At 54.6% G+C, this 69,470-nt stretch overlaps 1 protein-coding gene across 2 annotated transcripts; it reads left to right on the top strand.

The window, feature by feature from the left end:
* The first annotated feature begins 11,165 nt into the window (after positions 1-11,165).
* EPHB3 (EPH receptor B3) lies at positions 11,166-66,150 on the top strand. 2 transcript variants are annotated; one of them, XM_073359232.1, is made up of 16 exons: positions 11,166-11,236; positions 38,401-38,465; positions 38,943-39,615; positions 54,087-54,242; positions 54,535-54,870; positions 55,607-55,731; positions 55,889-56,057; positions 56,147-56,252; positions 57,133-57,185; positions 57,450-57,572; positions 57,662-57,909; positions 58,393-58,608; positions 58,717-58,866; positions 58,976-59,169; positions 59,445-59,600; positions 60,195-66,150. In XM_073359232.1, exons 2-16 carry the CDS (start codon positions 38,409-38,411, stop codon positions 60,301-60,303), a joined length of 2,871 nt encoding a protein of 956 aa, XP_073215333.1. In that variant the 5' UTR covers positions 11,166-11,236; positions 38,401-38,408; the 3' UTR covers positions 60,304-66,150. The 2 variants fall into 2 exon arrangements, with proteins under 2 accessions (XP_073215333.1, XP_073215332.1); XM_073359231.1 differs by having other exon boundaries at positions 58,702-58,866.
* Positions 66,151-69,470: the final 3,320 nt, after the last annotated feature.

The following is a 69,470-nucleotide window of genomic DNA, read 5'->3' as shown; positions in this document are numbered from 1 at the left end:
GTCCCCCTTCCCAGCTCTGACACCACAGAGCCTTACCTGTGTCCCTGTTCCCATTCCCCCCCTTAGCAAAACATTATTCCAATTTCCCCACCCGCATTCCCTGTTCCCTCCCCCCCCCGCATTACTTCCTGATTGACTGCAGACTATATAGTAAAACTTGAGTTCTGCTTAGCTATACCTTAACCAATCATTTTACTGAAATTTAACTAACCAATCCTAACATATTGTAACATGATTATTTAACCAATTATATCCCACCACCTTAATTGGTTTACACCCAGCAAAATTAATTATACAGCAGACAGAAACAATCACAGAGCCAGACAGAGATTATACAGACAAACAATAGGGAAATGGGGACTACAATGATAGAACAACACAGAAATGAGGATTTCACATCCCAGCTATTGATAAGCGAGTTCTTGCCAGACAGGATGCTATCAAACTAAGTTTCCTTTTACATCTTCTAGGCACTTCCCTTTCTCTGGAGGTGATAGGCACTATCAGGACAGGATTGTATTCCTAACAGCCCAACAGCACCTTATTTCACTGTGACTAGTTTGGAATGTGAGGATGTGACCGTTCGCTTCCCAGCTTATGGCTGCCTCTGCTGCTTAGCCAAAGGCCTTAGCCTAAGAACAGGGCCTCAGACTGTCACAGTAAGAGAAGGCCTTTACACCGGCAGACAGTGATTTTGATTCTTTCTTTTATACCTCTATAATTAGCTAAGTGATAAGCAGACACCTAAATTAGAGTAAAGGCCTTTACAGACAGGCCTGAATATCTATATCCTAACATGCTTCCTTGTGCTCCCTCAGTCTGTGAGCTGCACCCACCTGCTGTGTCTCTTGTCTTATACTTGAATTGTGTGGGGGGCAGGGCCCATCTTTTCTTTAGACGTGTGTACAGCACCTTGCACAATGGGGCACTGACCTCAACTGCACAAATACCAAATCAGCATCATCCGTGTTCCCCGGGAGAGGGCGGGGCAGATAACCTGGCAGTAGAGCTGGAGCAAGGGGAGAGGGATACTTAGGGATAGGTAAAGCCCAGACCTTTTCTTCCTGCTCAAACTGTGTTGCCTGAACTGAAACCTCTCTGCGTGGGGTAGAAGTAGGTGCCGTGGTGCGCCCATGGCTCATCGCATTGCAGGGCTGGGCCTTGGGTGTGTGTTGAACAGGAAATAGGCAGCGTGTGCAGCATAGCTGAGTTAATGTTCCTGGAGAATCCTGAATTCGGGACTTCCTGACTCGTTAACAAGGGGGCCAGCAGCACAGCATCTGCATGGGCATATGGGTGGGCGAGTGGCAGTTGTGGGAGAACCACAGCTTAAGATTTTAAACAGAGAGGACAGGAAATTCACTGAGACGGCGTGTTTGCCAAGTGGCGCTGGTCGCACTGGCTGGGCGGTGCCAGGAGGCAGGGGGAATGTTTGCCAGATGGCGCTGGCTGTGTTTGCTGGGCGGTGCTGACGGCGTGGTCTGCGATTTGTCGGTGGTTTTGGCTGGATAACGTTAGCATCATTCGCCAGGCCACGTTTGCTTCATTTGCTGGATGTGATTTGGTTGGTCTTGATCCGCTAGGTGAAGGCGGAAGCTGCCTCCCAGCCCCAGGCTCCCTCCTCTCTGCCGGCCCTGGGGGACATTTGGATTTGCTTCACTGAGCTGCTAAGCCCACAGAAGTCAGGTCTAATGGCCAGGGTATCGCCTCAGGCACAGCACAGCATATTGGGAATGACCAGCAGCAACACAACCAGCCTGGAAAGGGGACAATCTGACCGGGCAAAGGGGAACTGACATCCCAGCCTGGAAGCACTGATGCTGCTCTGATGGAGGGACTAAGCAGGGGCTTTTGCTGCCGAGAGGGGGATGTATTTCCCACACCTTCTGGCTGGTGGAGCTAGTCTGCAGCTTCTGAGAGTTACCCTTCCGCCCCCCCTCAACTTGACAGGCCTGCAAAGTGTGAGGTGTTCCTCTTGCCCTGAATTCTCATGGCTCCTCCCTTTCCAAGGTTTCAGAGTAGCAGCTGTGTTAGTCTGTATTCGCAAAAAGAAAAGGAGTACTAGTGGCACCTTAGAGACTAACCAGTTTATTTGCGCATAAGCTTTTGTGAGCTACAGCTCACTTCATCGGATGCATTCAGTGGAAAATACAGTGAGGAGATTTATATACACACAGAACATGAAACCATGGGTGTTATCATACACACTGTAAGGAGAGTGATCACTTAAGATGAGCTATTACCAACAGGAGAGGGGGGGGGGGAGGGAGGGAGAAAACCTTTTGTAGTGATAATCAAGGTGGGCCATTTCCAGCAGTTAACAGGAATGTCCGAGGAGCAGTGCGCAGGGAGGGGGAGTGGGGAATAAACATGGGGAAATAGTTTTACTTTGTGTAATGACCCATCCACTCCCAGTCTCTATTCAAGCCTAAGTTAATTGTATCCAGTTTGCAAATTAATTCCAATTCAGCCGTCTCCCGTTGGACTCTGTTTTTGAAGTCTTTTTGTTTTAATATTGCGACCTTTAGGTCTGAGATCGAGTGACCAGAGAGATTGAAGTGTTCTCCGACTGGTTTATGAATGTTATAATTCTTGACGTCTGATTTGTGTCCATTTATTCTTTTGCGTAGAGACTGTCCAGTTTGGCCAATGTACATGGCAGAGGGGCATTGCTGGCACATGATGGCATATATCACATTGGTAGATGTGCGGGTGAACGAGCCTCTGATAGCCTGGCTGCTCTTTGCTCTTCGAAACTGACATGGGAAAACAGGAGGTAATATCTATTGTTTGACATGGAAACTGACATAACATTTGTCAACTTCTGATCGAAAGCATTTGAGGTAGGAATAGAGGCGGGTGTCACCTGAAAATAGCAAATAAAGTTACATGGGGAAGGTGTGTGTGTGTGTATATGATACAATAGACAGGAGGGTCTGGATTTTCAAAGGTTTGGCATCCACACTAGGTTTTTGTTTCCCCCCTAAAGAGCTGAGATCACATTTAGGTCCCACAGTAAAAGCCTGGTTTTCAGCCATGCTCAGCACCCCACAGCTCCCGCTGTGGATCTCACAGCTGTGCTGGGTTTTCACAAGAGCACTGCACCCAACATGCTGAGCTCTTCTGGGGGTCAAGCCACTTATTTCAGTGCCTAGATGGGAGCTGAGCGCTCTTACAAATTTGGACCGTAAAGCTAGGAGCAAAGACGGTATCAGGGAGTCACTGGAGTGATTGCACAGTGAAGGTTGCGGCCAGACTTCCATTATCAGCCTCCTTCAGATTTTGAATTAGGCGAAGCAATTTGTCTGCAAATGTATGTGGTTAAAATAAGTGATTAAGAGAATTTTAATCCTGTGAACTTGGAAAGCAGGAGATTTAAAGAAACAAAACCCTTTCATATGCTACTTATGCAAAATTGTCTGGGTTTAAAATTTAACAGCAGTGACTGATCATTTTCTGTCCACCTCTTGCTCAGCACAGGAAATCCTGAAGATCTCCCTATATCATACATATGCATAGAGAACTCTCCGCACGACTGGATGGAGTGGGGTTCTTGCAAATGGGGCATCTGAGGAAAAAAGGGATGGATACATCCTTGTTGACATGGTTGCTTAAAGTTTTAATTGCCCAGTGATTAAAGTTTTAATTACTAAGCAATTAGCACTTGAAGTTGTAAGTGTTAAAGTGCTTACCTGCATCCTGGAGCTGGTAGGGCAGAGCAGGATGAGTCATGAGAGAGTATTCAGGTGGAGGGGGGATGAGAAGATGGAGAGGGAATTAATAATTTTATTAAGATGATGTTGAAGTAAAAAGAAAACGGTCCAGAGTTTAAGCATAGAAGTTTCTGGTTATCAAGGAATAAGGTACAGATTATCAAGGCAAAATTCGGTTTAGGAACGGGTGGCGTAAGGAATACATAATCTGCAATCTCCCTGATTGGGGGTAAAAGTTTAATGGGTCAAAGTACAGACATTGAGATATGGGGATATGTTGTTCATATAATGGCTATGTTCAGGTGTGGAGTATAATGAGTGGATACGATGATGAGGATGGATTTACGCTCATTTGGTGTGATTTAATGTTCAGTGAGTTTATGGTTCCAGTTCATATGGTCCCATGGAAAAAGTCTCTCAGTCCCTTTCCCATAGTTGATGCATGATGTCGTACCGGCTCACATAACATCCTAGATCCAATATGCAAGTATCTAGCAGACCTACTAAAATCCAATGGAGCAGGACTCCCTCCTGCAGAGGGAGGTGTCGACTCGGGGTACAGCACAGTGGGCTCCTCGGAAAAGAAACTGGCAGGAGCCAAGTAGCTGCTAAAACAATTATACCTGCTCTGGGAAAAACTTTGCATATCAGGCTGGAACTCAAGCTCTCAGGAGATAATGCACCAAGCTACTCATGTGATGCAGCAGAAGCCTGGCTTCAGAGTAATTCAGCTAATTTAAAAACCAAAGAAATTCCCAAACAAAAAACTTTAAGCTGCAGTAAAAGTTGCTACGTGCAATTGAAGTGTAGTCGAGCCATTCAGTGCATTGGTGTAAATGTGTATTATGCAGAGCTGGGCGAATCACTGATTTTTCGATTTGGTGGCTGGTCTAAAAAGTGTGTGTGTGGAGGGGGCGGGGGGAAATTCAGTTTGGGTTGAACCAAATCTGAAAGTTTTCAGATTTTTCAGGCAATTGCAATGTCTGTTTGGGGCCCTGTTCCAGAGTGAGGATTCACACCCAGGTCTCCTACAACCTCGCCTCAGGCCCCAGGCACGGGGTTAAGGGTTGCCTCCATGCTGGCTGTTTCGTGAGTGGCAGAAACTATTCCTGTCAAATCTGCAAAGCATTTCAAGTTGACTGAAGCTGCATTTTTCGGCGAATAAATATTTTGTCGGAAAAAATTCACCCCGCTTGGGTGTTACGGAAGCGTCTCGTGGTGACTTCAGAACTACGTTCTAAACTGGGCTTAAAAAGGGGCGTACATGCTGGCTTTGCTCTAAAGGTAGGTGCTGATTGATGTGAAATTTCACAAGCGGTGAGGGGTTTTTTTTTGTCCTTTGAATTTTCTGTGTCACTTTCGTTTGGTTTCTCTTCATACATGGCTCAAAGGAAGTCTCTTAAATTGGGCTCTGGTTGAAATTTGTTATGGGCAGTCCTACTTCTCTGTGTTGACAGGTATCTCATAAAAGACAGAAATTGGTAGAGAGGGGGATCCTGGCTAGCTCTGGTTCAACAGGTAGTTTTTATTTATAAAAATGTGGGATTTTACATCACTTTTTGCCATTATTCACAGTATAAGGGAATGTTTGGGCTCTGTGCATACAAACCAGATTGAGTGGGACCAGGGCACACGCAAGCCGGAGTAGCTGATTGGGACTGACCGCACATTAACCCTTCTCCCTCAGGAACGACTCATTTCTATCAGAATGTAGCCTATAACAGAGAAGGGTTAATGCACGGCTGCTGACGCTAGGAGCCATGTGCAGCTGCTCATGGATCAAATATTCTGTCAACACCTTCCCCCCGATCTCACCGGCGTTTTCTCCCCTCCACTCCCCCCGTTCCCTAGTCTACGTGGAGGGAACCTACCAGCAGGGTTGTTACTGATGGTCTGTTTCCCAAGAACAGGGACCGGCGGATGCAGTTACTGAAGAGGCAGGCAGGCTAGTTAGCGGTGGCTGGGGTTTGCCCGTTCCCTGGCAGTTATACTCTCCTGTCCTCGTTGCCATTTTCCCACTAATGACAACACTTAGCTCTCCTACACCGCCTCTCGTCCCTAGCTCTCAAAGCTGGGTCCGTATCCCTCGCCCCATTTACAGACGAGGAAGATGGAGCACAGAGCGGGGAAGAGGTTATTCCCTGACGTCACCCTCCAAGACGTGTGAGCACCTAGACCAAAACCTCAGGTCTCTGGATGCCCAGCACTGTGCTGTAGCTGTCAGACCATGCTACCTCAAGAGCCCTCTTCTGGATTTCCAGCAATAGAAAGGAGCAGAGGGTAGTTGTACTCCACATTGAATGATTGGCTCCATGAAGGACCATGCATGACGCAGGAATTTGGTCAGGACACTGGAGTTAACCTCCTTGAACTTGATCTTTAATTACTACAAGTGGTCAGCATGTTTCATCTGAAAAACAGAAGCCCCTGGCCATCTAGTGTAACCTAGGAGTTTATGCCCAGCGAGCGAAGGCCCCTTGATCGGTGTTTCCTGAATCAGGTGTACAGTCCTTGTTCAAGGTTCTGATGATTCATTATAGCAAGTGTGGCAAACATGTGCGATCCTGTAGTTAACGTTGAATTTCTACTTCCATTCTAGCCCCCCATCCTTCTAGTTGCTCATAACTTTCTTGAACAAATTCCTTTTGGGTTGAAATTTTCCAGCCTTGGTCTCAGCTCCGCAGGGAATTCTTTTGGAAAGTTTGATTAAAATCAGTTCAACCATTTTTGAGTTATTTAAGTGTGAATAAACAGTTTTCCCATGTGTTCCAGTCAGAAATTTTGTGCTTGGGTAACTCAAACATCTGAAATTACAAAGTAATCTGGGTTTCTGCATCATTTTGAGATGTGCATTTCCAGCTGCCTGGGAAGCCACATGGCTCAGTATTGTAAAAGTGGAGTATTTACAGTTAGCAAGTTCGCCCACATGCAGTAGAATTTTTCTCTCCTTTTTTCTCTCATGGTCAATTTTTTGTCCTCATCACCCAGGCCCTCCATAACACTGATCTTCCCCCTCTGGATCGGACCGTCTCTCATAGTGCATTACTTAACGATGCCAGCCTCAGGACCCTGTTTGCTTCTCTGTCAGCCAGCTTTGCACTTCCTTCCACACCGCCCCCTCTGCCCGTAAAGCTCCGCCAGCCTGCTACCCTCACCTCTTTCAGTCCCCTCCATCCGACCTGCTTCTTCCAGGTCAAGTTGTTCAGGATAGATGGCCAACGTGGCAGCCACTTCCTCCCTGAGCCACCATGAGGGAGTGAGGTCTCACAGCCCGGGCTGGTAGAAACTGTTTCCATTGAAATTGTTTTGCCATGGATAATTGGGGTTTTGACCAAATTCATTTTTTGGTGAAAAATGTACGTCTCTGTGTAAAAAAAAATCAATTTTTCATTGAAAAACTGACTGCCTGAAAACCGAAAAATGTTGATTCTGAAATGCCAGTGCAGTGCCTCATGGGGGTTGTAGTTTGGGTGCCTCATTCCCCCATTCTCTTCTATGCGCCAGACTCCCCGGCTGGCCTTCATCTCCCATGATGCACTGCGGCCACCTAACAAACAAGAACACCATAGCAAGTGTGACAAACGTGTGCTGTCCTGTAGCTAAGGGGTATTCCAGCCTGTTGGTTGTGTTTGTTCTCCTTGTCATTCCATGAGGAGGGAAGAGAAAGCCACGACACACGGGATCTGCCATGTCAAAGGGACAGTCACACCATTGTTTCAGCTCCCTGGAGCACTCTGGGTAATAAACAGGGAATGCTGAATACCAGACTTCCCTGTATGAATCAGGGGTGTTAAAATGCCAGAACCTGTGGGGCTGTGTGAGCATTTCACGCAGATACTCAGCTCACGTCCAAATCCCCATGGGTGACCAATGGAGCGACCCCAGGAATAACAGCCAGGCCAATCGGCGCATTGATTCATGAATATCTTTTCTCAAAGCTCTTCCTGTTTCCCTTTGCTCGACCCACTATACTTCTTAACCTTCGCTTTCGGCCTCATTGCTGGCGCCACGGTAATAAGACTGTAAAATGCAACCGAGCCATTGCAACCTAGGGGACAACATGCCCTGTAGAGAACAGAGAGGGATTTGGGCATCGATCAGCACCCTCTGCTCTACTTGATGTTGTCCACACACGCAGCAGGACGCAGTCCTCGCCTGAAGAGCTTAGACAGTGGCCCAGTCCAAGGCCCTCACTCCAGGGATGTGAAAGGCAATAAGACCCAAGCCCCTGCAGGGAAAGTGGCAGCTGGGGAATGCTGCGCTGTATACCTGTTTTCTGTCTGGGTCCTAGACTCTTTGCAGCCCAGCTGTCAGTCACCTGCCCAGTGGGGTGGCAGAGGCAGATCCTGGCTGTGTAGAATGGGAGCTTTCTAGTTCTTCCAAGGATGTTTCCAACCCAAATGGTTGCGAAGAGCCTTCCATCCGTGCCTTCTTGTAGCCCTGTGTGAGACACATGGAGACATGGGAATTGCGTCCCCCTATACCAAAAAGTGGATGTTGACTCTTAAGCCTAAGGATGCCCGGGGCCAGATTTTCCAGTAACAGGGGGGCTTAATTTGCATATGCAATTGCCACTGCAACCAAGTGCCCTTGACTGCAGCAGCCTGGCACTGGCTGGAGGTGCAGTTACTGCCCGGGGGCTACATTCTGCTTTGGGCTAACCTCCCACTGATGCTGGTGATGATCTGTGGTGTGTCCAGCATGACATAGGCCCGAAGCTTTGTAGCCCCTGCCTTCTAAAGCAGCCTAGGGCAGCCCTGGTGGGTGAGGAGCTGCAGAGGAGAGGCTCGCCCAGCCGTTCACTGCTGCCCCACTGGGGTTGGGGCTCTATTTCTGGGAAGCACTGAGTAAATTCACCCCCCTGCCCTTCCTGGCCAGCGAGCTGGGCAATCCTCTGGCCTCCTAACAGAGTGGAGAGGCTGAGTTGAACCAGTCGGGCACAAACAGAAGCGAGATGAGCCCCAACTTCCCTCGGCAGATGAGGGGAGGAAGAGGAGGGGTACGCGGGATGCAGTTCCCATCCAGGGGGCAGGTGGATCACTGCCACAGCAGCCTGTAAAGGACCGGAAGTCCAACCAGCTGTTTATTACCACACCCAGAGCACCTGGATCGGGCCCCACTGTGCACCATGCAAAGTCATGGCACAGGCGATCCCTGCCTTGGAGAACTCACAGTCTGGGCTGCAGCTGGGGTAGGGGTGGCGGAGGAGAGCAGAAGGATATTGTTCTCCTGATAGGGGGATAACGTGCTGGAGGCAGCCTGACTAGAGGCATTGCTGAGTTCTGTTCTTGGCTCTGACGCTGAATCCCTGTCTGGCCTTGGGCAAGTCACGTCCCCCCCCTCAGTCTCAGCTTTCCCTTCTCCTGGAGAGGGACGCTGATCAAACCCACTTGCGTTGGGACTGGAGGGTTCACAATTAATTACTTTGACCATGGACGATTACAGCCAGTGAACAAGGGGGACAGGAGGTACCAAGGGGCTGGTTACAGCTCTCTGATTCTTTGCCCCTCCCCTGGTCCCAGTGCACTTTAGAGAAACCTGGAGGCTGCTCTATCTTATGCCAGCTGGTGATGGCCCCTAAGGACCACTAGCTAGGGATAACCAGAGTGACTTGTGCTCCCTCCACTCACCCTGCAAGAGGGGCTGCAGGGAGGGTGACACAGGATCCAGTTATGCCAGCTGCATGCCATCTGGGAACTCTCCTATGCCAGAAGAATCCCTAGCTAGACGGGCACAGCCCGTCTCTTCCCACTTTGTGCCAAGGGAGCAGAGCAGATCAAAGGAGCTGCCCTGTAAAATGCTACAAAGTCTGGACATTTCTCCCTGGGGTCACACCAGGCCTAATGCCGCTGAGCGCTCCATGAAAGTGGGGAGCTGACTCATTCGGGGGGTTGGGAGGCTCAGGGTCACTCCCTTTACATATTAGCTACGTGTCCTTCAGCAGGCGTCCTTCAGCAGCCGAGGAACAGAGGAGACATCCTCTCAGCCCTAGCCCTGACTGTGAGCTCTCTTGCCCTACACTGCTGCAGCTCTCCAGGACTGGGCCAGCCGCAAGGCCCAGCCTGGCAAGAAGGGGGGTGAGGTGAGGGCAACAGCAGAGTAGTAGGGAGGTGGGCAGAGGCGCTCCGGTTGCATGCCAGCCTCAGGGGTGGGGTGAGCAGGGAGGAGTTGGTGAGTGTGGGCCCTGTAGACGCCGCAGCCCTTTGATCTTAAAGGAACCTGGAGTCTTGGGACTAAGGGATTCATGGTGTGGGGCAGCCGCTGGACACGCATCAGCCTTTGTTTCTAGTGGGACTGAAGCCAGGCTGCCTTCAGGAAAGATGGGACCACCTGGGAACTAGGCGAGGAGACTGTGAAGGGGCAGAAGAATGTGGGGGCTGGGAGGGAGACTAAGGGGAGGAGGGTGCAGGGGAATGTGGAGAGCAGATGGTAGACTGAGAGGGAATGGGGATGTGGGGGGCAGGAGGGAGTCTGCCGGGATGCAGAGGGATGTGGGGGGTAGGAGGAGACAAGGGGCGGGGGAACACCAGATGGCAAAGCAAGAGAATGTGAGGGGCCAGCTGCCGTGAAGTAAGAGAACTGGGGGAGCAAGCGGGGGCAGAGGAGGAGGTGGTTGTGGGTTACAGCCTGGGAGGTAGTGGGGGATCAGGGGCTGTAGGAGGCGCCTGGCAAGGGGCTGGGGGGCAAGGAGGAGCCTGTGGCAGGAGCCTGGGATGGGGGGGGGGCTGTCGTGCTCCAGCACGTGGGGGATGGCGGGTTCCCACGGGGCTAAGCCCACGACGAATCCTTGATTTTAAGCCATTCTCGTGGCCCCCCACGGGTGGGGAGGGGGTGCAGGCCCTTTAAGAGGCCAGTTCCATTTGTGGCCGCTAGGTGGGGCGCTCTCCTCGCTCTGCCTCGAGCGGCTCAATGGGCGGGTTCAGGGGCGGGGCCTGCTGCGAGTCGGCACCGAGTCCCCTCCCCATTTAATTCATCTTTCCCTGACGCTCCGCCCCTCGGTTAAGCTCCGCCTCGTGGCTAGGGGCGGGGTTTAGAACCCCCCCCCCTCCGACGCCCAATGGGCTGCGCGCTTGGCGTTGTCAGGGGCGTGTCCCCCGCGCGGCGCTCCCGCTGAGCGCGGCGTTTGGTTGCCAGGGGCGTGTCGAGAGGGTGACTGGCGGCGGGGCCCCGCCCCCCGTGGCTGAGCCGCCGCGGCGGAGCCGGAGACCCCAGAGCTGGAGCGTGAGCGGCGGCGAGCGGAGCCGCGAGACCCCCCCCAGGGCAGCCGCAGCCGCGCCGGAGCCGATTCGCCTCGCGGAGCCCGGGACCCCCCCCCCGCCCCCCGCGCACCGGAGCCGCCCCCCCCTCCCCCGCAGCCGGCACCGGAGCTCCGCGACCCGCCCGTCCGGGCCGCCCCGAGTCCGGGCACTGCCGCGCCGCCCGCCGGGGCCCCGCGCCCCCCGCCATGGCCGCGGCGCCGCCGCCGCCGCTGCTGCCGGTGCTGCTGCTGCTGCTCCTGCCCGGCGGCCGCCGCGCCCTGGAAGGTGAGACCCGCCGGGGCGCCAGCCGGACCGGCCCGGGGCGGCGCTGATCCCCGGCCCGGCCCGGGCTGGGCTGGGCTGGGCTGGGCTGGGGGGAGCCCCCGGGGCGGCGCTGATCCCCGGCCCGGCCCGGGCTGGGCTGGGCTGGGCTGGGGGGAGCCCCCGGGGCGGGCGGGCTGCCCCGGTCTCTCTGGGGCGCGGGACGCCCCGACCGCCGAGTCCCCGTTCCCCCGCTGGGGCCGGGACCCTCCCGGGGTGTCCGGGCACTGGCCGGGGTCCCCGGGACCTTGGCCCCCTGGCCGGGGCGGGGGGTGACCCGCTCTGGGCGGGCGGGCAGCCCCCCGCGCGGTGCCCGGCGTTGGCGGTGCTGGCACGGGTGCGGAGACTGGGAGGGACCGGGGAAAGCAGAGTTGCTGCTCCGGACGGCTCCGGGCCCACGGAAACCGGCCCCCCTGGGCTGTGGGGGTCAGGGCACGGCTAGGGGGCGTGGGTTTGGGTCCCGTCCCCCCTCCCCGCCGTGGGCTGCCCAGACCCTTGCAGAGGGAGACGATCCAGCCCACCCGTGCCCGTCGGCCAGTTTCTGCGCCGTGGGGCCGGTCGCCTGCAGGGCGACGCAGCCGGTCTGCGTGGGGCGGGCTGGGGCGGCGGAGGCGTCCCCGTGGATATAAGGAGCATCTGCCCTTGAAGTGGTGGGGCGTCACTGGGCCCAGGGGAGATGCGGATTGTGGGAAGGGGGTTCCAGAGGGCTTGGTGTCCGTGGTATGAACCGAAGAGCATCCATGGGGTGCTGAGATGGAGATTTGCAAGGGCACACGTGGAAGCTGGTTGTCAGAAACTCTTGGGGGGCGGGGAGGGATTCCCCTCAATTTTTTTTTTTTTTAATGATCTATTCTGTCTGAAAGTCAGGATTTCCTGCTGAAATTCCAGGGGGCGGAGTGGGGTGTGGGAGAGGGAGTGTACTCACAACCTTGGACTCTACCTGGATTCTTCAAGTAGCCAGATCGGTGGTGGAATGTTTCAGAATGTTGGCATTGGATTCCCTAGCAGTAGGCTTCAGAGTTAACATCTTGCTGAGTTGAGTGGGGACAGCTGCTCTTTCTGTGGACTGTTCAGGCTGTCTGTTTGCAAACACAAGGAAAAGTGCTTCAGTGGTTACTCCGTTCATAGTCAGGGGTTTTTCTCCACAATCAAAAAGGCTAGAAATTGAATCTTTTTAAGTGAAAGGTTGGATGCTGCAGAAACTGATGAAGGCCATCAGAGAAGTACCTGGGTGTTGGACTGCTGCATCCTGGCTCCCAGGCTGAGACCAAATGGTGGTCACAAAGCACTGAACGATTTAACCCCAAACATGAAGGAAAGCCCTCCATATGGAGCCTTTTCCTAACCGTGCTTGCCCCAAAGGGAAGTAGCTGGTAAGTGTATTAGTGTGTACCCTTCCAAGAGTAGACGTGCTGTGGGCAGACTTCTTCCTCCCCCTCTTGATCTGGAAAAGAAACTCTCTTCTAGTTCAGTTGAAGATAAAAAGGCAATTAATTTTCTTCCACTAACAGGGTGAAATCACAATCTTCTGGGCAGCCGGGTGATCCTTCATATTTGCAAGAGGAAAGCAGCTTTATAGTCCAACTAGATAAAGATCACGGCGGGGAGACACTGGGATTTGTGTGTCTTCTGGGTGGACAGTTTGGAATGGAGGCTAGTTGCAGATGACAGACATTTCATTTTTGCCCTAAACGTCTTGCAAAAGCTAATTTTGGTCTCGTGACAAAAATCTCTGATCCCTTCTGGGATCGTTATAGATTGCTCATTCTCCCCCTGGGTTCTGTAACTAAACACTCTTGTTTGCCAGAGGATAAAAAGGGGTGGGTGGGTGGGAAGGAAGGGGTTGCTGACCACTTCAAAAATAAACAAACAAAACCCCATAACAGATTAAGGGAATTTTCTGCCTTGTTGTTAAACAAGTCAGCTGTTCACTGAAAACGTTTTTATTCTGTTTTGCATGGCTGTGCTGGGACAACAAAAATCAAAGAGAGCCTTAGTGCTTGTTTGGAGTCATTTTGCTTTCTATTTCCCATGCATAGCCCCATGCTGCAAAGTTTGGGTCACCGCTTGTTTTTGGAGGGGCTGAGAGGACTGGGGACTGCCTCTGCTGGAGTGTAGAAAAATCGACATTTCTCTTGGTCTTTAGGCATTGGAAAAGGTGCGGGGGGGTGGTTACAAATATCTTCTTTTTTTTTTTCCCCCTTCCTCTCAAAAAAACTTCAAATGCGGGGCAACAGTCACCCTGAGTCGTTCCCTGTGAGGGCCAAACTAGGATCTCTGGGCCTGCTCAGTCTTTGAGCTTCTAGAGACTGTGATCCCCTCCTCAGGCTGTAGCAGTCTGGGAAGCAGTGACTACTCTGCATGCACACTGCTCTCTTGGGATGAGCCTTGAGCCAGCTGTGGACCCCTAAAGATCAGCCTGGAAATGGTGGCTGTGGACCTTACGTATTAAATAGATACTGCAGAATTAAGTTCTTCTGGGCAGGGACTGGTTTCCGATGCACAGCCGAGCTCTGATGTTGATTGGGGTGTCTGGGTGCTGCCCTTATACTGCTTCTAATAACAATTAGTTTCCTATAAATCCTTTGGGAATTAAGAACCAAGCCAATTCTGGGGCCCAGCACAAACGCAGAGGATTACAACTCTGTGTGTGTGATAGGGTATTGATTGTGTGTTACAGGCCAGCATCTCGGCTTCAGGTTCTTGTCACGTTGCCTGCTCCTGGTTCAGTTCTCTGCTCCAAGGCTGTTCCATTGTCTTTCTGTAGCGTTTCTGGATGGGCTGTTCTGTGTGCCTGAATTTCCGGCCCTAATGTTGTGACAGTGGGTCTTGCAGCATTCAGTAGGTTGTGGAGGCAATGGTCAGAATCTACACAGCTTCTGGAGATGCAGCGGGTTGGGAGAGGTTAGGTCACCTTTCCTCAGGAGGAGCTTAGTGGGCTCGGCTGTTTAACCCCCGTGAACTGGGATGAAGAGCAGGACAAGGAAAATAAACAGCTTTCACTTAAGGTTTTCTCAGCTTCCTGAGTGTGGAAGGTCAGAGGGCCGAATGCTCCTCCTCAAGAGGTCACCTTCCAGCTGTTTGCCAGGCCTCCCTGAACAGCCATGCTTCAGTGCTGGGTTAGCAGGCTATCTGTGTGTGGAGCAAGGCTGGGTGATGCCAGGCGCTGAGCTGTGTCTGGGATTAGAGGGCGCTTCCAGCCCGCAGCCTGTTTCAGCTTCTCTTCTAGCTGGACTTCATATAAATTGAGCTGGCTGGCTGGGCCAGGAGAGGGTTTCGGTGACTCCAGTCTTTCCCGGCTCTAGGAGCTGAGATCACTGACCCCGTGGCCGGGGATTGTGCTCCTGCACTTTTGCTGTGTTTGGCTTTTTTAGCCGCTCGCAAAGCTGTTTCCTGACCTGGGCTGGAGCATTCGAGTCGTTACTGTAAATCTGGTGTGTATGGCTTTTCAGATATTTCAGTGCTAATCATAAATCCGCCGTGGCGATAAATCTGTAGGCACATACTCTATAACCACGGCTGCTAGTGGCCCGGGATTCTGCTGCCACACTTGTCAGGTTCTGTGCTGGGAATGTGGAGCTCCCAGCTGGCTTGCTGGGTTGTATTCCACAGTAACTGCTGTAGTTCGTGGTCACTTGGGTGGGGGGGTGTCACCCCTCTTGTCTGGCATTGTGTTGGGCTCCCTCTTGCCCTTTCCTGTGGCAGAATCGCTTGGAGTTCTGTTTCTTAGCAAGGCACCATGAGGGGGGAGGAAGCTGTTCTCCGCAGCAGCTCAGTGAGGGCTTTGTGCTGCTGAGAAGAAAATGGTTTCTCTCCAGATCCTGTAAGTGCGCTGCGTTTGTTTGAAGTCACAATGTGTTTTTCTTCTCCAGTTCAGCAGAGCCTCAGCCTGCTGGAGAAGGAATGCTCTGTCCAGAAGCAACAGCAGTGGCTTTCTCTGGCGAAGCATTTCAATGCAAGAAGGAGACGGGTTTGCGCTGGTTTGGTTGGGAGCTGAGGCTCCTGTGGTCCGGAAAGAGCTCTCCACGCAGGGCTGACATGAGTGCAGTGGCCTCCTTTGGGCCTCTGTAGCCTGCTCTCTACCCAGCTGTTGTCACTTAGAATCTGGGCTGTGGAAAAAGCTCAGAGCACCAAGAACATCCATTATGTCCAAGACTCCTAGTTGCAGCCTGCCAAGGCCCAAATGCGGGACCCGAGCAAAATGCTATGGGATTAATTTATTTCCCATAAATCACATTTTCTCTAACCGTGTTTAATGCCTCAGCATGTCTGATGTGATTGCCAGCTGTCCAAGCGAGGTCCCCAGCGCTGTGCGGCTGGGGGTTAGTATTGGTGGTGGAAAAAGGGATAGTGGGTAGCTGCTTACGGAGCTCTGCCAGTCTCCCTTACCAGTGTGTGGGATGGGCGGGCAGACAAGACGGCTGCGTTCTCTCACGTTTCGCTCGGGCGAAATTCGGCCTCTCCGGTGGTTTTTTTTTTTGTTGTTTGTTTTTTTTTTCACATAGTCTCCTGTGCCACTACCCATGAGCCGCGTGCTGGGGAGCTTCCTGAACTCATCTGCAGCCGGGAGCGGGAGGCGACTTTTGTGCGCCATTTCTGAAGTAATCCCAAAGCACGGTTTCTGGGCTCTCCTAATGTAAATAACTGAGCGTATGCCCTTTCCCTGAATGTTTGGGAATGAGAAATATTTGGGAGTCAGTCCTTGGCTTGGGTTTTCCCCGATTGCTGGTCTACAGCCACAGTTTAGCTTTATGAAGGCCGACCCCCAAATACTACGCCAAGTTCATTCCTGTACCAAAACCACCCCCCAAGTTCTGGGACTGTCAGGTATTTTCTTGGCAGAGACCTTTGCTTTTTGTTTAATTACATTTCACCGAAATGCCTCATTTCTCTACGGGGGTGACTAATGGACTCATTTCTCGACGGGGGTGACTAATGTTAGCCGGGCTGTTTTATTGATGTTTAGGGGTAGGTGGGGAGAGAATGCCGGTCACGGGGCTTCGTAGTGTAGTGTTGGCTACACTCGTTAAATCTCCTGTTCCTCGCAAAATGCCCTGCTGCCTGCAAGCTGCTTCGGCCCTGTTTCCTGAGCCGAGGAGCAGAGGGGCTTTCCTTTGTGTCAAGTGGAGCAAGCAGCTAGTTAGGGAGAAGGAAGAACTTGCAGCAGAGTTGCATGTGGTGAGAGTTCAGTGGCAGTCTGTATGTTTGTGGCTTTGCACTCCATTGTTCTCTTTTTGTGTGTGTGTGCGTGCGTAATAACGCTTTGCTCCTAGTTAGAGGCATAAAACATCCAGCTGCCTGAGGGGTAGAAACTCTGGGTCTGCCTGTGTGTGTGTGTGTCGTCATAGGAATATTGGCCTCTGGTTTTAAGAAAGGTCCCCAAACTCCCCACTGTGTGATGACTTATTGCACCAAATATTCGGGGAAACCAGTTTGTTGCATTTTCTTTTCATGATAAGTTGCTGCTGCTGAGACTGGAAAATCGGAGCTCGGCGTTTAATTAACTGGCCAGAAGACTCTGAATCACAGACTTGCATGTTTTGAAAATTGTAGTTGTTCCTGTTGTTTGTTGTGCTGAGTCAAACTGGTTTGTCGGGATTAAGCGTCTCCTCTTTGGTGCCGAGCGCAGGGGGAGGGGTGGTGGGCGGGGGTGTGTGTGTGTACACAGCCCAGTGCCCTCCAATGCACGGCAAAAAATGTTCTCGGCCCAGTTCAGGTTGGATTTGGGTGCCCTGCTTCACTAGTTTGGGATTCTCGCCCCTTGGCTGGAGAAGCCGGTGGGATGGAGGCCCGGTTTCTCTGCAGGGCTCTTGGCCTGGCTCTGCCCTAAGGGCCAAGGTAGCAACTGAAAGAGTCACTAAGCCGTCCCCAGGAGGGTCAGGCAGAGCCCTGAGTTGACAGGGAGTGCGCGGAGTACTCCGCGGGGCAGCTCAGGGCCGCTAGCCTCTCAATCTTGACATGGGTGGGGGTCTGTCCTGCCCTTTGCTTCCTCGGCCGTTTGGTTCAGCGATATGTGGTAACAGTGGAAGGAGAAGCCCTCTCTCACAGAGAGGGTCTGCTGCTCCCCTCTGAGGCTGGCCGCGTGTCTGGGATGGAGACAGTTGGTGGCTGAGGGACGGGGAGCTGGACGCGCCCGTGCTCCTGCTCGCAGCTGGGTGAAGTGTGCTCGCAGCTCCCTGAATGTCACTAGGAAATAAACAGGCACAGAACAGAAAACCCGTTCTCAGCCTTGAATTTGTCCTCTCCTAGTCCCCTCTGCCCCCAGCCACGGGGCACCGGTGGGGGTGGGACAGCCCAGTCTCGTAGCGGGATTTCTGAGCTGAAGCCGCCATATTGGAGGGAGGGGAAAAATCTTTCACCCGAGTCGTCTTCCCTCCCTCAGTCTGATGTTGAGCTCTGGGCCCAGACGGGTGACGGAGCTGTCGTGTTTCGGCCACATCGCCTTATTTGGCTTGTCAGTAAAAGTCGAATTTCGGTGGCCAAAAAAACAGATCGGGATCCCCGGTCTCAGCTTCCCTCCCCGCTGTGTCGGCACAGGCAGGCAAGCTGAAGAGCCGCTCTGACCCCTTTGTCGCTCAGTAAGGTCGCGCTGAATGAGGCTCAAAAGGAACTTCTTTAAAAATGGGGGTGTTCTCCAGTCAGGTGAATGGGGAAATACAGCGATGGCCAAGCCCTGCCTGGCGCTGGGATAGCTCGGATAGATAGGGCAGACCAGGAGTGTTGCTGACAGGCAGGGAAGGGTGGTGGCTTAGCCACGAAGGACACCAGGAACCATTTTATAAGCAAAACAGGCCACCTACACAGGGCTGCCTTGTGACTCTCCTTTCTGATTAAGGGTGCCTTTAAAAACAAACGTACCTAGGAATGTGCATTGGTGACGTTCCACTTCACGCTTAGCTGACGGTTCCCTGCCCTTGCTAATGCCTGGGTTGCCGTGGCACGTCCCGATCGGGAAGATGGCATTGGAAGGGGTGGAGATCTGGCAGCCATGATGCCGAGCATCTGCCAAGCACCGCAAGCGCCCTATTTCCCCCCCCCAGTGCTCTCTGCTCTGCAGATAGCCCAGGGACCAGCCGCGCTGGCAACTCCTTTGGGCGGGGGCCTTTTCAACACCCTGCCTCCCCGCAGCCTTGGGTTCATCATGGTGGAAGCCTTGCTGCTGGGCAGCCCCGCTCTCTGCTTCGCGCTGCTTGTGCGCTGATGGGGTTGCCATAGCAAAGCGCGATTGACTGGTCACCCCTCCAACAACTCCTCCATCCCTCCTCCTGCCGTTAAGCACATCAGACTCTTCTATCTCCACTTCCCATCAAGGTCAGGCACCCTAATGCACAATTGCTGAAGTGTTCGCACTTGCAGATGCTGTACTGAGGGGTTCCTCTGCTGTGGGAGGGCGCTGGGGCAGTAGTGGCTCATGGTGCCGGTGGGCAAGAGATGCTGGTTAGGTTAGGGGGTGCTTTTACATGAAGAGGAATGCCAAGTGATGCTGAGTGCTCCCAGGTAGGGAGATTCGGGATGCGGGTTCCCCCAGCATTGTTACTAGGGGCACCTGATGGCAGGAATTCAGCGGCACAAACAGCTACCCCAAGTCGCATGACTTGGCTGCGGAAACCTTCCCCGTGGGTTTCTGTGTGCATGCGTAAGCGTCCAGCCTCGCTGGTCATTGTATGTAGCGGCAAGCTCTCTGCCACAGGCTGGCACGTCCCGCCCATGCCCTGGGAGCCGCTGACCAACACCTGTTTCCCAGCCCCCTCCCCTGGAATGCCAGCAGTCGCTGGACCTTGCTGGCCGTGGCGGGGCTGCAGACATCGGGCCTGATTCCGTCTGGAGGAGCCGCTTTGGAGAGCGTCGAGTTGAGGCTGCAGTCACCCAAAGGCCCCCAGCTTTTCCTGCCCCAGATGGAGTTGGGGAGGCAGTTAGCTCGGGGGGGGGGGGGGGCGTGGATGGTAGGAGAGAGCGGATGTCCTAGGACCTCACCCTGCAGCCTCCTGGTGGCAGCTGCTGCTGCAGCATTTGCTCTGACGGGTTTCCCTGGGAGGTGGGGCCATGTACCCTCGGGTGGAGCGGCTGACATCTGTCCGAGCGGGGGTGGGGGAGGCTTGCCCACTTCTCCAACCAGCCCCACTTGTCACTTGGCTAATTCAGCCAATTGCCCAGTGAGAGCCGAGGCCTGAGCGAGACCCCACTGTAGGGATCGCTTGCGGGGGGCTGTCCTACATGCCTGCACAAACGGCATGCAGTCCACGGCCTTTTTTTATTAATGAGAAAAATGTGCAGGGCTTGAACGATTGCCAGGAACAGATTTATTCTAGTTCCCCAGAAATTAAACTGAAATGAAGAGGAGAGAGTCGGCCAGGCCTGGCACCCTCCCCCCCCCCCCCCCCCCGATTCTGTGCTTGTTTTAACTTCGGAAGAATCTGACTTTGGAAGGGGGGGAAGGATATTTGGGTTTAAACAGTTCCAGATGGGTTTGGTGCTTGAGAATTGGAGGAAGTGAGCAGAGAGCAGCATGGAGATTCGGGTAACTGCCCCAGGCGGGAGTGGGGAGGGAAGTCTTGGCAGAGGCTCCATCTCGGGGCTGACTGGATGGGATACAGCTTGGCAACTGAGCACCGCCTCTCCGAGCCGCTGTGTCTGTGGGCTGAGTGGCTCTGGATCTGCGATAAGTAACTTCTTGCCATTTTTCCCCCTCCTCTCCTGGAATGTTTCCAGAAGAATAACCTGCAAACGGCACTCGGGGGAGGTATCCCAGCCCGGAAACGGCTGCCACCTCCGGGAGCCAGTGCAAACCCGGAGACTGTGTCATCTGCCTCCCCTCCCGTCACTTGGTGGATGGGAGCTTGTTTGGTGGCCCTGAATCACGTGCAGCCCAGAGCCCCGGCCACAGACACCTGAGCCTCCCAGCACGGGCTCTGCCCCTGCGGGAAATCCATGAAACCAGCTGTGGAGCATCGAAAAGCAGGGAGCTGCTTGTTTCTGCTGTGCCCGGCCCCATGCAGAGGCAGCGCTGTGGCTCTCTCCCCTGGCTGTCGGGGACTTGTGAGTGCGGCAGGCTGTATTCTCCTGGTCGCCACAGCGCTGGAGGGTGTGGAGAAGTTTTATTTTGACATAAAGTCTGGAAACGAAGATGGGTTTGTGGAGCAGTTTGCTGCCTGTGTGTCCCGGTTAATGGTATTCGCGGGGCTGATGTCATCCGCTCTTCTGAGTTATTTCCATGGCCGGAGAGTGGCCAGAGTGAATGTTTCTGCCAGGAGCGTGACTTATAAATCACTTTCTTACCTGCCGGCCTGGGAGGTCTCTGCTGCCTGGGGTCAGTCACATTCTCCCAGAGCCCAGATTGGACCCCAGAGTAGGGAAGTGGTAAGGAGAGCAGCCCCTTGCAATGGGGCAGGGAGATGTCTGTGGTGTGTTGGAGGCTGTAGGGCTGAGAAGAGGCCCTGGGGACAAGAAATGGCAGCCGGAGGCTTGGCTGAGACCACTCTGAAACCTGTCAGCGAGCCAGTGATCAGAGACTTGGGCGGGGGCTCCATTGCGAATGAATCCATAAGCAGCCCTGTAGGAATGAGAGATGCCCCTTATCTGGGGATGTTAAAGGGCTCCTGCAGAGGAGAGCAGTTGGGGGTAGCTCTGGGTCTCACACCTTGGGAAAGGGAGCTGAAGCCAGGGACTATCTGTTCTTCCACCTGAAACCGCCTCCCTCTGCAGACCCTGGAGTTGCACATGGTGCGTTGCGCTCCCAAAATCCCCAGGGTATTAATAGAACAGTAATTGCAGTGTTGAGATGGGCTCTGAGCAGCTGGCTCTAAACGGCTCTGGGTTCTCTTCCTCCTTGGTGCCTTCAAACGTGGCTGCCGCTGCCCGAGAAGGTGCCGAGGCCTGGCAGAGCTGTGGTGGGGCTGCCCGCTTAGGAGATGGCACCAAAAGCTCTAGCTCAGAGAAACTGCAGAAGGGAGTGAATCCCCATCATCTGTCAGACCCTGGGAGGAAGGCTGAGCCCCCTGTGGGTTTTTCCCTCCTCCCAGGCACTGTCTGCTGCTCAGCAAGAAACTTCTTGTTCTTCCCTGAAGCTTGGTGCCCAGGGGCTGCGTGTCCAGCACTTACAGGGAGCTCTGCCTGGCAATGAAATGACGAGGCCCACGAATTGTTAGTAAGCTTCAGTCTGTTGTGATGTGAGGAAGTTAGACCCCCCGGCGGGAGGGCAGGGCGGTAAGTGGGGCATGCTTCTAGTCTGTCTTGTTACCGTCTGAGAGCAGCTCTTGGGGAGAATCCAGTTAGAAACCTCCCTTCAGGGGTTTAGCAGCGGGCGGGTGAGACACCGGGGACTGAAGAAAATGCTCCAGCCCAGAGAAGCTACCTCTGGCCTCCTTCCTCTTGGCCTGTCGTTCAGTGATTTTTGTCTGGGGTTTATATTTGCAAATCACCAAGGGGGTCTGGGTGAGGGTGGGGGGAATCCTGAGCAGTGAGGTGTGTTTGCTGGGGGGTGGACAAACACAGGGGAGGGAGAGGAGATGCAGTTGCTGGCTGCTCACTCACACATCCCCTGCCGTCTCCCACTTCCTGCCCCAGGTTTCGTTGATTGCACCCTCTAGGTTGGGCTAGTTTTCCAGGCACAGGATTGGGGAGTGGGGGGGGCACTGCACCTTCCCCTAAAGCAGCAGGCTTCAGAGAGGGAAGATGGCCTTGCAGTAAATGAACCAACCCGGGACTCAAGATCTGGGCTCGGTTCCCCGCTCTGTTACAGACTCTCTGTGTGGCCTGGAGTCGGGACACTGAATCTCCTAGTGCCTCAGTTCCCCATCAGGAAATGAAGCCACTTCCTTTGGCTAGGCTGTTTATGTTGTAAGCTCTTCAGGGCAGAGACTGCCTTTGTGTCTGTACAATGGGGCCCCGATCTCATTGGGGCCTCTAGGCCCTACCGTAATACAAAAATAATGAGTCTGTTATTAAGCGCTCACAACTTTAAGTGGGGCAGGCTCTGCCCACTGCCAGAGGCAAGACACTGGATTGCATGTGCCAGTGTTTGGCTCAGCAGATCTGATTTTCTTTGATGGTGTTCCAGATGTCCTTGGCACAAAGGTCCACAGCTGTGACACCGGCCCTGGTTTCCTTTTGCTCCCAGCGGATAGCTGGCTCTGAACTGGGGGGGAGGTGTGCCCCTTACCTCCGCAGCCATGTATGCGAGTGTCAACCCAGCCAGGGGAGAAGCTCTTTGGGCCATGGTGTTCCCTCTTTCCCTCCACGCCCATCTCTGGAGGCGAAACCCAGATACCTGTGGGTTGGAAAGTGTCAGCAACAGGCACTTGTCATGCACGCCGGTGAGAGAAGAGAGGGAGCCGCGCCCGCCCCTGTGTTGTGGCTGCACCGTTTCTGCAGGAGGTCAGGGAGGCCCGGCGGGGTGGAGTGAATCTGTTTGCACAATCTGCTCGAGTTGGGACCCCGCCTGCCCGCTGCGGCGAGGGTGACGAACGCTGTTGTGGTGGAGCACCTTGCTCTGGCTCAGGGTGAAGTAGAACATATAGACACGGAGGCGAAGGGGTAAGACTGGAGCCTGTGGGGGCAAAGTTGTAGGGTAAGAAGGGGGAGGCAGGAAAGCTGGTCTCTGTGTCTGATGAGACGTAGGAACTGAAGGAGCTAGGAGCTGAAGGAATGATCCTGGCTGGGCAGATTCCCCAAGGGGGTCTCGTGGCCAGGATCTAGAGGGCTGAGCGATCCAAGGTCGGGGTGCGGGGAGGTATTGGGCACTTGCTGGGAGGGTTCAGGGCTCCCTAGTGCTGGTGTGTGTCTGCAGCTGCAATGATTCCCGGCTCCTGCAGGGGGAGCTGCCACACAGCATCTGTCTAGATCAAAGGCAGCCAGCGAATGTTTCCGGCCTTTGCAATCCTGCCGAGGGCTGCGTCCTGTGCTCAGGGGTCACAGCCCCTCCTGGGCCTGGAATAGCTTTGCGCTGACCGTTCTGATCTGCTGGGGCACGTGGGGATGGAGCGGAGAGGGCCTCCCCTGTTAAAAATACTTGGGGGGTGAGCAGCCCTTCTGTGGCTACTGCCAGTGCCCCGGCATTGCTAATTTCAGCCTGGGAGTCTAGCACCAAACCACACTCGCTGTCTCCTCTCCCCACTCACTGCACACACGCCCCAGCTGCTGTCTCCCTCTGCTCTCCTGTCCCCCAGCCTGTCAGCCTCTCCCTTCCTGCCCCTTCCCTCACTTGGAAACCCCTGTGGCTCGCCACCAAACCCGTGCCGGGAAAGTCACTGTGAAGGGGTGAGAGTTCCCAGCTCTGGAGCGTGCAGCGGGGAGGGGAGCAAGCAGAGCTCTTTGCAGCCTGGTGAGGCACGGGCATTTCCTGCAGTGTGCAGTGGGGGTGCCAGACTCTGTAACAGGGAAGGGGGAGGAGGGATGATGGGATCTGCCTCGTTTGGAGGGTGTGGCCCTGTCACAGGTCCTAGCGAGTGCTCCCTGCTGGCCACCCACTAGGACAGCTGTGAGGAGTCTGTGCTCCGGCTCCCACAGGGCATGTGAAAGCTGCTAGGCCACGGGAGGGACCAGCGCTGCAGCCTCCGAGGCGCTGTCTGGCATGCTTCCTGGGCATGGATGCCCAGTCTGCTACTCCTTAGAAATGGGGCTCCTTGGCTCGTCTGCCCTATGCCCCCAGATACCCCTGTTACTTAAACACACCCCTCTCCAGAACTCCCCCCACCCCCGGAGGTGTGAAGCTTCTGGTTACAGTTGAACTCTCAGGGGCCCGCAGTAGTTGTAACGCAGTCAGCACCACACTCTTACGCTTTGCACAGAGACTAGCCCCTTTATGCTCTTTTATACTTAATCATATAAAGCACAGGAAAGTGCGGATTATGCAAAACAAACATTAAATGCATGTCCCTGCCTCAGTTTCTTTCCCACTCCAGGGCATTCTTTGGGCTGGGGTCTGAGTCCCTTGGTTTGTCCAGAGTCCTTGGTCCCTCTGGGCTCAGGAAAGCAGGCAGGGCCCCTCCCTCCTGGGCTGCTATATGCTGGGGGACCTCTCCCTCCTACAAGTCCTTTACCCAGCTTCTGTGACCTTACTGTGTCTTGCCCCATGCTTCTTTCTCCTATCTCACCTCTGTTCCTATGTGTTTCTTTATTTAAACCACTGTTGGTCACTTGGTCTCTCTTGTTTTACTTCTGGTAAGTTTCCACTTCTCCTGCCTTCCCCTCTCCCTTCAGAAGGGTTGAGCTAGACTGGATTTCCAAGGCTGGAGCTGCTTTCTAGCATAAACTTTGTGAGGACTAAGTAACGTAGTTACCCTGAAGTATTTCCCATTGCTCCTGTCTGGTGTGTGCCTTCTCCAAGACCTGTCGGCAGTGCTGGGTCCTCATACGTATAGGGACTCGCAGTACAGCAACTTTTCATAACACAGCTTCACACTATTAGCCAGAATGTATAAGTTGTGCAAATGTTGCCCCGGTTCATCACAGGTGTCCCTTTGCCAGTGACTAGGGCTGAATGGGATGTGGGCACTTCTCTCTGGATGGGATTCAGGGTGTTGCGAATTCCCTAGCAGAAGTTTGCCCTGGGATAGTCCCCAGCAGCTGGTCAGCACGTCTGACTGGGCATTTCTCTGCCTTGGTTGAAGGCTCCTCCTAGAGGATTGGGGTGGGGTGGGGGGATCTAGGAATGGGTTGGGCATTGGGGTCTGGGAAGTGCATGGAAGGGTCTCCCTGCAGGGTCTGCCCTGATACACAGCACTCTGTGTGGCTTTGCTTTTGTGTATGTGAAATGCACGTCAGCGGGAAAAGTGCAACCTCAGGTTCTCTCCCACAGGCAGCCCTTTGTTCCCCGAGAAAGGGCCTCCCTCCAAAGTCCTTTGTGCTGCAGTTTAGAACAGGGCTGGGATTAATTGTACCAATAGGTGCCTGAATGGGAAGCTCACAAGGCCACTCGTTCCTGCTATAATTATCTCAAAGCTGGGGAGGGAACTACAATGTGCAGAAGATGCCCCCTTTGGTGGCAGCACCATCCGCAGATCATTGCGTGTTCTGCTTCTGTTTGCTGCCGATAAGCGACAACCAGATATTAGCAAGCTTCTGCCATCCCCAGGCCCCAAGGTTCTCTCCCTTCTTCTCAGAGACCTCTCTGTGTGGCTGTGGGGGAGGGGAGGTGACCAAGCCCCAGAGCCAGGCACCCCCTCCCAGCAAACGCTGCGGTGTGCAAAGGAGCTGTGAATAGGATGACGACTCATGAATAGCCCCACTCACCCATTGCCTAGCCTCGGCAAGGCTGTCTTGGCCATGGCTCCATTCCTGCCGTCTGGAGTGAGGCTCACCTCTGGTATGGACCCAAATGTTCAAGGGCGCGCGTCAAAGATCCCTGGCTTCTGCATTCTCTCTCAGTGGGTTGCAGAATGAGCCCAGCCCTTCTGTTTGATGCTCTGGCCTGAGTAACCCATGAACTTTTCTCTTGGATATTTCTAAGGAGCTCTTCGCTTGAATCTGAGCCCTTCTTTTTTCCCAGTGGGGTAGGTATAGCTGAGATGCCGAAGTCCTACCTTGCCAGAGCATCATGATAGCTGGCATTGTCGCAAGTTCAAAGCCAAGAAAGCGTAAGGTTTTGTACCCAGTGGATCAGATTCTTGGACTCTTTCTGAGGAGCTGACTGAAAAGAATGCATAAGAACGAAGGATGGCCATACTGGGTTAGACCAATGGTCTGTCTAGCCCAGTATCCAGTCTTCCAATGGTGGCCAGTGCCAGATGCTTCTGAGGGAATGAACAGAACAGAGCAATCTGAGTGATCCATCCTCTATTGCTTGTCCCACCTTCTGGCACTCAGAGGTTTAGGGACACCGAGAGCATGGGATTGCATCCCTGACCATCTTGGCTAATAGCCGTTGATGGACCTGTCCTCTGAACTTATCCAATTCTCTTTTGCCCCCCTTTGGTTCAATAAGTGCCCAGAATTGCTGTGAGAAGTGGTCTCCTCAGTTCTGCATATGAGTGCTGGAGCAGGTACTGAGAGGAAATCCTGGCCCTAATCCTGGTCAGTAGCAAAACTCAGACTGTAATGGCGCGTCAGAACCTTAAGTACTGAAAAGTTTCTACTTCTGCTTCTTCTTCATAGTGCTCTGCCATCAATATCAGCCTCGACCACCTATTCTTCCTCTTCTCCCATGACACTCTTCATGCTGTCTTCCACTCGGGGACGACTTTCCATGTAGTGTGGCTCTGCAAAGCTACCACCCGCTGCTCCTTCAGATCCTTCCTCAAAATTCCCCTCTGCCACAATGCCCGCAAAAAGTCTTCAACTGACCATGAATAAGCAAAAAGGGTGGTGAGGCTACCTGCTTATTGTCTACCTGCCGCCTCTTCCGTATTGCTTGTTACTCAGATAAGATGGTGGGTCTGGAGTAATGAGGATGCGGGCGGCCTGTCTCCTGTCAGAGTGACATGTCTGTCGTAGATCAGCATGTGCGTTGCCTGCGCTACCTTGGAGAGGGGCATTTCCTGGGTGGGCCAGCTTTGTCCCAGGGGGGCCTGTATTGCCTGGCAAAGCAGGCCGTCCACAGGAGGGTTTGAATGCTTCATAGCCTGAGTCAGGGTCCAGGATATTGCTTCCCACCACGTGTTTCAGCAAGGCACAGAACTCCACTGCCCTTAGTGTGGAAACTGCAGGAACATGATGTCTGGGAGGGAGGGTCCTCCCAAAGGCCGGCACACCAGCTACTAGGGATCAGGGGATGGAGATGGAGGGAAGGGAATACTCCAAGTGCCGTGGGTGGAATTTCCTTAGGTGTCATTGGCACAAGTGAGGACTGTAGCAAGGGAGTCTTTGGCTCTGTGGGATGCGTGGCACGGGGGCTAAGGGTCTGGGCCTCGCAGATCCTGTTGTCTGTGTGCATTTCCACAGTCTTCAGAAGATGCCATCAGGGCACTGTGTCCTGTACTAAGAATCTATAGACTCTGTCTTAGCTGCAGTCTTTGGAGTGGGTGAACGCCCAGTGGCTTTCTGTGCTGAGTGGTCCTGGGCATCCCTCATCCACTCGTGTGAATGTCTGCGTTGCTCGGAGACTCGGGTCTGTTCACCTTTAGGTTTCCTCTGGCTCCTTCTTGGTGGAATGGCTGGCTGATTCTGGGCTCCTCAAATCCAAGTTCTCTCCCAAATCTGTCTGTCACGGAGTGTGGGGGAGTCCAGGCCCTGCACCCCTCTTCCTGGGATCCACTGAGACTCTCAGCCAGCCAGTAAAACAGAAGGTTTATTGGACAACAGGAACAGTCCCAAACAGAGCTTGTGGGTACAACCAGGACCCCTCAGTCAAGTCCTTCTGGGGGAGCAGGGAGCTTAGACCCCAGCCCTGGGGTTCCCTGTGTTTCTCCACCCAGCCCCAAACTGAAACTAAACCCACCCAGCAGGTTCCCTGCTGCAGCCTCTGTTCACATTCCTGGGCAGAGGTGTTACCTCCCCCTCCCCCTCCTGGCTCAGGTGACAGGCTCTCAGGTCTCCCATCCCCAGGGCACATTCCCAGGTCAACACTCCCCCCTCCCTGCTGAGTCACATCGTCACATCTCTCCCCCCTTCGAGACTGAACTGAGCGGGGTCACGCTGACCAGTGACCTGGGGAAGTTCGGGGCCCCCTCTCCGGGACAGCGCATCCGCTATCAGGTTGGCACTTCCCTTCACGTGGACCACGTCCATGTCGTAATCCTGCAGGAGCAGGCTCCATCTCAGGAGCTTGGCGTTGGCTCCTTTCATCTGGTGCAGCCAGGTCAGGGGAGAGTGGTCGGTGTAGACAGTGAAGTGTCGCCCGAAGAGATAGGGCTCTAGTTTCTTGAGGGCCCACACCATGGCCAGGCACTCCTTCTCGATGGCCGCGTAGTGTTGCTCCCGGGGTAGCAACTTCTTGCTCAGGTACACGATGGGGTGTCTCTCCCCCTTTTCATCCTCCTGCATTAACACCGCCCCCAGTCCCGTGTCTGAGGCGTCGGTGAACACCACAAAGGGCTTGTCAAAGTCTGGGTTTGCCAGAACTGGGCCACTGACCAGAGCCTCCTTCAGCGCCCGGAAAGCCTCCTGGCACTGCTCGGTCCAGACCACCTTGTCTGGCTTCCCCTTCTTGCATAGCTCCGTGATGGGGGTGGCGATGGCGCTAAAGTGGGGCACAAATCTTCGGTAGTATCCTGCCATCCCAATAAAGGCTTGGACCTGCTTTTTGGTGTGGGGAGCGGGCCAGTCTCTGATCACCTCCACCTTGTCTGGTTCCGGCTTTAGGCGGCCGCTCCCCACCCGATGGCCCAGGTAAGATACTTCCGCCATCCCCACCTTGCACTTCTCCGCTTTTACAGTCAGCCCAGCCCCCTGGAGTCGGTCCAGCACTTGTCTAACCTGGGACACGTGGTCCTCCCAGGTCTGGCTAAAGACACAGATGTCATCAATATACGCCACGGCAAAACTCTCCATCCCCCTCAGGAGCTGGTCCACTAGGCGCTGGAAGGTGGCCGGCGCTCCCTTGAGGCCGAAAGGCAGGGTCAGGAACTCATAGAGCCCCAGAGGGGTGATAAAGGCCGATTTCAGTCGGGCATCTGCATCCAGCGGCACTTGCCAGTAGCCCTTTGTAAGGTCCATGGTGGTGAGGTACCGAGCTCCTCCCAGCTTGTCTAGGAGCTCATCAGGCCTGGGCATGGGGTAGGCATCAGATACAGTGATGGCATTGAGCTTCCGATAGTCCACACAGAACCGGACCGACCCGTCCTTTTTGGGGACCAGCACCACCGGCGAGGCCCAAGGGCTGGCAGATGGCTGGATCACCCCCAAAGCCAGCATGTCCCGGACCTCTCTTTCCAGGTCCTGAGCAGTTTTCCCTGTGACTCGGAAGGGGGAGCATCTTATCGGCGGGTGTGACCCTGTCTGCACCCGGTGGACAGTCAGATTAGTGCGTCCAGGCTGGTTGGAAAACAGCTGTCGGTACGGATGCAGCACCTCCCTGACCTCAGCTTGCTGGGCAGGGGTTAGCTGATCCGAGAGGGGAATTGTTTCCAGGGGGAAACCAGCTCTGGTCCCAGGGAATAGATCTACTAAAGGGTCATCTCCCTGCTCTTCCCACTGTCCACACACGGCCAACACCACATTCCCCCTGGCATAATATGGCTTCATCATATTCACATGGTACACCCGGCGGTGGTGCGCCCGGTTCGACAGCTCCACCACATAGTTTACCTCATTGAGCTGCTTGACGACCTTGAAAGGGCCCTCCCAGGCGGCCTGTAGTTTGTTCTTTCTCACTGGGATGAGAACCATCACCTGATCCCCGGTGGCGTAGGCACGGGCCCGTGCCGTGCGGTCATACCAGACCTTCTGCTTCCTCTGGGCTCTGGCCAGATTCTCCCTGGCCAGGCCCATGAGTTCAGCCAGTCTCTCTCGGAAGATCAGGACATACTCCACCACTGACTCTCCATCGGGAGTGGCCTTCCCCTCCCACTCGTCTCTCATCAGGTCCAGGGGGCCCCTCACCCTCCTTCCATATAGCAGTTCGAAAGGCGAAAATCCAGTAGACTCCTGGGGCACCTCCCTGTACGCGAACAGCAGGTGAGGTAAGTACTTGTCCCAGTCCTGCGGGTGCTGGTTCATAAAGGTTTTCAGCATCATCTTTAGCGTCCCGTTAAACCTCTCCACCAGCCCGTTGGACTGGGGGTGATACGCTGAGGCCCAGTCATGCCGGACCCCACATTTCTCCCACAAGCACCGGAGCAGGGCCGACATGAAGTTGGAGCCTTGGTCTGTCAAGACTTCCTTGGGGAACCCCACTCGGCTGAAAATGGTCAGGAGCGCATCGGCCACGGTGTCTGCTTCAATGGAAGCTAAGGGCACTGCCTCGGGGTAGCGGGTGGCAAAATCTACCACCACCAGAATGTATTTCTTCCCCGACCGGGTCGTCTTGCTGAGAGGCCCCACGATGTCCATGGCCACCTTCTGGAAAGGCTCCTCTATGATGGGCAAAGGTCTCAAAGCCGCTTTCCCCTTGTCCCGGGCCTTCCCCACCCTCTGACAGGGGTCACAGGATCGGCAATACTGCCGGACCGTGGTAAAGACCCCGGGCCAGTAAAAGTTCTGTAGCAACCTCTGCCGGGTGCGCCGGATTCCCTGGTGCCCTGCGAGGGGGATGTCATGGGCCAGGTACAGGAGCCTGCGGCGATACTTCTGGGGGACCACCAGCTGCCTCCTGATCCCACAGGACTCTACTTCCCTTGTGGGAGCCCATTCTCGGTACAGGAACCCCTTCTCCCACAGGAACCTCTCCTGGCAGCCTCTCCTCATGGTCCGTCCCACCCTGAGGTCGGCCAGGTCCCTGAGCTTCCGCAAGGAGGGGTCTTTCCTCAACTCGGCCTGGAACTCAGCAGCTGGGGCAGGGACGGGGCCCGGTTCCCTCTCGCTGGCCAGGTCTGAGGCCTCCGCCTCTCTAAGCCGTGCCCCTCGGCCCTCCCTCCCCACCAGGGTAGGGTCCTGCGCCTCCGGTGTGATACCCTCCCCGAGGTCAGGGCGCAGTGCCCCTCGCCGGCTCTGGCTACGCGTCACAACCAGGGCGGTCTGGGGCTTGCTTGGCCAGTCCTCTAGGTCTCCCCCCATCAAAACTTCAGTGGGCAAATGGTGGTGTACCCCCACATCCTTGGGGCCCTCCTTGGCCCCCCATTTCAGGTGTACCCTTGCCACGGGCACCTTAAATGGGGTCCCGCCCACCCCTGTCAGGGTCAGATAGGTGTTGGGCACCACCCGATCTGGGGCCACCACCTCGGGCCGGGCCAGCGTCACCTCCGCGCCCGTATCCCAGTATCCATTGACCTTCCTCCCATCCACCTCCAGGGGAACAAGGCACTCTCTCCGGAGGGACAGCCCCGCGCCCACCCTGTAAACTGAGCACCCTGAGTCCAGAGCCTCCAGCCCTCTGGTGGAGCTGGCCTGGGGTACTCTTCCCTCCTGAGCAGGTGGTAAACTGGCAGCCCCCCTTTCCTGGGTCGTCTGCCCCTCGTCCAGCTGGGTCCCTACCCAGTTAACCCTGGGTAGGTTGGGTCTGCTCAGTCTGTCCCTGAGCCCGGGGCACTGGGACCGTACGTGGCCTCTCTGGCCACAGTGATAGCAGCTCAGGTCACGTTGGTCCCCTCGAGCAGGTCGGAGGGGCCCGACGCCAGGCGTTCCCCTTGGGAGGGGGTTCTCCCTATTTCCCCGCTGGGAGGCCCCCTGGTGACTCTCTCTCTGCATCGGGGGGGGCCTGTTCTTTTGGGGCTCCTCCCGGCTACCCCCTGACCGACTGTTCACGAACTCGTCGGCCAGCTGCCCTGCGTGCTGGGGGTTCTCGAGCTTTTTGTCCACCAACCACAGCCTCAGGTCGGACGGGCACTGTTCATACAGTTGCTCCAGTACGATTAGGTCCAGCAGGTCCTCTTTAGCTCGGGCCCCAGCTGTCCACTTGCGGGCATACCCCTGCATCCGGTTGGCCAGTTGTAGGTAGGTGACCTCAGGCGTTTTACGCTGACTCCGGAACCTTCTCCGGTACATCTCGGGGGTCAGCCCAAACTCACGGAGCAGGGCCTGCTTGAACAGTTCATAGTCCCCTGCCTCCGGCCCTGTCATTCGGCTGTACACCTCCACGGCTTTGGGGTCCAGTAAGGGGGTGAGAAACTGGAGCCTGTCTGCAGGGTCAACCCTGTGCAGCTCACAGGCATTCTCAAAGGCCGTCAGGAAGCTATCCATGTCCTCCCCCTCCTTCCGCTGGGCCAGGAAGCACTTATCAAAGTTCCTTGCCGTCTTGGGTCCCCCCACACTCACCGCAGCCGCAGCCGGGGCCCCACTGCTCCTCAGCCTGGCCAGCTCCAGTTCATGCTGTCTTTGTTTCTCCTTCTCCTGACGCTCCCTCTCCTTCTCCTGACGCTCCCTCTCCTTCTCCTCCTGCTCATGTTGACGTTGTTTCTCCTTCTCCTGACGCTCATGTTGACGTTGTTTCTCCTTCTCCTCCTGCTCATGTTGACGTTGTTTTTCATGATCCTCCAGCTCCCTCATTTTCATCTCCCTCTCCCATTCCAGCCGCCTCTGCTCCAGGGATGGGGAGCTCCGCCGGGAGGATCCCCTGCTGGGTGCCGGGGTCAGGGTGCCCTCGGTATTCGCTGGGCTTCCCCCAACCCCTCCCCCGGACATAGGTAGGAAGGGTCTCGGGATGTCCTCAGCAGCAGTCTGACCCCTCCCAGCCCGGTCAGGCCCCAGGGCCCACGCTGCGTCCCCCGGGCAGCTTCCCTCAGGGACAGGGATCGGGTCATCCAAGCGATCCCTCTCCTCCAGCTGGGCAATCAGCTGTTCCTTGGTGGACCTCCCGATGCGCAGCCCCCTCTGCCTGCACAGCTCCACCAGGTCGCCCTTCAGGCGTTTAGCGTACATCTCCCTGCTGGCCCCTCGCAGGCCGGGCAGCTTCCCACGGTTTCCAGGAAAAGCCCCTCGTGTGCCCGTCCTTCTTGAGGTCACCGACTCTTTGCCAGGGTCGAGCTGCAGACTCCTCCGCCCCTGGGACCGCTCGCTGCAATCCCTCGGGGGACCCTGTTACTGCAAAAGTCTTTCTCTCTGGTCACACATTCCCAGGGGTTAACCGCCCCCCGAAACCGTCTCTCTCTGGATCTTCAGCACGCCTGGTCCCCGTCAATTCCCCTTCGTTTTACTGCTCCCCAGTCACTTACTGCAGGAAGCGCCGTTCACGGGGTGCAGTACATCCCACCGCTGCCACCAGTTGTCACGGAGTGTGGGGGAGTCCAGGCCCTGCACCCCTCTTCCTGGGATCCACTGAGACTCTCAGCCAGCCAGTAAAACAGAAGGTTTATTGGACAACAGGAACAGTCCCAAACAGAGCTTGTGGGTACAACCAGGACCCCTCAGTCAAGTCCTTCTGGGGGAGCAGGGAGCTTAGACCCCAGCCCTGGGGTTCCCTGTGTTTCTCCACCCAGCCCCAAACTGAAACTAAACCCACCCAGCAGGTTCCCTGCTGCAGCCTCTGTTCACATTCCTGGGCAGAGGTGTTACCTCCCCCTCCCCCTCCTGGCTCAGGTGACAGGCTCTCAGGTCTCCCATCCCCAGGGCACATTCCCAGGTCAACACTCCCCCCTCCCTGCTGAGTCACATCGTCACACTGTCGCTTTCAGCTACTGGGCTCCCTAACCTTTATCTCTTTCCCACTCCTGATGTACTGGTGCCTGGAGACTCTCTGCGTCGGCCACTCTGGCCCTTCTCAACAGCCTTCCTGAGCCAGCCGCCATTACAGCCCTTTCCTCTTCCACCTCTGGGGTCAGCCACTCTTATTCCTTTTGACACATGGTGGAGTTGCTTCAGATCACTGGGACCTGGAGGTGGAAGAGCACAGCTAGGAAATTCATTCCCGCTTCAGGCCGTTTCCTCCTCCCTTCTCAGACCCCTTGCACGAGAAACTGGTCAGGGAAGGGCTTTCCGATGAACAATAGAAATACCCAGTCCGCTCTGGGGGGAGTATGGATTTTATGCCGAGTATTTCCTAATCCCAAAAGAGGCTCGTGCCCCATCACTCTAGAGAGCTAGGGTTCTATGCAGAAGCTCAAGTCTTGTGTGATTCCATTGGAAGCGATAATTCCTTCTTTCTGAGCCCTCGGGCCTGGCTCGGAGCTCTCCGCCTTGGTGATGCATGCTGTACTTCCCTGTCGCCATTTGAACTCGCGCAGGCAGATGTAACGTTCAGACTTGGCAAAGACCAATCTCTGTCAATGCAGAGTACTTGTTTGGCTTTCCGCACAGCCACTTGGGTCTCCATGAAACATTTAACGGCAGTGGCTGCATATCTCAGGCATCATGGAACACAAGTGTGCCCATATTTGGACAACTGGCTCGTCAGGGCTCTGTCCTTTCACAGGGTGTATATCCCTGCGCGCAACTTGTTCCCCCTGCAGAGATCTGGGACTCCAAACAAACTGGGTCAGGCTGACTTTTATAGGAGGCACCCTGGACTCCTGTGGCTGCAGCCTTTCTGCTGAAGGAAAGGCTCCTAGAAATGAGGAATGCAAATCTCTGTAATGATGCTGCATCCCCGGGGAACAGACGGGTCTCCCTGAAGCTGGCTTGTCTCATGACACCTTTTGCCAGACTGCAGCTACAGTCCAGGCTGACCACTGGTTACCCTCTGGGAATGCAGCCTGCACATGTGGCTAGTGATGCCCTAAATCAGGGATAGTCAACTATTTTTTGTCAAGGTCCAAATATCTTGGTCAAGGCATAATCAAGGTCCAGACACCAGAGAAAATAATTAAAAAAACCCCCACAACAATGATGAGTAAATAAAGTTATTTTGGGGTCTGTTCAAAAGCATCTGTCAGTCTGGATTTGGCCTGCGATCCGCCTGTTGACTGCCCCTGCCCTAAATAGTTTGGGATGCTCTGCTTTGGTTGGCAGCGCGATCCAATTACCTTGATCTCTCTCTCCTAGCCCCCTCGCTGTGGATGGCTCGTATTCAGGCAGTTCTCCCATCCGGCGTTCTGCAGGAAACCTGGCGAATCCAGGATGTTACAAATACGCTGGAATTTAAGGCAATTTGACTCTGCTGCCTGGACTGACTAGGGTATGGGGGGAGAAGTGCTGTTGTCTTGAGGCCATGTGTCTATGGGAGCAGCGATCTTCGGTAGGACAGCTCTCAGGTGGAGAATGGGCATTACCAGAATCCAGACTAGCACTGGTGGTCTCTAAGGGAAACCATGAGAATCAGTTTTATGGGGTGGGGCACAGCTCACTTCTCTAGACTCTGCCAAATGTACTCTTATCTAAGAGCCACTGGAGATTTCTGATGCTTTGTCCTGTGCCATGCTCAAGACCTCGCTGCCATTTTCTGCAGAGAGATTCCTACCTCAGGAGAGCGAAGCTGGGCGGAGCCCAGGGTCTAATAGCCATTGCCTGGGCTGGTCAGATCTGGAGCATGGCTCTTGCGTTCCTGGCAGCGGACCCTCCACTCTTTCCCTTGATGTTTCAACAACAGGGTCAGGGTCTACATCTGGATCCAGACTCACTTGGCCTAACAGCAAGGGTGGTATAAATGCAATTTGTTCAGTGCTTCATCTGGTGTCTAGGCTTCGCTGATCCTAGTGTGTTGCTTCCCCAAGGCTGAAATGTGGCCTCTTGTTTCATTGTTAAATTCCCTCTACACACCAGGTCAATTTAGGTTCAGGACTCCCTGCTGTGGGTGGGTGGGGGTGCGCACGCACACTGCTTCAGTGAAGGGCACCTACAGGAGCTGTTAGAGAATTAAAAATGGGAACAGTTGTTCCAATTCATGCTGGGGGAGTCGCATCCCACAGTTGCAGAAGCCCAAGAGGCTTCACACGTAGCCCTGAGCTTTGAGCAATGCGATTCCCTCTGTGCTGGTCAGAAGCAAAGCAGCATTGTTCCTAACCCTCCAGTGCAGGGCAGTGTATGTCTCAATGCATCTGTCCCACAGAATTATCTTGGCACAGAACTAGATGACCTCCTGAGGTCCCTTCCAACCATGAGATTCTATGATTCCCAACATGCACTGTGTCCTCCTTTCCGCCATTCACTTGGCTGGGAAAAGGAACTCCCTGGCAAACAGCTGGAGTTGCAAGCACCAGGATGAGTATGAAGCATCAGTCGCATAGTCTGTCTTGAAATGGAATTACCTCTCCAGAGAATGCCAAATGCCTGGTGTTTGGCACAAAAGCAAGTAGTTCCGGCCCTGCTGAGGATCCCTAAACAGATTGACTCCTCTGTCTCTCTGTGGCAAAATCTATGGGGAAGACCAGCCCAGCTCAGCCCAGACTGTTCTAGTGGAGAGGGCTGTCAGAGCTCTTGAGACCAGTCTGGGATCCTGGTACCGGAGCTCACTGGCTCGACCAGGGCTGTGTTGTTAATAGCATCTCCTCTAATCCCCCATCCTCAGAAGATTGGGATTCTGCTGAGGCAAGTCATGAAGAGGAAGGGGATTGACCAGTGAATGGAGTTTCCCCTGAGGATGTGCATTAGCAGAGCCTCCTTCTTCCTTCCTCACTCGTTGTACCGGTCTTTTGAGGTTCTCTTGCGGGTGGATCTCAAGCAGAGAAGCCCCTGAGGGAAGAATTCCAGTTACTGCTCAGTAACCTTCCTGTCCCTGCTGGCCAGTACTGGGGCATCTGATATGCCTCTCACTTCCTCTTCTAAAGGGTCCCCAGTTGGGGCAATTTCTGCTGGCCTGGGGTAGATTCCTTGTATCTTATTGGAAGAATAGTGGTGAGTGTTCCAGCATCATTGACTGTGCCCCGGGGAGCTGCTGGGTTACAGGGATGTGAACCATGGAGCGGGCTATGGGGATGCGCTAGTGAATGCTTGGGATGGGGAGCTACTTGCCCACACGCTGAGAGTGACCCAGTGGCCTCTGCATCCAGACTACGCTACAGCAGGGAAAGCTGCTTTGGAGTATATCTCCTGTAAGAGGCAGATGGCTCATGGATGGGGAAGGCTCCATGGCAGTTGGGAGAGGCAGAAGGATGAGAAAGTCTCATGCCTTGGCCCTGGGCCACTGCACTTCCCACAGCCAGGGAGGGAGAAATGCCCTCACTAGAGTGATGCCCCAAGGGACTCCAGATGCCTGTTCGCAGGCTGGGCCAACGAGCTCTGACTCCCTGCGTACAAAGCGTGTTTGGATAGCGCCGCCCATGCTGAGCAAAGGAGCTCCTGCTCCAGAGCTCGCCGATTAGACCACGTGCAAGGGAGTGGGATGGCCTGGGGACTGAGCGGTGGTGCTGGGCTCCTAGCTGCTGAGTGTCGCCATGTTTGAGGGAGTTGCACTGGGGGACTGGGATTCGTAGGCCTCCTGGGAAGTGTGTGTTAGACGTGAGTTGGAGGTGGGGGTGTGGCCTATAGGGCATCTTGGCTAAAGGGCACAAAGTGGGTCGGGGGGAAGGGAGGTTGAAGGGAATGGGGACAAGTGAACTGGATGGAGGAAAGACTCTTCTCTCTGCCTGTTGGCCAGGGCTGTGTCCTGAAGAGAGGCTCCCTGAGAGTGGCAGAGTGCAGTGAGTGATGTGCCAAGAGTGGGGGCAGTCTGAGGTGGAGGCTGCCCGTGGGACAGATTTGGCAGAGGCACAGACCCACGTGCGGTTCAGAAGGGGCATTTCTTTGCCCTGCAATGGCATTTTGACCTGAGTCTGCGTTTGCGCCTTCGGGAAAGGCCCTGGGTTTGGGGAACTCGTGCTGGGTAACTGGGGGAGGGAGCTAGGCTGTGTTGGTCACGAGCGAAGACCCGTTTCGCTAGGCAGGGCTGGCACTTGGCGTGGGATTGAGGTGGTCTGCTGGTTGTGGTGGAGGAAATGGGGGGTGTCATGTGCCTCCAGGCCTCTGACGCCGCCCCCTCAACCCCAGCCGTGACCCCTAGCAATTCTTTAAGACCAGGATTGAGACAGTTTGCTGCCAGCCAGGACTCTTCCACTGTAGTTTGCTCAGGTTCGGTAGGGCTGCCTGGCCTAGCCTGGGATTAGCCCCAGCTGGCTGCAGTTCCAGCTCTCCTCAGACTGGCTTCTCGCTCCCCCCACGGCTGGGGCTGGGGCTCTCGGGGGAATGCTGACGGGGAGGTTTGGCTTGTAATCCGCTCCTGGAATGTCGGCCAGACGGTCAAATTCTTCTCGCCTCTTGTGAAATGAGTGATGTGGGGCAGCTTGGGAGAGCAGCCTGCCATCCCTCCCCTGCTGGAGAAACCTGCCTGGCCTGCACCGCCCTGTCATGGGAACGGGCGTTTTCAGCCTCAGCCACAGCAAAGACATCAGTGCTGCGGTGGGGGGGCTGTTCCCCTGCTGGCAGACCCTCACAGCAAGGGAGGTATTTGGGGGGAGGTTGTATGGGTGCCCAACAAGCGGGGCTCAGTGATAGGTTGCTGAAAGGAAGATGGCTGCTCTTGCTTGCTGTCCACATTCCACTCCCTGCTATTTCGTTGGTGGCTCTGCTCCCTTAGCAATTCTCCTGATGGGATCTTTCCTCTCCCCTTGACTGGAGGCAATCTGGAGTCCGTCCGACTCTGCCCCTCTCCCTCCCACCCCCCAAGCTGAGCAGCTCTGCAAATGTTTTGAAAGATTTCCTTCCTGTTTCTTTCCCAAACCCTGACTTGTCTCTCAATTCCATTTTTCCTTCAGAAACCCTGATGGATACGAAGTGGGTGACATCCGAGTTGGCGTGGACGGCTCATCCAGAGACCGGGGTAAGACTCAGGTCCTCCTCTCAGGGCCTGCGCAGGGCTTCCGATTCCAGGTTGAGCTGCAGGTCTTGATCTGTTCCGAACTGGGACGCTTCACGAGACAAGGGCACCCTTTGGGTTCCCTCCTATACCCACTGTGTGCCTTGTGAAATCACCTCCGTTCCCCAGACCAGCTCATAGCTCTCTGCTTCATTACTATTGGAGTCACAAGTGCATGGCATTGCACAGAGAAGAGTCAAGTTCTCACAGTCTTCAGCGTGACGAGGGGAGTAGGGCCAGGAGAGAGCTGGGCAGGGACGGACCATATGGGTACCTTGGTTCATACTGACTGTGTGCGTGTGTTGGTGCTTTTGGGGGTAATCACGTGTCTGGTTTATGCAATGTGGTTTCGATTAGTTTGTTGTGGGGGTGGGGCCATGTTTTGAAGCATTCCGGTCTGCCCATCCCAGGGGCTAACCTGCCAATCTCTCTCCATTGCAGTGGGAGGAAGTCAGTGGCTACGATGAGGCCATGAACCCCATCCGAACATACCAGGTGTGCAATGTGCGGGAGGCCAATCAGAACAACTGGCTTCGTACTCAGTTCATCCAGCGCCAGGACGTCCAGCGAGTCTATGTGGAACTGAAATTCACTGTACGGGACTGTAACAGCATCCCCAACATCCCGGGCTCCTGCAAAGAGACCTTCAATCTCTTCTATTACGAGTCGGATACAGATTCTGCCTCTGCCTCTAGCCCCTTCTGGATGGAAAACCCCTACATCAAAGTGGATACAATTGCCCCCGATGAGAGTTTCTCCAAGCTGGAGTCTGGCCGTGTGAACACCAAGGTGCGCAGCTTTGGGCCTCTCTCCAAGAATGGTTTTTACCTGGCCTTCCAGGACCTGGGTGCCTGTATGTCTCTCATCTCTGTCCGCGCTTTCTATAAGAAATGCTCCAACACCATTGCTGGCTTTGCTGTTTTTCCGGAGACCTTAACTGGGGCCGAGCCCACTTCTCTGGTCATTGCCCCTGGGACCTGCATCCCCAATGCAGTGGAAGTGTCCGTGCCCCTGAAGCTGTACTGTAATGGAGATGGGGAGTGGATGGTACCAGTGGGAGCCTGCACATGCGCTGCTGGATATGAGCCTGCCATGAAAGATACTCAGTGCCAAGGTAAGCACGTGGCTAGATGGCCCGTAACATGTTCTCTTCCTCTGGAGTAAGGTATGTGTCTAAGGTATGCCTGAGCGGACTCGCTGTGGGAAGCGCACGGAGGGGCAGAGGAGGCTGAATGCTCCGAGGTCAGACCCAGGAAGGTGGAAGCCGTGTGAGCTTTGTGTCCTGAAGACAGGCTGCTCACAGAAAGGAGACTTCCCCAGAGTCCTGACTGGCTTCGCGGGGAGCATTTCCACAGCATGGCCCGGGGACTCCGTGACACCTGGACATTGGAGTTTGATCCTCTGTGATTCAGTTTAATGACCATCTGTACTTCTGGGTCTCCACCTGGGTGCCTGGTGGTGTTCGAAACATGAAAGCTCACGCCGATGATACCTAGTTAACATCAGCTGTAGTGTGCTCGCTGGCACTCGGTGCCTTCCAGCAGCTGGGAGCTATGGCCCAGGCCTGCCACCTCCTGGTCCTTTCCTTGGCATCAGGGCGAGCACCGCATGCCGTTGAGGGGCTCCAGTTTTCCTGGAGGAACTAGAACCCCTTCTGATTGCAGCTTCTGATGTCCCTATTTACAGGCCTAACAGGGAACCTTGGGATCAGTGGGTCCTGCCGCTTACTGAATGGGATACGCAGTATGAGGTCATGCCAGAACCCAGTCCCCATCCTATTCCACTTCAAGTCTTCCTTGCACTAGGCAGCTATGGGGTGAGGTCCTGTATCCCTTGGAGAGGGACTCTAGAGAAGTGGGGCTGGTGTCTGTGCCATACTACGTCTCTGAGCAGTACAATCCTTAGGTTAAATGCTCAAGATTATTCAGGACCCACAGCCGTTTAGGACACTCACTTCCATGTGTCAGTAAAGCAGGAAATAACATGGGTTCAACTGGGAAGGCTACCTTGGTTTGTACAGAGTAGTGCCCATCGGGCAAACTGCAGGAGTGAGGGTGTTGGGAGAGCATCTGGCAGTGGTGGCAGCCAGCTGTCACCATGAGAGCCTGCAGGGGTATCCATATTTAGAGAACTGACTTCTAAGAGCCTGTACTTATAAGGGTGTGATTCATTTGGTTCTCTCTTCTTAACCCTAAGGTCAAGAGTGAGCATGGGGAAACTGGCTGTGGTGTTGCTCAGATTCGAACATTGATAGGGTCTCTCCTGGATTCTTCCAGGAGATGGTGGGGTTTCTAGTAGGAGGTCTCGGAGACTAGATTGTGAGACAGAGGCCCTGCCCAGCAATACTCAGACAATTCATGTTGTACAGGAAGCTGTGGGGCTAAGACTTTACCTTACTTGCGTCTGTGCCTTTGTTTCTCTGATCAGAGAAAAGGCAATAGAGGTTCGAAGGAGCAGTGGTCTGCAGCAGTGACTTATCTGAACAGCCAGGGAGATCCTGGAGTCATAGTGAGGGATGGGGCTTCTGGTAATGCTTTCAGCTTGCCTTCTGGGGCAGGAGGGAAAAACTCACTAGCAGATAAGTCAGATCAACATGTGTAGTTTTCATAGAGACTAAAGAAAACTCCTTTTTTTGCCAAATGAGTCAGAATAGTATCTGTCCACTCCGGTGCATCAGGGGTTCTAACTTTGTGTTAAATGATCGTTACATTGGGAAAGAGGATGCATCTTTCGTTCCCCATCTCCTTCTTTCAACAAAAGTTGATCAAGAAGTGATCTCAGTTCTGTTAGCCTTGTCCATGGCAACCCCTTTCTTCTTGCCCAGACCTCTTTCCTCATCAGTAAGGAAAGCTCCTTAGACCTAAAAATCTCCATGTGATGCACTAGTTGCTGGGTTATTAAAAGGGGAATCCTTGCATTTCTCTGGGGAAATCACGTTTTGCTTATGGAATAGGAGATCTTTCGCTAAATGGTCACGTGTCCATAAACAAAAGCAGCTTAAGGATTTGGAGAACCTAGAGAAGTCGCTCCATTTTCTTATCCCTTTACCAGTCATTTTAGAGTTCTTCTGTTGTTAGTGAGTTAAGAATTGTCCTGGGATACAACCAAAAAGTAAGTGGCTGTTTTTGCTGCCTTCCATGCCCTTGTACAAGGGAAGGGTCTTCTGTCATCCTTTGAAAATAGTACAAGGTTTGGTACATGTGTGTGCCCATTCGCATGCAAACCTAACCTGTCTAAGATGGATTTTATAGAGACGGGGACATTGTCAGCTCATTCCACTCCTTTCTGCCTCCCTTTCCTAGTTATAAAATGGGGATGTTGTTTGATGCACCCAGGGGTTCTAATCACATTTGTGGCCCCCATTGTGCCGAGCGCTATTCAGACAGAGGTAGAAATGGCACTTGCCCCAGAGAGTTTTAAGGTCAATGTTATTTACCGTCCTTTGTAAAACGCTTTGTGATCTCTGGGGGAAAAGTGCCTATAAGGGCCAGGAATCACATTTTAATTGGAAAAAAAAGCGAATCCTGAGTTACTGCTGAGATGGGAAAACCTGCTGCAAATCCACCCCACTGCAGACTTCCTGTGGCTTTTGAAGAGATCCTCCTCTCCACGCGGCGGGATTAGATTTCTGTATTCAGATCTGTTAGACAAAGCTAGCATCCTGCTCCCTCAGGGGTCGAGGGCTCATTCCGCCAGGCGGAAGGCAGTGTCGTGGTCTTTGGCATGCTTTGAACGCTACGTTTCCACAGCATTGATTTGCCGTCTCGTTCTCGGGCGCGTTGTCCTTATGTCATTAGCACACAGCTCTTTCGGCAGGGGGGTTGCACTGCTTGCCGCTCTCCCCAGAATGGGGATTTCCAGAGGCAGCTCTCTCGGGAGGGAGAAAGGTTGCAGACCCTTGGCTGTGGATTTTGGATTACGTTGTGTCTGCAGCTCCACCAACCCCACCCAGCTTCTCTGGACTCCTTTGGATCACTGAATGAGGAGGAATGTTGCAGGGGTAGGGGAGGATTTGCTGTCTTTTTGATGCTTTGGGCTCAAATGCTGAGTTCCTCAAAGGGATGTGCCATCTTCTCCCCCACCCCCAAATGGTGCTAATTTCCACAGGGTCCCAGGCCAGCTGCACTGTGAGCATGTGCACTCCACATCTACTTCGTGTGCATCACCTGCACTGCAAAAAAAAACAAACCAAAAACCACCACTAACAACACAAAAAAACCCCAAACCCACCCAGTGGCAATGAGTCTGAGCCCCAGTCAACTGACTCGGGCTCACGCTGCCGGGCTAAACCTAGCAGTGTGGATGCGTGAGCGGGTGCCTGGGCTCTGAAACCCACCCCCCTTGCTGCCATGTCAAAGCCCAGGCTCCAGCCAGCCCAAGGCCAAACGTCTACGCTGCTATTTTTAGCTCAAGCTGGCTTGACCCGGGCTCTGAGACTTGCTGCTCCAGGTGATTATTTTTCTTGCAATGTACTCGTGCCCTCCTTGCATTGCCTCAGCAAACTGCTATGCCAACTTTCGTTTGTTTACTGTGTCTCTTTAAAAACAGACCATTCCTACTTTGGATGGGACAATGTTAGGGTGAAATTGCCCACTGGAGTTTTTTCTTCCAGGTGCAGGTCATGTCAGACCAGAACCAGCGCTAGGCATAAGCAGACTAAACAATTGCTTAGAGCCCTGGGCAGCTCAAAGGGGGCTCCTATTAATTATTAGTATGGGGGGGCAAATATTCCTGCTTAGGGCCCCCCCATGGGCCAGCACCGGCACTGTGTGAGACGCTTGTCTTCGAGGGATCAACACAGAATGCGTGGTATCTTTGCTTCTGACATTCTTCCCCCCCCTCCCCCCCCAACCAACCAACCAACCAACCAAAACCCTCTTGTAGGGGACAGTTTATCCAGATTCCCTTCATGCCTGGTGTCCATCACATCAGACTGATTGGATCTCTAGAGATGTCTGTTTGAAGTCTCATTGGCAACACGCCCCTTTCCCATGACTTTCAAGGTACCTGCTCACATGATCATCTGAGGCAAGATTGGAGGCAATATATTTCAAATAATCCACTGCCTAGAAAGCAGCCCAGCTTCCCTGATTTCTGTGCACATAAAATCAGAGCTATCGTGTTACAGGAACAATGGGCTTTGTGTACATTTCCTTCTCTTTTGTTAGACTAGAGAAATGGTTGCATAGTTCAATAATATGTGAATGTCTAATCGGTTAAATGCCGAGAGAGAGCACGCCCAGAGCATGCGTGCTATGCTGTTCTCACTCCTGAATTTATTCCTCAACCAGCTGTCTTCCAAACTCAGCAAAGCACGTGTTCCTTCAAAGCCTGTGTACTAAATTTGAGCTTTTTCAAGGGATGCCATTGGGTCAAATTGGGGCCAAAGTCTGGAGTTTGTAGAAGCAAACTTTTTGCAACCAATGACTAATGGATATGTTACCATGACTTTTTAAAAAACTGCCTACTAATCATAGCATTTGCCAATTATTTTCAGCCCCACGTTGCAACACTGAGTTACTGCATGAAAACCAGGAAGTGAAACTAATTATTTAGATAATTAAAAGAAGAGGTGGCAGATTCCAAGGCAGCAAGAGAAGTAAGCTAGAATTTTAAAAATCTGTTACTTGCAACATAGTTAAGGAAATCTGACTCTTAAATATTATTTCTGACCCATCAGTGCCCTTTAAATTCATATTCTTGTGATTTGAGTAAAAAAATAAAATTAAATTCTCCTTTTTAGATTTGGTTTTACACTTTATTTGGGCATCATTCAAACACCCAAAGGCTTTTTCTAGATTACTCCAGCCTGCACCCCCTGCAACGCACCACTTTTGGACTGAACCAGCATGAGAGAGTTCAGCCCAAAGGGTCATTTTTCTTGAAACGAAGTGCCTTGAAAATAGAGGTTTAGAATGAGCGTGGTCACCTGAGCCGCAGCTGGAACAGTGCTACTGTGACGCTAATCCATCTGTGGGCACTTATGAAAGAGTAACGTGCGTGAACCACGCAGGTTCATGAAGCACAGATTGTCCCAGGCAAACCTGATTGCGGCCTTTAACAAAATGACAGGGTTGCCGGACAAAGGGATGTGATGAGTTTAATTTATCTAGACTCGTGGGGCTTTTGCTTTCGTCCTGCAGGGGAAAGGAATAGAGAAATTGGAAAGACGCTGTCTGGGTTACAATACTGTAGTGTGGATAGAAAACTGTCTCAGCCCTAAAACGGTATAATTCGGGGCTATTATCTGCCCCTAAGAAGGAGCAGAGTCCTACAGGAGATGGTGCTGGGGTGGAGAGTAACAGCTGGTCTAATGATCTGGACAGTAAAGTACCCTGTACCATGCAGTTTTGAATTTTCATGCTGTCGGGACAACCCTCCCCCCTCCCTGCAGAGGGAGGGGACCTCAGAATATCGAGTTCAGTGTGTATCGGGCGGTGGGGGGAGGGGGATTCCCTTCTCCTTGCCCACATCCAGTGCAGTAATCACAGGCCCTGTACATGGTGAGTCATGGTGTGTGATGTTGGGATGATTTATTTCAGTGTGTTTTAGCTCCCTCCCATGGCCCTTATTCACAGGGGTGGGGCTTTGTTTTTGAAAGAGAAGCTTTCTGCAACCAGACCACCTGGTATTGTCATTCTGTCTGACTCCAGAGGCTAAGCAAGGTTGGGCTGAGTCAATACTTGGATGGGAGAGATCTCTACCGAAAACCCCGGGTGCTGCAGGAAGTGGTGTTTTGGCAGGTGGCCCTCTGAGCTGGTGCTCCCCTTGATGCAATAGGTGCTGTGTCTCTGGAGGAGTTGTTGACTTGCAGGCCAGATGCGAAACCGAAATCCTAACTTCTTGTGGTGTCATCCTATGGCAGCGTCATCCCTGGAGTCCTGGCGAAAGTCCAGAGTGAGGAACTACTTTCTAGTAGCTTGACTTTTTTTATTATTATTATTTTTAGACAGGGATTCTGCTTCACTTCCTCTCCTGCTTCCAGTTGTGCTGTGACTGTTAAATGGTTGCCACGTTCCCCCTAGAGGTGGCTGCATCTCGGTTCTGACAGACGTGATCTGTGTGTCAGGAGTCTTCTGGGGATTCTTCAGCCTGAAAAGCACTTACAGAAATGTCAGCTCCTGTCGGGAGGGTCAGGGGATGCTGGCTCTTTAGCCCAAGCTGTAAAGACGCATGCTTCCATCCTTGGAGAGCTCTGGTTCAATCCCTGGGGCACTGGCCCAGACTGTGGTTGTCACATGCAGTTTCTCACAGAGAAAGGACAGTTCAGTGGTTAGGGTGCTAACTGGGGACATGGGAGACCTGAGTTCATGTCCCTGCTCTGCCACAGATTTTGTATTTTCTTATGCGAGTTCACGTAGCCTCACTGTGCCTCTGTTCCCCCATCTGTACAGTGGGGATGGTAGCCATGCCCTGCCTCATGGGTGCTAACAGGATAAATACAATGGGGAGAATGGATCCTACAGTGACGGAGCCATGCAATAAGTAGCTTGGATAGGGGAAGCAAGAACCCCAGAAGGACGAGTCTGCTTCTCTCACTGCCAGCTCTTTTCCAGGCTCTGGAGGCCGTGGAGTAAAGCAAACCTGTTGCACTCCTGAATCGGGATGGGAGCGTGACTCTGCTAGAGCCCGTACTTCTCTGCTCCTCCCCGGGCCCGCTGGTTTGAAACTTGTTGAGGAGGTGATGCTATGAGTCAGATCGGTTACTAATTGTCTCACACTCAAGTGCCTTTCATCCCAAAGTACTTAATAAGCAAAATAAATAAGTGATGACAATGCATTTACTGCTGTCTAACCAGGGGCTCGGCTACTGCATTTTCAGCTTGGAAAAGAGACGACTAAGGGGGGATATGATTGAGGTCTATAAAATCATGACTGGTGTGGAGAAAGTAAACAAGGAAGTGTTATCTACACCTCCTCATAACACAAGAGCGAGGGGGCACCCAATGAAATTAATAGGCAGCAGGTTTAAAACAACCAAAAGGAAGTATTTCTTCCCACAATGCACAGTGAACCTGTGGAACTCTTTGCCAGAGGATGTTGTCAAGGCTAAGACTATCAGAAGGTTCAAAAAAGAGCTAGATAAATTCATGGAGGGTAGGTCCATCAATGGCTCTTAGCCTGGATGGGCAGGGATGGTGTCCCTAACTTCTGTTTGCCAGAATCTAGGAATGGGCGACAGGGGATGGATCACTTGATGATTACCTGTTCTGTCCAGTCTCTCTGGGGCATCTGGCACTGGCCACTGTCAGCAAACAGGATACTGGGCTAGATGGACCTTTGGTCTGACCCAATATGGCCGTTCTTATGCATTGGACATTAATAAAAGAGGGAATGGGGCTTGGAAGAAAGTACGTTCTTCCACCATAAGTACAGACCCAGGCTAACCAGTTCAGACCCAGGACAGTGGGTGCTGGTACAAACCAGATACAAAAATCACTTTTCTCTCGACTGAAATGCAGCTGCTTCTGGGCCCTCAGCAATGCTGCACACCGTTTAGAACAGGAAGCAAAGAATGCTATGTCCCCTCAAGCATGCAGGAGGCTATCGGGAGGCGGGGTACTGTCCAACTTGGGATCTAGCCAGAACTCCTCAGCTTCATCGCCTCAGTAAAGCTGTACTTGCAGCATCAGGGTTTCCTGCCTTGTGAAAACTAAGGGAGTTTCTCCTGTTGTCTCAGTTTGGGATTTTCTGTCCCCCTTGTGGACTCAGGCTTCTCTTGCCATAGGTCAAGTGTACATGGCAGCTATTTCAGCCTGATGTGTCCAAGGGACTTCAGTTATTCCTCATCCCTTCATAGTATGGTTCCTTAAATCTGAACTTGTATCCACCGGTTTGTAACCATATGGGACGTGAGCCTGGCTATCTAAACACACAGAGGCTTCTTTGGGTGTCTGCTGTCTCCATTTTTCACTTACGTGTGGTTTGGTAGTGGCCATGGAATTGGCGAGGTGAGTGCGAGCTGCAGACCCTCCCTCTGGACTTTCCATCAAGAAAAAGTGTACATGGCAGACACCATCCCCATTCGTGGCTAGTGGTGGTCCTGGATTTTCATCTGAGCCCGTCCACATACCAGTATCTACTGATTTCTAGGGCAAAGCCAGGGTAAAGTCTAAATGGTAAAACTCTAAATCTACCAGGCTGTTAGGGGACCCAAAGACCTGGTGACTTCAGCTCAGAAAGTAACACAATGGATTGAGCGCTGTAATCGGTGTGCTATGACCTAGCTCAGGGGTGGGCAAACTACAGCCCAGCGGCCGCGTCCAGCCCCTCAGACATTTTAATCTGGCCCTCGAGCTCCGGCCAGGGAGTGGGGTCCAGGGCTCCGCATGGCTCCCGGAAGCAGCAGCATGTCCCCCCTTAACTTCTTACACATAGGGGTAGCCAGGGGGCTCTGCACATTGCCCCTGCAGCTCCCACTGGCCAGCTACCACGGCCAGTGGGAGCTGCAGGGGCAGCGCCTGAGGACGGGGCAGCATGGAGAGTCACCTGGCCGTGCCTTCGCATAGAAGCCAGAGGGAGGACGTGCTGCTGCTTCTGGGAGCCACTTGAGGTAAGCGCTGCCCGGAGCTTGCATCCCTGACCCCCTCCTGCACCCCGACCCCCTGCCCCAGCCCTGATCCCCCTCCCACCCTCCAAACCCCTCGGTCCCAGCCTGCAGCACTCTCTTGCACCCCCAACCCCGCATCCCCAGCCCCACCCCAGAACCTGCACCCCCAGCCGAAGCCCTCACCCCCTCCCACACCCCAACCTCCAATTTTGTGAGCATTCATGGCCCATCATACAATTTCCATACCCAGATGTGGCCCTCGGGCTAAAAAATTTGCCCACCCCTGACTTAGCTGGAACCTCCATGTCTAAAGGATTTGGAGCCCAGTCAGATGGAGGGATAGCAGCTTCTGCAGCCTGCCTGCATAATGTCTCTGTAAGAGTGTGAACCAGCCTCCTGGTAGACTTAAAAGCATTTGCTTTGCTGAGTCTAGATTGGATTTCCAAATCAGAGTAATGCATAAGGCTCTTAATCAGTAGCACTCGGCTTTTTCCTGAGGGTTTCTGCTGCTTAATTGTCTCTTAGGGTGGGGAACTGCAAAGACAGTGCAGTGAAGGAGAAAGAGAGGTTACGCACTCACTAGTAAGTATTGCTTTTTGTAGATCCGCTCCTTCCCTCTGCATTAGCGTTTTCAGTGGTGTTTCCATGGGAGGGAGAGGAGCTAAGCAGTGGCTAGGTGTTGGTCTCCCATACCCTGGTGTTCTAGCCCATAACAGCTTTTCTGCTTTGCCTGGTGGTGTGTGTGGCAGAGCATGCGGCCCCTCTAGGGGCAATACTCTTGGAGAACCATTGCAGTAAGTAGCTTTCCTTCCAGTGACGTAGCTGCTGGCCGAGGCCATGTCTACGCTACAAGCTTTGGTCAACTCATGTTACGTCCGCATAAACCTACTGCACTTAGTAGGTCGCTTGTGCGTGTGCATGCTTGACTCCTTGCACGTACTCACCAGGAATACTTGCACCATGCAGTACACCACAAGGAGGTATCACAGCATGCAACTTGCCATTGTCCAGTGCACTGTCTTTTGGGAAAATTTGGCAATGCCTAGCGGGGCAGAAATGAGTCACACAGGCGTGACTGGGAGCAAAGGGTCAAGGTCCCATCGTGTAACTTTCTCCATCCAGTAACGCCACCCATATCCCCTAATTTTTGTGCCTTTTATTAAAATCCCACAAAGCCATACGGTGCTCCTTGCTGTCCGCCGCTTCTGGCAGAAGCATGGAGTCTGCCCAGCTCTGCATTGCTTTCATGAGCATTGCAAACACAGGGTACATGATCCTCCGGTATTTGCAGAGCTGCACGAAGAACCACAGCAGCGGGGGACAAGATGATTCTGTGGAGGACAGACTGCTGGGGGTCATAGTGGACCACCAGCTAAATATGAGTCAACAGTGTAACACTGTTGCAAAAAAAAGCAAACATAATTCTGGGACATATTAGCAGGAGTGTTGTAAGCAAGCCATGAGAAGTAATTCTTCCACTCTAAACTGATTAGACCTCAACTAGAGTATTTTGTCTGGTTCTGGGTGCCACGTTTCAGGAAGGATGTGGACAAATTAGAGAAAGTCCAGAGAACAGCAACACAAATGATTAACTGTCTAGAAAACGTGACTTTTGAGGGAAGATTGAAAAAAAAAAATGGGTTTGTTTAGTCTGGAGAAGAGAAGACTGAGAGGGGACATAACAGTGTTCAAGTACATAAAAGGTTGTTGCAAGGAGGAGGGAGATAAATTGTTCTTCTTAACCTTTGAGGACAGGACAAGAAGCAATGGACTTAAATTGCAGAAAGGGAGGTTTAGGTTGGACATTAGGAAAAAATTCCTAACTGTCTGGTTGGTTAAGCACTGGAATAAATTGCCAAGGGAGGTTATGAAATCTCCATCATTGGAGATTTTTAAGAGCAGGTCAGACAAACACCTGTCAGGGATGGTCCGGCTATGCAGAGCCGTGACTCTTGGCAACGTGCAGAACACAGTGGATGGATTTGCAGCAGTGTGGTTCCCAAACTGCAGTGGAGTGATAGATGACACACATCTCCCTATGTTAGCACCAACCCACCTTGCCACAGAGTACATCCAACAGAAAGGGCTATTTTTCCCTGGTTAGTGGATCACGGGGGATGCTTCCCTGACATCAGTGTTGACGATGTTGAAATGCCACCTTGTCAGCACCAAAGAAAGAGGCAACTGTCAGCTCAGCCAGCGCAGAGTGACTGTTGAATGTGCTTTTGGTCGATGGAAGGGATGCGGGTGCTGTTTACTCACAAGATTGGACCCCAATATATCCCAATGGTTATAGCTGCCTGCTGTGTCCTGCATAATATCTGTGAAGCAAAGGGGGAAAAGTTGGCTCTGGGGTGGAGGGCGAAGGTGGAGCAGCTCTGTGCTGAGTGGGAGCAGCCAGACACAAGGGCTATTGGAAGAGCTCAACAAGGAGCTTTGTGGTTGAGGGAGGCCTTGAAAGAGCACTTTAACAGTCAGCCGCAGTAATGGGATGTGATGGACTGTGCTGCATCTGGCTCTGGAGCTCTGTTAGGAATTGGGTGCTGCTTGATGTGCATCTGCGCATATCGCACTGGCTGTTAATGTAGCTCTTAGTCTTGTGGTGCTTGCTTTACATTTACAATCATCATTTCCCTTGTTAGGCCCTGACCCTGTGAGTTCTGTCGCCTTGCACAGTAACAAGTAGGGGGCACTTTCAGTAGCGCTAGGCATTCGGCAGCATATATTGCGAAGTAACAAAGATGAATTCTTTACCAAAAATAGATGTTTTTATTGGATACCAACAACAGTGGGGGGTGACCCAATATGCAATTAAAAAACAGTACAACAAACACTTCTATGCCGTTAGTTTATTTCAGAGCTTAACAAAGGGAAGAAACATTCATGTCCAATTCAGTGCATTGTGGCTATACACGCGCTGACTTGTGAGAGCCACAGTTGCTGTAGGTGAAGCTGGGGTTGTCCTTACTGTCCCCGGTGTGGAGTGGTGCGGGTAGAGGGCAGGCCCTGATGTCATGTGGAGTATTGGTTAGTGTAGGGAGTTCTCAATGGAAAACTCCGTTTTGTCTGCGAGCCTGTGATTGTTGGACCTGTAGGTCTACAAGACTCGGCAGCATTCGTGAGGCACAAAGTGGGGTGATTTGAAGACCAAGAGAGGGAGACAGTGGCTCTGGATCTGAATCTCTGCGCTCGTGAGACCCTACTACGGCATCAAGGGTCAATGGTTGTGGTGCTGGGCCATCTTTCTCCGGCAGCAGCAATGAGGATGAAGGTGCAATGTGGCGTGAACTTAGGAAAGACGTTGGTATTGGTTCCCAGGTGTCTGCTTTGTGCTGATGGCTGCTGAAAGAAATTAGTGTCTGTAGTAAATCTGGAGGATTGGATGGGCAAGTGTATAAAAACAAGCCATTGTGTGATTACGAAATGCCCCACACCCTGTGTGCAAGGCTGCAGTTCCCAGCTGTAAAACTTCCCACTGTGGGTGGTAGGAAATGCCTCGTAAACGGAAACTGCTTTTGCCTCCCCAGAGATGGAGCGGTTCAGTCTTCTCATCTTGTGGGTGATGCGTTGTAGCAGGCCTAGAGCAGGAGGCTCGTCTGCTGAGATGGAGCTGCCGGAGATGAACAGGGATAACTGAAGGCAGTTTGACACCTCGGGGTGAGCGGGTGGATGGGAAGAGAGGTACGGTTCTGAGCGTGTCTTCTGTGGCGCAGGGAGGGCTCTCTGGTTAGAGAGGGGCAGGAGGGGAGGGGAGGATATCTCTGAGATCCTGGGAAGCCCATGGCTATTGAGGGACACATTTGTGGCTCAGTGATGGGTGACTGACATGCTCCATGAGCTATGATGCCAGTGCATAGCAGGGGGCTGACTGCAGAGATTTTCAGCTGTAACTATGAATTTCCAGCATTTCAGTGCACTGAGGTCGAACTTATTTTGTGGCCTTGTTAGTGCTGTTGATACTTGGTAGCTCAGGAAGGGTCCTGGAGAGAGACCTGCCTTCTCGTGGGACAGGATCAGCCACACTGCAGGTGTGAATGAGACGGTGCGAGACCTGGGCTAGTTAGTTTCATGGCACTTCGCCACTGCTGGGCTCCTTCGGGTTCAAGTGCTGGGTTCGTCTTTTCACAGAGCCCTTGTTAGGGCTAAACGCTCCATTGTTCAAACCAGGCCTGGGATCCAGGCCTTTTGCTCAGTGAGGGCCTGTGATGAGAATCGGGAGGGTTTTCAGACGTGGGCAGCCCAGCAGAGGCAGCTGTTTAGCAAAGCGTCTAGGAGAACGGCTTAACCTTACTTGACAAATGACTTTAAACTGGCTGGGGAATGACACTGTCACGGGGCCTGAAAACTGGCAGGGCTGGGGATGGACCACTGGAGTTGATGCAGAGTCCTGTCCAAACAGCTCAGTTCCTCTGGAAGAGGGGTGAACAGCATGTCAAATGTGCAATGGGCACTGAACTTTGGGGGGTGAGGAAAACCAGCGGGAACAGAGAACTAATGACCTGGCCACTGAAGTGCCTGGGACTGTCCTGGGGGTCACGCTGGGCAAACGGAACAGCTGGCACGAACGGGGTGTCATAATTTTGAGATGCAGACTGACTGGGGAAGGAGGCATTTGGAAAGCAGCAAAGGCTGAGAGGGCAGTCCCGGGGGGACAGCTGCAAGGGAGGTGCTTGGCGTGGGGGCTGCGCATGCAGCGGCTTCGGGACACAGCTCAAGGGGGGGCAGGGGTCCCCTTCTGTCCCGCTGAAGTGAGACTGTGCCTAGAACTGTGATCGCTTCTGGGCACCGTCATGCCCTGCAGGGATTCGGGGACAGTCAGCAGAACAGAGCGAAGAGCTGGAAGGAAAGATTGAAAACACAGCTGGGCAAAGCACCGCCGAATGCCTGTGTGTTTGAAGGGGCTAAGTGCCAAGGAGGGAGAGGCTGTCCAGTTCAGTACAAGGGGCTAGAACTAGGGCTAATGGGAAGAGAATGAGAGGGGAAGCTTGGGCTGACTGTCAGTGAGATATATCCATCTGCGACATGGATTCCCAAGGGACAGGAGAAAGCAATGGCGGACATGCTCTAGGGACCAGTCTTACCCTGACCCAGGAGATGAACTAGAGGGGACCCTAGATATCTCTGCCATCTTTGACTTCCAGTGTAGGATTGTTCCCCTATACCCTTCCTGGGGGCTCTGTCCAGTTGAGATTTACTCCACTTCCCTGGAAGGCCAGTAACTCCTGGTTAGGTGGTCTTCCTCCTTGGTGTATCAAAGGTGTCGATGTTTGTAGGAAGGTGCCCTCTGTCCATGCCTGGAGGCATCTTCAGCCCAGGTGCTACTCTAAGCCCAGAAGAGTTCAGCTGAGCTGGGCTAGTGACAATCACTCGTCTGCGCCAGCCAGCAAGCCCCTTGCGTCCAGCTCAGGTGCGCTTGGCATGTTTCCCATCACAAACCAGTTCCTAGAGAGCTGGCCATGCTGAGCGCTGGATTAGAAGACTCTGCTTTGAATCCCTGGGCCCAGGGCGCAGTGACGGGCAGAGTCACTAGGTTTGGGCTGGGGTTGCTAAGAGGGAGGGCGATGTTGGGGTGGGATCTGTTGGTAGCTCCATATTAGGGCTTGGATTGGTTTCTGCAGTGAACGTCCGGGGCTGGAGAGCCGCGGAGGAAAGTTCTGGGCTCCTTCCCAGCAGTCAGTCCGGTCCCTTGGGTCAGCGCTCTGTTCAGAAGGAATCTGAGGTGAATCACTCTTTCTCCAGTGTCTCCTGCTGAGGCGGGCACCTGGCATCCTGGCCTTTTGGGCTCTGGAGAACATCACTGGGAAAGATTTACAGCCTCGATTGCTGTAACTCTGAACCCCACTGCTGCTCCGAGGGAGTCTCCCAGGCTGAGGGGGCATCTTCGTATTGTCCTGTCAGGGCAGGTGGGCTGGGAGCTTCCGGGTTTCCGCAGCTTTTCCCGCACTCTCTGTGCGGGGCTAATGACCCAGGCCAGGCGTTCTGTCCGGGAGCGTTACTAACAAAGTTCATTTTTCCCTTCTCTCCCCTCCGCGCAGCCTGTGGTCCCGGGACCTTCAAGTCAAAGCAAGGGGAAGGTCTCTGCTCACCCTGCCCCCCCAATAGCCGGACGAGCTCTGGGGCAGCGATGCTTTGCACCTGTCGGAACGGCTTCTTCCGGGCAGATGCAGACTCCGCAGACAGTGCTTGCACCAGTAAGTCTATCCCTGTGTAGCGGACATCTTGGATCACTCAGACCCTGACCTTGGGGGACAGGATCGCGGTCCCAGTCTGCAGCAGTGTGGTTTGAGTTCTCCTCTGCTGGAGGAGTGGGGTGTCCTGGATAACCGTCTCGCTGTAAAGGATGAACAGCCAGATCGAGAGGCAGTGAATCCAGTCCTGAGAGCTGCAGGTCCAAAGGGCCACCTCCCCACAAATCCGGGTGTGGGCTGGGTTTGGGGGCTCCTCGGGGCGCTCTCCGCTCTGATGTGAGTGTCTCGTCCGCAGGCGTCCCATCCTCTCCTCTCAACGTCATCTCCAACGTGAACGAGACATCGCTGGTGCTGGAGTGGAGCGAGCCCCGGGACTCGGGGGGCCGGGACGACCTGCTGTACAACGTCATCTGCAAGAAGTGCAGCGTGGAGCGCCGGGTGTGCACGCGCTGCGACGACAACGTGGAGTTCGTGCCCCGCCAGCTCGGCCTGACGGACCGGCACATCTACATCAGCAACCTGATGGCGCACACCCAGTACACCTTCGAGATCCAGGCTGTGAACGGCGTGTCCAACAAGAGCCCCCACTCCCCCCAGTTCGCCTCCGTCAACATCACCACCAACCAGGCGGGTCAGTACAGACAGCTGCAGGCTGGAGCCGCTGCTGCCCGGGGAGAGGGTGCATCTCTGCTCTGCTCCTGTAATATCCCCAGTAACCAGAGCAGGGTTTCCTGCTGAAAGTCTCTCTGAGGCCATTGTCCTTTGTTCATGCCCTTTGTGCAGCGTTGCTGGCTCTAAGCTCCTGCATCTAATCCCCTGGGTGGCTACTTCTCTCTGTTTTTAAATCAGTGTCCCTGGAAGGAATGAGATCAGAACTCCTGCAAACAAAGATAGGGGGCTGACCTAGTGGATGCTCCTAGCTCTCTAATCCTGGCTCCAGAGACTCCCGGCTTGCAGGGGCAGATGGGCTTTCTCCCTTGTGGGCCTGGCTAAGGTCAGGACCCTCCCAAACCTTCAGAGCATGTGATGCGCTCTCTGCTTTCCCTCTCCACCTTCCCCTGCATTGGGCTCCGCTCCAATGCACTGGAAACCTACTGCTGCCACTCACTGAGCAGAATTCGTGGGCATCATCCCTGAGGCGGAGGAGGGTACCATGGAGAGCAGGAGGAGTGTGATCTTGGTCTCATCAGCAGTTGGTGGGATCTTTGCCCCGTTGGTTTAGTCTCAGCCATAGAAGACGGATGTGGGTTGGGGGACGTTGTGGGGGGCCCCGGGGATGAATTCAGTGATTGGCGACATGTTTCCACTGGCATGGGGCTGCGAATGCTGCGGCTTAACCTGGCCCATCCCTTCCTTCTGTTTTGCAGCCCCCTCGGCCGTTCCCAGAATTCAGCTGCACGGCAGTACTGGCAGCAGCATGATGCTGTCATGGACGCCCCCAGAGAGACCCAATGGGATCATCCTGGACTATGAAATCAAGTACTTTGAGAAGGTAAAGGAGAGCCCAGGCCACCCGCTCCCCAGCCCTGCTGCCTGCAGGACATGCATGGGCGGGTAATGGTGATAGAGGTAACCCCGGTGCAGGGGGTAGGATGGTGCTTGGGGTTGTGACAACCGCTGTAAGTGACCCTGATCTTCCTGCCCCACAGCAGGGTCAGAGTGACGGCATCGCGAACACTGTCACCAGCCAGCAGAACACAGTGCGGCTGGATGGGCTGACGGCCAACTCCCTGTATGTAGTGCAGGTTCGGGCCCGCACTGTGGCCGGCTATGGCCGGTACAGCCTCCCTGTGGAGTTCCAGACACCTGCAGAAGACGGTATGTGCTGGGACTGGAACCCCTTCCTGCTCCCATCCCACGCCCCGGCTCAGCCCCTTGTTCTGATCAGCCTCCCATGTCTCCCACAGGCTCCAGCGGGAAGAGCTTCCAGGAGCTGCCCCTGATCGTGGGTTCAGCCACTGCAGGCCTGGTCTTTGTCATCGCTGTGGTGGTGATTGCTATTGTCTGCTTCAGGTACCAGCTCTGGCGGGGAAAGCGTGTGAGCCCCAGGCTAGGAGTCCTGCAGGGCCTTGTCCCTGTTGCAGTGTTTGGGGTATCCCTCAGACTGTCTGTGTTTTAAGGCAAATACCCATCTGCATGCCGGGTTCTGGAGTGAAGGGGCCAGGCCTTCCAGACCCGGGGCCGCTCCACCACGTTGTGCAGTGTCCGCATGGGGTTCTAGCAGAACCCTTCCCACTGCACTAGAATAACCATCGCTCCAGGCCCGTCAGGCTCCATTGTCCTCTGCATGTGGTGCTAGATGGGTGTTAAGCCGGCAGGGGAGGATGTTCTGTCGAGGAACATCAGCTGAGCAGGTGCCCCTCCCAAACCTCATTGCTCCCACCTGGCCTCCCTGGGCAGCAGGTCTGCACCCATGGAGCATGGCAGTGAGTGTTCCTCCCCACGGCTTTGTTCTTCAGCAGTAAGAGGCCATCGGATGTAAACTGGGTTGTACGCGACTAGCAACCCGCCCCCAACCTGAGCCAGCCTTCAGCCTACCTTTACCACTGCAGCCCTCATTGGGCCTTCAGGTGGAGCTGGCTTCATGACACGCCCTGTGCCCCTGTGAGATCTCGCCCTGCCCGCTGCAAACCTTTCAGGGTCTCTGAGCCACTATGAATCAGGGCAGCCAAGCCCAGAGCAAATGTCCCCTCCAGCAGTTCATGCCTATGTCCCTGCTTCTAGGCTGAGGGTGACGATACAGGGAGAAGGGGAGGAAAGGCGCTGACCTTGACACCGTGCAGTGCTGGAGCGGGGCATCTGCTCCGCTGCTGGCTTGCGGACTTACCTGTGGCCCCCTCGGCACGCAGCAGGCATGGACTGTCCTGAAATGGCTCTTGTCTCCTTTGGGCAGGAAGCAGCGGAGCGGTACGGACTCGGAGTACACGGAGAAGCTGCAACAATACAGTGAGTGTGACCCCAGCCCCTAGTGCATGCTCCTGCCCCCAAGCCCTGCGTGCTGCAACAGTACGGGAGTGTGACCCGGCCCTTGCACCCCCGCGTGTGCAGGGCAGCGAGACTGGGATGATTTCCTTAGTTGTGGGGGCTTTGTGTCTGGTGCTAGAGTTCCTGGCCTGGGCCCCAGGATGTCCTATGACGCTGTAGGTCGGGCTGAGGGGTGTTGCTGGGACCGCGCCCTCCCACTGGGCCTGACTTGCTCTGCTCTCGCAGTCACTCCCGGGATGAAGGTTTACATCGACCCCTTCACCTACGAGGACCCCAACGAGGCAGTCCGGGAGTTTGCCAAAGAGATCGACATCTCCTGCGTCAAGATCGAGGAGGTGATTGGAGCAGGCAAGTCACCTGACGGGGCACGGCTCGTGTGGCAGGGCTGCCAGGGAGTTCTCGCTGTCCGTAACCGCTCCGCTGTTCTTCCCCTGCAGGGGAGTTCGGGGAGGTCTGCCGGGGCCGCCTGAAGCTGCCGGGCCGGCGGGAGATCTTCGTTGCCATCAAGACCCTAAAAGTGGGTTACACGGAGCGACAGCGGCGGGACTTCCTGAGCGAGGCCAGCATCATGGGGCAGTTTGACCATCCCAACATCATCCACCTGGAGGGCGTGGTGACCAAGAGCCGGCCAGTCATGATCGTCACGGAGTTCATGGAGAACTGCGCCCTGGACTCCTTCCTCCGGGTGAGGCCTGCTGCAATGCGGGGCAGGCTGTGCCCCAGGGGTGTGGGAGGACAGGAGGCTAGAATGGAATTGCTCCCCTTCCTCTCTCTCTCTCTCTGGCTGGGCAGCCCTCTGCTCTGCACTCATCGCTCCCGTCCTGTTCGGCTCTCACACGCCTTTGCTTCTCTGCATTTCACACTGATGCCCCCAGGGTTCGAACGTTGGGATGGGGAGGAGGGGCCCTGTTGGAGGAGCACGGTGGGCGGGAGGTAGGTGGCACCTTATGAAGAGAGTAATAGTGTGTTAGGGTCGTCCCCCCCCACATATACTCTTCCCTCTCCTGCGGTGGGAGTGTTAGAGGCTCAGCTAGCCAGAACCTCTAAGCAGGTTCATTGGCCCATTCTAGGGGGAGATCAGAACCCCTCCCCAAGCCCCCTGTGGAAGCAGGGAACGAAGGGCTCACCTTTGGGACCCCTCTGACCTCTCCCCAATGTCTGCCGGCAGCTGAATGACGGGCAGTTCACGGTGATCCAGCTGGTGGGGATGCTGCGCGGCATCGCGGCCGGCATGAAGTACCTGGCGGAGATGAACTACGTGCATCGCGACCTGGCCGCCCGCAACATCCTCGTCAACAGCAACCTGGTGTGCAAGGTGTCGGACTTCGGGCTCTCGCGCTTCTTGGAGGACGACCCCGCCGACCCCACCTACACCAGCTCGCTGGTATGTGAGATTCTTGTCGGCACCCCTCTGCCCGGCCGCAGAGGGCAGGGCCGCGGGGGCGCCCTGAGGTAGACACTAAATAATGGAATTAAGCGTCTCTCCCCACAGGGTGGTAAGATCCCGATCCGGTGGACGGCTCCGGAAGCCATCGCCTACCGCAAGTTCACCTCGGCCAGCGACGTGTGGAGTTACGGGATCGTCATGTGGGAGGTCATGTCCTATGGGGAGCGGCCCTACTGGGACATGTCCAACCAGGATGTAAGTGCGACCACGGGTGGGAGCCAGGCTCTGGTGGCGCCGGGGGGGGCTGGCCGCCTGGCTGACTCGCAGCCGCTCTGAGCGCGTGCGTGCCTGTGTGTCTTGGCAGGTGATTAACGCTGTGGAGCAGGATTACCGCTTGCCGCCGCCCATGGACTGCCCCACGGCGCTGCACCAGCTCATGCTGGACTGCTGGGTGCGTGACCGCAACCTACGGCCCAAGTTTGCACAGATAGTGAATACGCTGGACAAGCTCATCCGGAACGCAGCCAGCCTGAAGGTCATCGCCAGCGTCCAGTCTGGGTCAGTGCCCTCCCCTCCCTGCTCCGGTAGCGACCCCGCCAGGCCGCTCGTCCCTTTGCAGTGCAGGGAATGCTGGGGAATCTGCTTTGCATGGGCTGGAGCCAGGCATTGGCTGAGCTAGAACCTAGGGGGCTAGAGGTGGGGATCCAGGTGGAGACAGCGCCGGGGGGAACCCCATTATCCACCAGTGCCTGGCAGAGGTCTGTACCTACCCCAGCCCAACAGCACCCTGTGTCCTCCCCGCATTAACTCTGGGCTCGCTCTTATCCCCGCAGCGTGTCTCAGCCACTCCTGGACCGCACCGTGCCGGATTACACCACCTTCACCACCGTGGGCGACTGGCTCGACGCCATCAAAATGGGACGGTACAAGGAGAGCTTTGTCAACGCTGGATTTGCATCCTTCGACCTGGTGGCGCAGATGACAGCGGAGTGAGTGGGGCTGAAGGGGCTGGGAGCTGGGCCTGGTCACAGGGCACTGCTGGGAGGAAGAGCACTCAGCAGCTCTGAGGGCAGATGCCTCCTGCCTAAGAACAATGAAGTGTGCGCAAGTTTTCCGTCTTGGGCTGGGAAAGCTCTGTGATCAGTGTCCAGCACCTCTGCTCTTAGAATTAAGTAGCTTCTTAGGCCAGGTCTCAGAGCCCGCACTCCAGCCCTAAGCCAAATGTGTATGTGGCTCGTTTGAGGCCCACGAGCCGGAGTCAATCGACCTAGGCTCTGAGACTCGTTGCAGTGTAGTGGCCATGAGAAGTAGACGAAGATCAGTGCATGGCTGGGGGTGTAGGGGATTCATATGAAGCTGGGACGGGTGCAGACCCTGACTAGATTGTTGTTGTGTCTGGCCAGGAGGCCAAGTGGCATTAAAGGATTTCTGCTGCCGTGTTCTGGGCCCCTCTAAACACAGCTGGGGAATATCTGTCTGCTCCATCAGCCAGTGGTTAATGCTGCAGCGGAAATGCCCCTGCACAGGGCTCTCCAAGGAGTGTGTAGACTTGTTACGAGCTTTGCCTCCTCTTGTCCTTTCAGAGACCTGCTCAGGATAGGGGTGACACTCGCAGGACATCAAAAGAAGATCCTGAGCAGTATTCAGGACATGAGGCTGCAAATGAACCAGACCCTCCCGGTTCAGGTTTGACCACAGGAAATTCTGGGGCTGGAATGGACTGAGGGAATCTGTCAATAAGATTCTAGTTTGTGGTGCGACCCAGCTTCCTGTTTTCCCCTTTGCGTGGAGCTTCTCAGCCTCTGACAGTCACACGGGATGGGACACGCCTCCGTGAATCCAAGGCACTTGGGCCGAGAGGGAGACCAGCCTTGTGTTTGTGTTTGGAACAGAGCCGGCGATGCAGTCTTCATATTGAAGACAGATTATCGGATGAAGACTTCACCCCCTCTTCCTGCCCCATCTCCGCTGCACACAGCGCCGTGGGTTCAGGAGTTGTTCCGCTTCTTGGATTTCCTTAACCCCAAAGTCACAAACATTCTCCTCTCGCTACGCGCCTTTTGGAGACACTGCGGGCACTTTCCCGAGCTTGTGGCCTAGCGAGGGGGTTGTGGGGATACAAGCATACACAGCAGCTGCCCGACTGTGAAGGGCATGGAGCGGGGTCCGACCTGGCCTTCTCCTGTGCAGCCCCAGACAATCATGTCCCCCTGCTGCCCCCATACAGGGATCTGCACTGGAATGTGTCGGAAGGGGGGGGTATCGGTCCATTTGCCTCTGGACGCCGGAACCTGACCGCAGTGAGATTACTATGCAGGGAGTTGGACACACCAACTCCAGATCTCTCATCCCTCTTTGTTTTATGGCCGAATCTGGACTGCGGAGAAAGGCCATCAGCGCGAGTTTGCACAGGGACCAGGGGAGCAAAGGCAGCCTTGCTCCTGCTCAGCCAGAGTTCGGAGCGCCGTCAGGGAGGCCAGGCCGAGCTGGCTGCGGAGCCCGGCTTCTCCCCAGTCTCCTGTTTTATGCAGAAGGAGCGGGTCTTGTCAGAGCGCGACCATCTCCTGACGCACGCTGTGATTGCTGCCAAAAGACTCTCACTTCTGCTGCTTTGACTCTTCCTGGCCGCTCGGCTTGTCCCGAGCGAGGGGGGAGAGTCCCAGCGTAAGCGTGCGTGCATGTGTGCTGGCCAGCTGGGTGAGGGCATGGGCAGAATAAAGGCAATAAGAATTTTACTTGAGTTTCCTTCGCTCGCTTAGTCTCTGCCGCTGTACAGAACTCAAGAGACATGGAGCACAAGCCCATTCCTTCCTTTGTACAGGCGTAGTGCTCTTCCCCCCCTTCTGGAGCACGGGGCATGGTCCTTCCCTGCCCCCAGCCCTGTGCTCCGGCCCCTGGCTGTAAATATCACAGGGAGCTGGCAGAAGGGCTGGCTTCACTAGTATAACCCCCTTCCCTGCCAATCAGGCGTAGCTGTCCTGCCACCCGATGCCATGATGGTCATACAGGGTCTTAGCCACTTCCTCAGCTGTGTCCACAAACGCACCAGCTTCTCCCTGCCCTTCCCCTGCAATGCTTGCTAGGGAGCCTTGCCCTGTAGGAGTCCGTAAGGGCAAGGAGAAGGGTACTGTCCCCTGGCCGCAGAGGGAGTGGGGTGACCCTGCCTGAGGGCTAGCAGGAAGTGGGGCTTGGGTTTAGGGGTCACACAGGCGTGGCCATGAAGAGCTACATGCAGGGCACTATACGGTGCTGGTTTCTAACCCTCTCGGCCTGAACCGAACTGTGCAAAACAAACCTAGAGTCAAAGCCAGGCATGACCAGCCAAGCGGGTGCAGCCAGTGGGCTGGGAGCAGAGCCTCTGTTACCGGTGCCAGGAGCTCTGCCTGGGCCCAACCCCAAATTTGGAGAAACCGCCCAGGCTGGCTGGGCTTGTCTGACTTTCCTGGCTGCTGAGCCAGGCCCTGTTCTATCCTGTCTATTGGCCACTCTTGCTGATAGCCCTTCTAGACAGAAAAGGAGAGAGCTGTTAGAGACCATCTTCCCTCTTCTGCCCACCTTTGCTCTTCGCTGGAGAACTTCAGTCCTCCAGCATCCCAGCATTCCCTTGGGACTACTTAGCCCGGCGTAAGGAGGGGACAACTTGGGTGGAGTGCAGCAACTAGCTACGCCCGTGACTCAGCTATAAAATTCATGCCTGATCCTCCACCACCTCTAGGTTTGGAAGGATTCGATGTTTATCGGCAAATGTCAGTGAACTTCGATTTCACCGCGCACACGCAGACCAGTGGAAGAAATATTTCCATGGGTGATCATGGCAATTTACAGATAGATGCTGCTTGAGAACTCATTGGAGTTCGATTTAAGGGTATTGATGGCCTGTATTTTGACATGTGATGTTGACCCCTCCCCCCCTCCATAATTTCACCCAGCTGTGAAAATTTAAATTGATAAGTCAGTAAAAAGCTTCAAAAGAAACCTGGATATTATCAGTCCAAGTGACAACCAAAAACAAATCAAAATCTGCCCAGCCTGGACACCTCCCACATGGGACAGCTGCCAAGATCTCTTCTAGAGAAACACAGTGACTTCAAACAGCGGGAGGTGAAGTCGTTCAAGGCAAACGCCCTTCCTCAAGTGCTCCCTAGCAGGCTGAGCTGGAGCCAGCTACCTCTGTCCAAACACCATAGAAGGCTTGGAGTTGGGTATCTCCATGCCCTTTAAGGGGAGTCCTGTCTCTAGACCCCTCCACTCTGCTCTCCTAGCAGCCAGAACTTGGAGAACCCAAAGCTCATTTTTCCCAGTGTCGGGTGCCGCTGGCTGCTTGCCCATGCCTCTTACTGGGAGTGCCTGGGCTGCCGTTCATTCTGGGGCGGAGATGTCTGTCGCATCGTAACCTTGGCCTCTATTAGCTGCCTCGTTGCACTGTGGCGCCGCTGACTTGACGATCCCTGGGCCATCCTTGGGAGAGGAATGTCCCCCATAGCCTTCGAAAGCTCCGGGGATGGCATCAACACGTGCCGATGGAAACCTGGGTTTTCCTTGCTGCGGTTCAAGCCCATTTCTGCCTGGTGGGTCTCTGGAGCCTAGTGAGTACAACTGGGCTTGCTCCTCTCTGACATCCCTTGATGCATCTGTGGATGGTTCTCCTCCTACCAGTCTGAATCTCCTGCCTTTTCTCTCAGCTCTTCCTCAGATCCTAGCTTCCTGGAGACCCAGGCCAGAAGGAGCCAGTATCATCTTGTCCAGCCCGAATAATGCCAGGGAATCACCCTGGCACTCCTCAAACCTTAATCAGGTGTCACCATGCTCTGAACTCTCCTCAGTTTGTCCAGAACCGAATGCGAGGTTGAATAGCACCCTCAGTCCACCCTGTTGGGCTGGACAATCCCCTCCCTCCTCTTGTGTGTGACAGTCTGTCCTACAGCTCAACTAGGCAGTTCCATATTGGCAGTTCTTCCACGGCGGGACCAGCTCTCGCGCCAGGATCATGGCCTATTCTGCTTTATATGACTTCTGTTGCATGGCACTTTGTTCCGGGTTTTGTTTTATAGCCTGTTCCTTCACTCTATCAAGCTCAGGCTCTATTTTAATTCAGTCCTTCTGAGCATTTGGGATCCTTCCCGTCATCGTCAGCTGAGTTTCATTAGAGACCTTGCCTCTTAACCCTCCCGCTCACTGATGGAAATATTGCATAGCTTAGGTCTCAGCTCAGGGGGAGTCCTGGATTGCTCCTTGGGAGGGTGTAAGGGGTGGGAAAGGTTGTTCTGTTCCATTTTTGTACTGGTTCCTCTTCCGTGTGGCATGAAACAAATGTCCATTTAATTTTGCTTTGCTTTTCTAAAAACTCCTTCCAAAGCCCATTCGTGCCCTGAGGCTGGGCTCTGCAACTGCGACCACCGTTGCCGGGGGGAAGGCACCAAAGCCGGGGCCGAGCTTTGAAACGAGATCACTCCCTGTTTCACAGCCTGGCCCAGAGCAGGGCCTTGTCGGGGCGAGATGGGTCTGCCAATGAGTGGATACGCCCCTGGCTTAACGCCACCCAGTGCTGGGGGGCCCAGAGTTGCCTAGCAACAGGCTTCCCCGCAGCAGCTGTCAGCACATGGTATGGAGCGGGGCAAGCGGATCCTTTCCAAAATGGCGTGAAATGCGCCATGTGTGTTGGGCTCTCCCACAGCGCCGTCCCTGTCTGTCCAATCAGCGTCTTTGCCTGCCCAGGGAAGGAACTAGGCTCCTTTGTGGCCTGGTTTGTTTCTGACAAAGGCATCTTGCCTCTTTGTCCCTTTCCTCTGGGTGCTCGGCACCGACTCCTCCAGCCGTTCAGCAGTTGATTGGTCTCTTTCCCTGCACCTCCCTCAGAGCAGAGGCTGTTTGCCGCGTCCCACTCCTGCGAATGTGCCTGTCCTTGGAGTTCCCAGAAACAGCTGCCAGTGGCTTGGGGACCATGTTGCCTGGGGCCACCCTTCCAGTCAAGGGTGAATTGAGATGGAAACCGTTGATCCGCGTGATGGACCCACCCCCGGAGATGGACGCTAACAGCCTGGATACACATGGTATCTGAGCAGCGGGGAGCCCGCTATCTCGAATAGTGAACCGCCTCGGAGCCTGCACTCCAAGCGTGATGTGACAAAGCGAGCTCCGTTCTCCAGGCACACCGTGCTGTGCCCTTTTGGAGGTGGGGGGCCTGGGATCATGCAGCCCTCCTGAAGGGCAAAGTGGGGCAGACTTGAGGGGGGGGAACGCCTGCTGCAAAGCTGTGCCTCCCCCTGGCCCAGTCCCTCCCCAAGCACTGAGCCCTCAAAGTCAGCAGAGAGACAGTAGTGGGGAGGGGAGGGAGACAGGCCTCAGAAGAGATCTTCCTCTGTTTCATGGTGTCCCTTATTCCACCTTGAATGGCTCTCCCTTCCGGTGTGGGTGCCCTACACGGTCTCCCTGGTGCTCAGCCCACTTGCTGCCCTGGGTCCTGTCTTCACCGTGTGCCCCAGCTAACCAATATAAGTCTAATGCCTGGCCCTTTCCACAGAGAGGCCATCGCTGGCACCCACCCACACACCGCATCCTCCCACCACCGTGTTCCCCTGTGCCCGCTGCTGCGGTTCTCTGTGCACTTGGCTCAATCTCCAGCTCCAGCTCCTGGCATTTTAGCCCAATTCTCTGCAGCCCCACTGCTCTTCCCAGTCAGCCGCTCCCTGTCATGACTAGTGGGCTCATTCCGCCCACCTCTGGTCTTCTCTAGCCCCTGCCTTACCTCTTGAGCTTTCTTTTCTGGGGGGCCGTGTGCTGCCCTGTTCCCTGCAGAGCAAATGCACACTCCGCAGCCCTGACTGCTACAGTGATCTGTCAGAACTCGGTACTGTCTCTACTCCTCACTCTGCTCTGTCCGTCAGCCCTTTCTCTTATACAGTCGTCTCCTCTCCTCGCACCAAGTCTGCCCAGACCCCCGCGCCCCACCCCCCCAGTCCTGTACTCTGGTCACCTCTTCTCCTTCTGTCACTGCACGCTGTACCTCTGAGATCTGCATCTCTGCCTCATCCTCCCATGCCACCTCTGCGTGCGGGTCTGGCAATGAGTTCTGCCAGCTTGGTCCGGGCCACGGTTCAGATCCATTTATAGAACAAACACGGTGCGTCCTCAGTGCCCACCAGTTCTTGGTCCTCTCCGATTCTGAGCTTCACACTAGCTACGCTTGCTCCTGTTAAACTGAAGTTTGATTGGCGGCAGTCCTTGAAGAGTCAGACTCTCACCTGTACAACTGCAGCATTCCTGAACCCGAGCTTCGTATCCCAGCCCGCCCCCGGCCAGTCCTGTTTCAGCACAGCTTGGTTTGCACCTGGTGACGCTCGGGGGGGGTCTCCAGTCAGTGTGTCCCCCACCCCCCGATTGGTTCTCCTGTACTGTACCTGCCACCGTTTTTATATATTGAGATGTATTTAATGGTGAAAAAGGAAAAAAAAAACAAAAGAAAAAAAGAAACAAATGATGCAATCATGCATTTGTAGAAATATTTTTTAAAGAAATACTTTTTTCAATTAAATTATTTAAGAAATCTATGGAGCTCCTTGGTTTGTGTGTGTTTATTGGTCTCGGGGGAGACCAGCTAGTGGAGGGGGCTCCACATAAGGCCGCTCCCCAGGGAGCTGTGGTCCTGCTCTTCCTTGCTGTTTGCTATTCACTATCCCCGGTGTGCTGTCCCCATTTCAGCCAGTGTCTGCTGGATTCTTGCTTCCCAGCAAAAGGAGGTTGCTAGGAGAGAGACCTGCTGCTTGTTAGCAGGTGTCCCTGTACTCTCAATGGCTGTCTACACACTGGGCCATCCCTTCTCAGAACACCGTCTGCCCCATCTCCCAGCCCCAATCCTCTCTACTCATGCTATGCCCTGCACAACCTAATCACCTACGCTGGGGGCTTGCTGCAGGCCGAGGGGCAGCCTGTGGTGCTCCACATAAATGCCTTAGCAGTAGCTGGGAGCTGCATCTGTACAGCCCCAGAGAAGCTCTGTTTAATTAGGGAAAGTTTTAAAGCTGGGAAGTCCCCTAGCCTGGGATGTGGCTCCCAGTCCTGCGAGCAAGGGTGATCAGGCCTAGAGTCTGGCCGATAAGCCGGGGGCAAGGTCCCCCTTCTCTGCACTCCCCAGCTTTGTGTTACGCAGGCCCTTGGAAGGGGCTGCGGAGAAGCAATTTCTCGATACTGCAAGGATTTGGTTCCCAGAGCACCTTGTTCTGATGCTAAGAGCAGCTGCTAGGGGGTTTAGTCCTGAGCTCCAGCCCCACGGTGCTGCGTCAGTTGCATTCGGTAACCTGCAGTGGTTTTAAGTACAACCCCTGCTGTGGGTTGCTCCTCCCAGGGCCAGGCTTTGTAAAGGAGGGACAGGAAGAACAGGAGACTGGGGAAGTAAAATCCAGGCTGTGCTGTGCTGTGCTGCCATAGTAACCGATGAGCTGGACCCCCCAGAGTGACTGGGGCGGGGGGGGGGGGTGGGCTGGAAACTGAGGTATAAAGCAGCAAAGATGAGCTTTCAGCCCTAGCCCTTCTCCAGGCTTGCCACCCCAGCAGGTCTCTCTCTGGGGGTGAGTGGCTGAGAGGTCCCCCAGCACTGGCCCCAGCTCTCCATCACCTGGATACCTGCCAATGAGATAAAGGGGTAGGTGACACCAGAACCTGCCCTGCCACTTCCCACAGCTCTCCAAGGAAAGGCTTCTTAGCGGCTGTCCCTAATATACAGGCCCAGGAGCTGGTGTGCTGGTTCCTCTTGGGGCGGCCCAGGGCTGCTAGACCCATCTCCAGAAGCAGCTGCATTGAGCCGGACCCCTTGGCCCCTCCCTCTGCCTGGGCAGGGCAGCGTGGGAGAGAGGTTTGCTGATGCGTACCCCATGTCCGCTTCAAATCTTGGCTCCATGTTCTGCCGTCTCAGCCTGTTAATTCACCCATCCCTGGCCCCTCCACTCCTGCCTGGAGGGAGATTCCTTCGCTTGCTCCCCAGGGGAGGCGGAGGGGCCAGGCCCAGGGCACCCCATGCCCTGGGCGTGTCAGGGATGGGATGGCGGCAGCTGTGCAGAGGAGCAGGAAACATGGGCAGACGTGAGGGATGGGGGCTGGTCATGTGTGTTGGTCTCATGTCTCCTGGGGAGGTGGCCCCAGTGGCCACATGCAGGCTCCTGGGCAGCAGAACACCCCCATCCCCACCCCGTTCTGCTCCTGGCCTGCTCTCCTCACAGCCCATGCAAAGGGGCCTTTTGTGCTCCTGCTGTTCTCCCCCTTTTAATTCCTAACCAGGAGATTAAGGGGGAGACAAAGGATCCAATTGTTCCTGGGGCTGGAGAGAGCCTGGAGCTGCTGGAAAGTTCAGGCAGGAGCGGGAGCAGTGCCTATGTCTCCAAACAAACCAGAGGGAGGGGCCCCAAAGCCTCCTGCCCTGCACCCCACTAGCAGGAGGAGCTTCCACCTGCACTTGCAGGGGAGAGAAGGGGCTGCAAGATGTCCCTGGTGTGGGTGTAGCCTCCCCTCCTGCCTGGCGCCTGCTTATCGGCGTCCCGGAATGGGGCCTGGAGAGCTCGCCCACGGGTTTCCCTTTATTTTCATTCCCTGCTGCTGAAAGTGCAGCTCAATCCAAGCACAGCGTGTTACCTGGGCTGTGTCTGAGCCCCAGCCAGGTACCTGGGCCTGGAGCCAACCCAGCAAGTTACAGGGCTGGGCGAGCAGAGCTCACTGGAGCTGCCTGGCTGGTGGGGAGAGAGGAAAGATCTTGTGTTTTTATGGGGCTTTATTAACCTGCAACCTGGGAAGTGCCTGCCCAGCATTGCAATGCAGCCCCCTCTGGGATAGACAGTGGCTGCTGAGCAAGGCAGCAATCCAGTGTCTTGCTGTTGCAGAAGGCTTTAGCCAGGGCAGGGATTGGGGCTAACACCCCAGCTTTTGCAGACAGTGTCCTGGGATCTCGCATGGGTGAGCAAGACCGACCCACTGCCCCGAATATCAGGTCTAAAAGAGACCTGCCACCTGTCCCCTCTCATGCCTGGGGCCCCTCAGCACCAGGATCCCCCTGGCTAGCACCTCGCACGAAGCCTGTTTTCCTAGAATCAGAGATGCCACCCTGCCCTCCGAGCTCTGTGGCGAGCCCCAGCTGGGTAAACTAGCCAAGGGCCCTGCCTCTGGAGCAGTGGTGCTGTTTGCAGTTTGTGTCTCATTGCCCTGATGGCACCAGGCCGCAGGTGAAGACAGGCAGGAGGCGGGGGCCAGCTTGGGCAATGTTTAATCTGCTTGGAGTCCACATTGCTATCCTCTTAAAGGGACCGCCCCCTTCTGGGATGTGGCCTAGCGTCAGACAAGGCTTACAGGGCCTGTTGGGGATAGGAGGGAGCAGCCTTAAAGGCCCCCAAGTAACCACACACTAAGGCCTGTCCAGGTATTAGCTTCGTACCATGCCTGTAACTGGAGAGGGGCCAGAGCTGGCTACAAGCACAAGTTGTGGGTAGCCACGAGACACCTAGTTAATAAACAGAGGATCTTAGCCATGCACCAGCTCGCTTGAAGCCTGACTTGGGGTGTAGCTCAGCACCTCGGCAGGCCCCTGTCACTGGGAAAGGCAGGCCTCCCTCCTCCCGTGAATGTGCACTCGGGGACTCCCCAGTGCCCTGAGAGGCTGCATAAAATCCCCAGGTTCCTTAGCCGGGCCGGGGCTGCTGGGGCACTGTGGGATACCTGCCCCACCCGCCCTGCTCAGCGCCCCCATCGGCAGCATGCCAGGCACGGGTGCTCTGCCTGACCCATCACAGCCGTGCCCTGGCTGCCCCCCAGTGAGCCCCCACCCCCGGCAGTGCGGAGACAGTCCTATGGCCTTTGCGCTCCTGGGCCGGACTGGCACC

Source organism: Lepidochelys kempii, chromosome 9, assembly GCF_965140265.1.
Source record: "Lepidochelys kempii isolate rLepKem1 chromosome 9, rLepKem1.hap2, whole genome shotgun sequence".
In the NCBI taxonomy this organism is placed as follows: domain Eukaryota; kingdom Metazoa; phylum Chordata; order Testudines; family Cheloniidae; genus Lepidochelys; species Lepidochelys kempii.
This window is presented reverse-complemented; position numbering and strand designations above follow the sequence as displayed.

What these genes read in the sequence shown, in the direction of transcription:
- EPHB3 (XM_073359231.1), top strand. Translation starts at nt 38,409, where the DNA reads ATGGATACGAAGTGGGTGACATCCGAGTTGGCGTGGACGGCTCATCCA. An exon ending in CGGCTCATCCAGAGACCGGG is followed by an intron (nt 38,466 to 38,942) that starts GTAAGACTCAGG and finishes TCTCCATTGCAG; the next exon opens with TGGGAGGAAGTCAGTGGCTA. An exon ending in GGAGAAGCTGCAACAATACA is followed by an intron (nt 57,186 to 57,449) that starts GTGAGTGTGACC and finishes CTGCTCTCGCAG; the next exon opens with TCACTCCCGGGATGAAGGTT.